A 72,089-nucleotide genomic window follows, 5' to 3' on the forward strand; every position below is an offset into this window, starting at 1 on the left:
CTTTATAAATTCGTTTATTTTGTATTTACCAAAAGAACTTAAGCCTAGCGTATCTATTGCGGCGAAGCGGGGCGAATTCACGAGAGAGCACATGTGAGCTTTTCTTGTGCTTCAGCTCCGCCCTATGCTAACTTATACTAGACTTCAATACAATTCAAAACTTCTACAAATCTTCTACATTAATTCTACACCGGCCCGTTGAAGGCCTCCATCAGGCTTCAACCACTGGCACCCTCGCCAGCTTGTGGACTGCATCGCTGCCAAAACGTTTGCTTGATTGATGAGACAAGCCGCCATCGCCGCAAGCACGTTAGACCCTGCTGGTCCGGGGTCCGCGGTGCTGGTAGGGCGATGAGCGGCCCGCCTGTCAACAGGTGCCCGGGAGTCAACGCCTCGCCGTCGCTTGGGTCCTGACTGAGGGCGCCCAGGGGCCTCGAGTTCAGGACGGCCTCGGGTCCAACGAGAACGGCGTGCAGCTCCTCTGCGGTCAACTTCGTGCTGCCCACCGCTCGTAGGAGTAGGTGCTTTGCAGACTTCACACCTGCCTCCCATAGTCCGCCCATGTGCGAAGCCCGCGGCGGTATGAATTCAAATACGCATCCTTTTCTTGATGCGTATTGCCGCAGCTCGTCCGCTTCGCTTTCGATTTGGTGCCGCAGTTCCGCGAAGTGGCGACTCGCTCCAACAAAGTTCGTCGCGTTGTCGCAGTGTACGATCTGCGGACATCTTCGGCGCCCAACGAACCTTTGGAAGGCGAATAAAAAGGAATCAGTTGACAAATCGGAAACTACTTCGAAATGTACTGCCTTGGACGCAAAACAAACAAAAAGGGCAATGTAGGACTTGTATGGTGGCCTACCACGAATTTTCAATGTCGTCTCAATAGGGCCACAGAAATCCACGCCACATATGGAAAATGGGCGGAAAGCACGAACTCGATCTAAGGGTAAATCTCCCATGATTTGAGTCATCAGATGAGGCTTGCATTTAAAACAACGTATGCATGACCGTACTATCTGACTGCAGACTTCCTGCGCTATTACTAACCAAACGCGCTGTCGCAAGAGTCTAGCCAATGCTCGTGGACCCACATGAAAATTCGACTCGTGCAAGTATCGGACGTAGCTCTGAACAAATTGAGAGCGCTTCGTCAACAATACTGGAAACTTGGCATCGTACGAAATAGGAGCATTAGCTAGTCGCCCCCCGACCCGCAACAACGAAAAGGTAAGCCCAGCCTGAGAGGTTTCATGGACAAACGGACTTAGCTTCTGTAGGCTTGGGCTAACAACAAGATTTTTTCTAACATTTTTAATTTCCTCTTGATACTCGTGCTCTTGGACTATCTGGACAATTTTATTAAACGCGTCTCGATATTCGACAGGGGAAGGTACATTATCAGAAGGAACTACTACTTTTTTACACTTCTATATAAAGCGGACCACGTAAACGAACACTCGCAGCAGTTTTAAGTGAGAGGAAAATCCTTCTATCACTTCCAACAAATATGAGGTAGAGTCCGTACAGTCCGACTGCATTCTTCTTTGCTTCCATCTGCAAAATCTCTGGTGACGGATCAAACCGAGGGCTCGTTGGCCACTTATCTTCCGGCTCCGTTAAAAACGATGGACCTGTGAACCAAATTGATTCTATCGTTTCCTTTACATCTCCACCTCTTGACACAATATCTGCCGGGTTCTGTTTAGTTGGTACATGCCGCCACGTGCTATCCTCTGACCACTCTTGAATCTCAGCAACTCTATTTGATACGAACGTTGACAACGACGATGGATGGGAACGAATCCAATGAAGACAAACTTCCGAATCTGACCAATATAAACTTCGATCGATCTGTGCTTTGATAAGAGGTTTTATTTTGCGACAGAGGTCCGCGAGAAGGTGAGAGGCACGTAACTCAAGACGGGGGAGCGGCGCTACTTTCGACTTTGCAGTCAACAATCAGACTTTACTACCTTCTGCAGATTGGCAACGGATATAGATGCTGGCTCCACAGGCTCTTATCGATGCGTCATAGAAGGCATGAATTTCAAATGGTGACATTGGCTCACTCATCACAAATCTCGGTATTGAAATAGTTTCAAACTGTGACAAGGCAAGCTGAATTTTGTTCCACGCGGTTTCCAAGTGCAGTGGAATCGACTCATCCTAATCTAGCTTATTAAGCCAAAGTTCCTGCAACAGGATCTTTCCTTTAATAATGATCGGGCTTAATAAGCCAAGGGGGTAGAAAAGCTTTGATGTCACCGAAAGAATATTCCGCTTGGTCGCCCTTTGACCCATGACTGACATATCAATTTCGAATTTAAACACGTCATCTTTAGGAACCCAAACGATTCCCAATGCCTTAGTCAGCTCTGAGTCCGAAAGTGTTATTGGCTTAACCGTGCTCTCGGATGCAGTAACTTCAGGCGAGTTTGAAAACCACTTACTCAATTCAAACCCAGCGTTTTGAAGAACCTGAGTCACTTCAGACTTATTTTTCTTTAGCTCCTCCATGCAACCAGCACCCGTTAACATGTCGTCGACCTAAAAGTCAGACCCAATAACTTTAGGGAATGTATTTTTCGCGGATTCACTCAACCTTTTCAAACACCTTATGGCCAGGAATGGGGCTGGTGCAGTGCCATAAGTAACGGTGTTGAGCTTGCACAATTTCAAGGACTCAGACGGGTCTTTTCTCCACACTATCGACTGGTATCGTCGATCTGCTTAATTTACCATCACTTGACGATACATCTTTTTTATGTCGGCTACCAGAGCGAATTTGTTTAGCCGAAATCTAAGAAGAGTTGAGTAAAGCTCTTCCTGAATTGTTGGACCCACCATCAACAACTCATTTAAACACTTCTGTGTGGATGTCTTGCAGGATGCATCGAAAATGACTCGAAGTTTGGTCGTTACACTTTGCGGCCGCAAGACACACTGGAGGGGTATGACGTAGTGTGGAGAAGCAAGAACGTCATTGCTTGCAGGGGACATATGGCCTAGGGATTCGTATTCCATAAATTCCAAATACATTTTCTTTAAGTTCGGATCTCGAGATAATCTTCTCTTGAGCGACAGAAATCGGCGTTTGGCTATCTCGAATGAATTGCCCAAAACGCTTGGATCCGACTTAAATAGAACTTCAAATCGACCTGAAGGCAGTATTCTTGTAGTCTTCCGATAATGTTCCTCACATAGCTCTTGTTCTGGCGACAACATCTTTTTAGAAGATGGAACTTCTTCCAAGGACCAGAATTTTTTCAAGTTTTTGTCTATTGACTCTAATACTTCCTCTCGGCAATTCAGACTAGAGACCGGCTGTGGAGGAGTTGAGGAATTTGCCAGATATTTTCCCGATACTATCCACCCAAGGAGAGTTTTTTTAAGTATGGGATGGTTCGGACCTTGTTTTATTTGGCCAACGGACAAAAGTTCGAAAAATGACTCAGCTCCAATTAGCATATCTGTTGTGCTATTAATAGTTTTAAAAAGCGGCCAAATGAATTAAAATTCCAGAGTTCAATTTCAATCCAACTTCAACTTTTATTTTCAAGGGTTCAACTCTAACCCAATTTTCAGTCGCTCAAATCAATAACAAAATTACAAGTGGCAAAGCTTAGCAATATGAATTTAGCAACATGAACGCACACAACTGCAAGATTTGCTAGTGTGCAGCAGCTCTACATAAAAGCTCCTCAAAGCGCATGCGCTACAAGTACCAGCAAAGCGCATGCGAACGGGGGAGAAGTAAACAAAACCAGAACTGCCGATAACCCGCCGCCGCTACTCAGATTTATAAAATATGTAATTTATTTTACGCAGTTTCGCCCTTTTCTGCTTGGCTCAACATCCTCCCCCCGTTGAAGGCTGGAGCTTCAACCGAATCCTTGACAGGCAGCAGACACAACCGTGACACCGCACGCTTAGTCATTCCAACCGCTGTTTTTAGAACGGCTACATGTTTCACTCCGTCACGCCCAGGAACCAGCTCCAGTATCCTGACCAGAGGCCACCTCATTGGGGGTAGATTCTCATCCTTCCCCAGGACTATGTCTCCAACAGCAATTACAGGGCCAGGGGTGCGCCATTTGGAACGCTGCTGCAACAGAGTGAGGTACTCCTCCTTCCAACGAGCCCAGAAAACCTGTTGCAGGAAGGAGACTCTCTGCCACCCATCCAGCCGATTAAAGTTTAGCGCAGTAAGGTCCGGCTCGATGAATGTTGAAGGCGGTCCGCCATTTAAAAAATGAGCCGGCGTCAGTACATCTAGATCCGCAGGATTCTCTGAAATCGACACAAGGGGCCGAGAATTAATAATTGAGGCTATGCGACACAACAAAGTCCTTAATTCCTCGAAGCCAAGAACTGCGGGACCAACTGCGCGATAAAGATGGTGCTTAGCCGTCTTCACTGCTGCTTCCCACAGACGACCAAAATGGGGAGAGCGCGGAGGAATAAATCGCCACTCGATAGACTCAGACAGGCAAAACTCGTTCAGAGAAGCCTGATGATCCTGGCTGAGGAATCTTCGCTTTAACTCAATAAGCCATTCTTGGCTCCCACAAAATTGGTGGCATTATCCGACCATATCTGTCTGGGTTTACGTCGCGTACAAATAAAACGTTGGAGGGCGCTCAGAAACGAAGCGGTGGAAAGGTCCTTAACCAACTCCAAGTGGATTGCCTTCGTGCTGAAGCATATGAACACGCTTACATAACACTTAATAGGGCCCTTATTCCGAGTCTCTGCCTTGTAGAAAAACGGTCCGCAAAAATCCACACCGGTGACATCAAAACATTGGAATCCTTCAACAATCTCGGTTGGAAGATCGGCCATGACATGCTCCAGTAGACGAGACTTTGCGCGAAAACAGCGTATGCATTTGTTCAAAAACTCTTGGAACGGTCTTCCCCCCCAATGGTATTGAGAACAATTTTTTGCAATTAGTGCCCGAGGGCCAGAGTGCAGGTTCTTCTCATGAGTCACTATAGCCGAAGTGACGGCCATTTAAAAAAATGAGCCGGCGTCAGGACATTCTCTGAAATCGCAGGATTCTCTGAAATCGACACAAGAGGGGCCGAGAATTAATAATTGAGGCGATGCGGCACAACAAAGTCCTTAATTTCTCGAAGCCAAGAACTGCGGGACCAACTGCACGATACAGATGGTGCTTAGCCGTCTTCACTGCTGCTTCCCAGAAACCACCAAAATGGGGAGAGCGTGGAGGAATAAATCGCCACTCGATAGACTCAGACAGGCAAAAATCGTGCAGAGAAGCCTGATGATCCTGGCTGAGGAATGTTCGCTTCAACTCCATAAGCTCATTCTTGGCACCCACAAAATTGGTGGCATTATCCGACCATATCTGCCTGGGTTTACGTCGCGTACAAATAAACCGTTGGAGGGCGCTCAGAAACGAAGCGGTGGAAAGGTCCTTAACTAACTCCAAATGGATTGCCTTCGTACTGAAGCAGATGAATACGCTCACATAAGTTTGGGCACATTAATTGGGCCCTTATTCCGAGTCTCTGCCTTGTAGAAAAACGGTCCGCAAAAATCCACACCTGTGACATCAAAACATTGGAATCCTTCAACTCTCTCGGTCGGAAGATCGCCCATGACATGCTCCAGTAGAAGAGGCTTTGCGCGAAAACAGCGTACGCATTTATTCACAACCCTTGAAACGGTCTTCCTCCCCCCAATGGGCCAGTATTGAGAACGGATTTTCGCAACTAGTGCCCGAGGGCCAGAATGCAGGTTCTTCTCGAGATAGTGAGTCACTATAGCCGAAGTGACGGGATGGCCTCTGGGAAGAATAATCGGATGACGTCCGTCAAAATCCAACGCAGAGTTCCGCAATCGCCCGTCAACACGAAGCAAACCATCATCATCCACAAAGGGAGCAAGCGAGGCCAGAGGGTTTGAGGGCGGAACCAATCTGCGTGACTTTAGTAAACTTATCTCGCGCAACAGCAGATGGGTTCCTCCTTTGAGATCCTTAACAGAAATCCCTTCGTGACGGATGCGGCGGCAAAATTTGTAAATGTAGGCGAACACTCTCTGTAGGGAGGGAAACGGGTTGGCAAACTTTGACAATGCGGCGATATCCCTGGGTGGAGCCGTAGCCAATAAAGTCACAATAGCGATGGGCTAATCATCCTTGGAACCACGAAGAAATGGAGGGCCTTGGGACCAAAGCTGGGAGTTTAATAGCTCAGTGGGAAGAGAACCTCTTGATAGTAGATCGATAGTAGATCGGCTGGATCGGCTTTGCAGTAGGAACATAAAGCCATTTCATTGCCTTGGTGACGTTCATCTTGAACCCAGGATAGGGCAACCAAGGAGTCACACCAACAATAATAATCTCCTTTATATGTCCCAAGATCAGCAACTTCAGCCATCAGTCTAGCTAGTAACTCAGCTCCACATAGCTCTAGCTTCGGTATTGTCTGAGTTTTAATGGGTGCCACTCGACTCTGTGAGCATAACAGCCGACAATCAGAACCTGGCAATACATACACGCAAGCTCCATACGCATCCAAGCTAGCATCGTAGAATCCGTGGACCTCCAGCCTTTCTTGGCAGGGAATGACTAACCGAGGAAACTTAATTCGCTGAATTTGGTCAAAACTGGAACAGAACTGTAACCACTCGGAGAGAAGGGATTGAGGAAGGCTTTCATCCCATGACAAATTTTCTCGGCACAGCTTCTGTAATAGGATCTTTGCCCTAGTGACGACAGGACCTACCAAGCCCATTGGGTCATTTGGCGGTTTGGCGGTGGGATGAAGAGCTTCAAAGGAAAACAGCAGCAGGTCAGCAGAAGGATCCCATGCTAATCCAAGAGTCTTTGTGAACGGACTGCCATCGTCAAATTTCAAGTATGACTCTCTATCATTTTCGGATACGCCTTCCAAAACCTGGGATGTTGGAGCACCATTTCCTGACCCTTGTTCAACAGGCTCGATGTCTGAGCTATTATCTCAAGCGCTTCAGTCTTCGTTGGGACACCAGATATAAGGTCGTCCACATAAAAATCCTGGAGGACAACACGAGAGCCAACGGGAAAACCGGCACCTTCATCCTTAGCCAGCTGGTGCATTGAGCGAACAGATAGAAAAGACCATACGTCACGGTGTCGAGCTTATAAACCTTCACATCATCGTGGATAGAATCTCTCCAGAGGATGAACTGCAGCAAACTATCATCCGGACAGACCCTTACCCTTAAGCGGTACATCTTGCAAATGTCCCCAGTCAAAGCTACAAGGTGAGACCGAAACCGAAGCAATGTGTGAAAAAGCTTAGGCTGAATCACGGGGCCGGACATCAGGACATCATTGAGGGAATAGCCAGAGGCCGTAGCAGCCGAATTATCGAACACAACTCTCAGCTTAGTAGTGGAACTTTCTTCCTTCAGGGCGCAGTGGTGGGGAAGGAAATACTGGCACTTACCTCGCAATTCCTGCGGCACCAGCGACATGTGACTCAGATCCAAGTATTCCTTGATGAAAGACGAATATTGGGTCCTTAAATTCGGATGACGATCCAGCTTGCGCTCAAGTGAATGGAACTCCCAAAGCCTGTCCGTAGGAATCCCCTAACAGCTCCACACTGTGCTTGATTGGAAGGCGAACTGAATAGGCACCTGATTCAAGACGGACGTGGTGCATGACGAAGTGGGCTTCGCAAACGAGCTCCTCCTTAGTAGCCTGAACAATAGGCGCAGTGCAGGCATACACTTCCCAGAATTGGCGGAGAAGATAATCGAGGCGATCGTCAAAAGAGTTTGCTGAGTCAGCAGGAATCATCCTGCATGAGGCGCTGGCTGGATTTGCCCGACTGAGAGCAGATCAAAAAACAGGCTTGCTCCAATCAGCAGATCCACACGCTGAGCTCTGTGGAAGTCCGGGTCAGCTAAAACCACATTGGCGGGAACCTTCCAATTGGACACATCTAAGTTCAGGCCAGGATGACGCTCTATGATGTGAGACGCCACAATTGCCTCAATGTAAACGGAATACGTGGATAGGCGAGACTTCAGGCAAACGTTAACTGATGCTCCATCCGTAGTAAATCAGCGTCTCCAAGGCAAGTCACTGCTACAGAACATTTGGACCGATGAAGCTGAAGTTGGCTGGCCAGCCGTGATGTGATGAGATGAACTTGGGAGCCGAAGTCAAGTAGCGCTCGACAAGGAAGAAAGGCTCCTGATCTGCCACGGACGAGAATGTGGGCGGTGGGCAAGAACACTATTTCAGCGGTGCGATCGTGTGCAACAAGAGCATTAGCAGGATGAGCCTGAGAGGTCGCAACCCCAGCTACATTGGTCGGATTCGATCCAGAAGCAGGAACGGAAGTGGCGCTAGATAAACGCTCGCAAGGATGCAATGGCGCATGATGTCGGTGATTGCAAGTTGGACAGCGGGAGGATGAGCATCCGCGGGCTAAGTGATCAGACTTGAGGCACACAAAGCAGAGGGCAAGACGTCGGACCTCATCGTATCGTTCCTCAACTGACAAGGCGAGAAACCTTGGGCAAGAAGGCACAGCGTGTGCCAGGATGCCGCACAGGGCACACGAAGCAGGCGGAGCATTCAGGACCATGCAGGATTGGTTGTTAAATGACGTCGGCCCGCTTGATTCGCTGACAAATGCGGAGCTAAGGCCAAATCCACCGTCTCTAGGGTACGGCACCTTTGTTCCAGAAACCGAGCTATAGATTCCCAAGTTGGCAGGCTATCATCAGTGCTTCCTGCCAGAGAGTCTTCCCATTTGGCCTTTATGGCAGGGTCCAGCTTTTGAAAGATGATCTGGATGAGGAGGCATCCTTGAATTTCGGCCGACTCATAAGGGCCCGCATATGTCCATTGAATCGGTCGGATAATTCTCGAAGAGTAGCAACGGATCCCGGCTCAACCACCCTTAACTGCAGGATCTCGTTGATGTGAGCTTGGAAGATTAAGCGACGGTTGCTGAAACGGTTGCGCAAAAGGTCGAGGGCAATATCATAGTTAGCGTCGGTAATCTCAAGCGCCCTCACAGTCTCCAGGGCTGAGTCCCGCAGGCAGAAAATGAGCCATCTGAGCTTCTCCATCTTGGTCAAGTGCGGGTGGCTGTCAATGGTTGTCCTAAATAGGGCGCAGAAATCCGGCCACTCGTCATAGCCGCCGCTAAATGTTGGCATTGGCAACGGGGGCAATGAGGGAGCAGTTTGAAATCCCAGCACCACTGGTAGCATCCGAAAGCGTAGAGTGAGCAGCAACCCTCATAGAACGGGGGAGAAGTAAACAAAACCAGAACTGCCGATAACCCGCCGCCGCTACTCAGATTTATAAAATATGTAATTTATTTTATGCAGTTTCGCCGCCCTTTTCTGCTTGGCTCAACAATATCTATCCGCTGAATTTTGTAAAAATATGGGTCTGCTAATGGCAAGTTCTTTGGTAGGGTGATAGCCTGAAATTGTTTTCAAAACCCAAAAGTCGAACGGAAACTCGCCATTTTTTGTTCGCACACCTACGATCGACGTTGCTAACAAAACCCTTTCTACAGACGACGCATGCAAAGCATGTGAAGTAGAAGGGTCGTTAACGCTGGAGGAGGATTTTGTGTGGGTGGTGGTAACGCTAACTTATTTTAAGTCACTGCAGATTTGACACCTGGTCGATTTGCACTTCGCTACCGTGTGACCTTTTCGCAGACAATTCAAACATAGGGAGGCTGACTTAACAAACTCAAACCTTTGCATTACAGCAAGGCGAGCGAACGGACTGCACTGGGCCAAAAAATGGTTGTTAGCGTTACAATAACTGCAAGCTGGTTTCGCGTTGGTAGAAGAACAAGCCAACGAAGTTCTATTCAGTTGCTTGCTGAACCCAGTTTTATTTTGTTTTTTTATTTGCCAGTCTCTTCAGCGGACAGACGCTGGTATCTACGATTTAGTATTTTTCGAAATCGGACCACAGCGGCAATTCCTAATAATCCAGTCCAGGTCACTGGATCCACTCTACTCAAAACTAAATGGATAATTATTGAACTTGCACTTTTAGTATCATCTATGGATAATAGTGATCCATAAATTGATGACACAGTGTCGATGAGACCCCCCAACGACGACGCAGACGGCTGGGAAATTTTCTACCGGCTGGGAAAAAATTTTATTTTTTCAATACAAAAACAAAAACAATGCAAATTTAAAATTTAATAATTTATTTAAATTTTTTGTTAAAGTAATTTTATTAATTTATCTAAATTTTTGATAATTTTAAAATATTAATATCAAAAATTTACTAAATAAATAACTTTTAGAAATTTATTTAAAAATTTATTGAATTTAATTCAACAACAAGAAAATGCGAAAACGAAAATAATTAATTAATCTTATATATCTTATATTAATAATCTTAACTTCACTTACACACATACATGCACAAAAGACTTTTTGAATCGTCGAACGCAAGCAAACGGTCCTAAAATGAGCAGAATAAACGAAAACAGAAAAAAGTGTGCTTTGACTGAGCACGAGCAAAATTTGTATACGAGCAACAAAGTCTCAGTGACAAACACTTATTTTGAGACCGCTCGAATCGGTTAACAGTTATTTGCAAGCTATGTTTATTTGGAAGACGAAAAGGTAAGCCGAGTCTGAGAGGTTTCATGGACAAACGGACTTAGCTTCTGTAGGCTTGGGCTAACAACAAGATTTTTTTTAACATTTTTAATTTCCTCTTGATACTCGTGCTCTTGGACTATCTGGACAATTTTATTAAAAGCGTCTTGATATTCGACAGGTGAAGGTACATTATCAGAAGGAACTACTAATTTTTTACACTTCTTTATAAAGCGGACCATGTAAACGAACACACGCACGAGTTTTAAGTGAGAGGAAAATCCTTCTATCACATCCAACAAATATGAGGTAGAGACCATTGCAGTCAGTCCGACCGCACTCTTCTTTGCTTCCATCTGCAAAATCTCTGGTGACGGATCAAACCGAGGGCTCGTTGGCCACTTATCTTCCGGCTCCGTTAAAAACGATGGACCTGTGAACCAAATTGATTCTATCGTTTCCTTTACGTCTCCTCCTCTTGACACAATATCTGCCGGGTTCTGTTTAGTTGTACATGCCGCCACGTGATATCCTCTGACCACTCTTGAATCTCAGCAACTCTATTTGATACGAACGTTGACAACGACGATGGATGGGAACGAATCCAATGAAGACAAACTTCTGAATCTGACCAATATACACTTCGTTCGATCGGTGCTTTGATAAGAGGTTTTATTTTGCGACAGAGGTCCGCGAGAAGGTGAGCGGCACATAACTCAAGTCTTTGTCTTGAGCGGCGCTACTTTCGACTTTGCAGTCAACAATGAGACTTTACTACCTTCTGCAGATTTGCAACGGATATAGACGCAGGCTCCATAGGCTCTCATCGATGCGTCAGAGAAGGCATGAATTTCAATTGGTGACATTGGCTCACTCATCACAAATCTCGGTATTGAGATCTCTTCTAACTGTGACAAGGCAAGCTGAATTTTGTTCCATGCGGTTTCCAAGTGCAGTGGAATGGACTCATCCCAATCTAGTTTGTTAAGCCAAAGTTCCTGTAACAGGATCTTTCCTTTAATAAGGATAGGGCTTAATAAGCCAAGGGGGTCGAAAAGCTTTGACGTCACCGAAAGAATATTCCGCTTAGTCGCCCTTTGACCCATAACTGACATATCAATTTCGAATTTAAATACATCATCTTTAGGAACCCAAACGATTTCTAATGTTTTTGTCAGCTCTGAGTCTGAAAGTGTTATTGGCTTAACCGTGCTCTCGGATGTAGTAACTTCAGGCGAGTTTGAACTTGAGTTACTTCAGACTTAATTGTCTTTAGCCGTCGACGTCGTCGACGTAAAAGTCAGACCCAATAACTTTAGCAGTTCGAGGGAATTTATTTTTTGCGGATTCACTCAACCTCTTCAAACACCTTATGGCCAGGAATGGGGCTGGTGCAGTGCCATAAGTAACGGTGTTGAGCTTGCACAATTTCAAGGACTCAGACGGGTCTTTTCTCCACATTATCAACTGGTATCGTCGATCTGCTTCATTTACCATCACTTGACGATACATCTTTTTTATGTCGGCTACCAGAGCGAATTTGTTTAGCCGAAATCTAAGAAGAGTTGAGTAAAGCTCTTCCTGAATTGTTGGACCCACCATCAACAACTCATTTAAACACTTCTGTGTTCTTCTTATGACTCGAAGTTTGGTCGTTGCACTTTGCGGCCGCAAGACACACTGGAGGGGTATTAGGTAGTGTGGAGAAGCAAGAACGTCATTGCTTGCAGGGGACATATGGCCTAGGGATTCGTATTCCATAAATTCCAAATACATTTTCTTTAAGTTCGGATCTCGAGATAATCTTCTCTTGAGCGACAGAAATCGGCGTTTGGCTATCTCGAATGAATTGCCCAAAACGCTTGGATCCGACTTAAATGGAAGTTTAACTTCAAATCGACCTGAAGGCAGTATTCTTGTAGTCTTCCGATAATGTTTCTCACATAGCTCTTGTTCTGGCGACAACATCTTTTTAGAAGATGGAACTTCTTCCAACGACCAGAATTTTTTCAAGTTTTTGTCTATTGACTCTTGGCAATTCAGACTAGAGACCGGCTGTGGAGGAGTTGAGGAATTTGCCAGATATTTTCCCGATTCTATCCACCCAAGGAGAGTTTTTTGAAGGATGGGATGGTTCGGACCTTGTTTTATTTGGCCAACGGACAACAATTCGAAAAATGACTCAGCTCCAATTAGCATATCTATCCGCTGAGGCTTGTAAAAATATGGGTCTGCTAACGGCAAATTCTTTGGTAATGTCCAATCTTTTACGTTCACTGACTGGTCAGGGTGGTTTTCAAAACCCAAAAGTCGAACGGAAGAGTCAATGGTCCGTTCGCTCGCCTTGCTGTAATGCAAAGGTTTGAGTTTGTTAAGTCAGCCTCCCTATGTTTAAATTGTCTGCGAAAAGATCACACGGTAGCGAATTGTAAATCGACCAGGTGTCAAATCTCTTCAAGATCGCACCATAAACTTCTGCACCGATTTACAGTGACCGCACATCTTGGCCCGAGCATTACTTGACTCAGGGTCACAAATGAATTTTATTACAGAAGATCTTGCTCAACGCTTACAGATCCGTAGGGAGGAATCGTGCATCAACTTGCATGGAATTGGTCAAACTAATTCACAAGTTAAGAAAAAGATACACACCGTGGTGAGGTCGAGAGTCAATGCCAGCTCTCGAGTGACTCTTCCCATTTTTGCTTGGTCACTGGATCCACTCTACTCATAACTAAATGAATAATCATTGAGTTTGCAATTTTAGTATGATCTCCTATGGATAATAGTGATCCATAAATTGATGATACAGTGTCGATGAGACCCCCCAACGACGACGCAGACGGCTGGGAAATTTTCTACCGGCTGGGAAAAAATTTTATTTTTTCAATACAAAAACAAAAACAATGCAAATTTAAAATTTAATAATTTATTTAAATTTTTTGTTAAAGTAATTTTATTAATTTATCTAAATTTTTGATTAATTTTAAAATATTAATATCAAAAATTTACTAAATAAATAACTTTTAGAAATTTATTTAAAAATTTATTGAATTTAATTCAACAACAAGAAAATGCGAAAACGAAAATAATTAATTAATCTTATATATCTTATATTAATAATCTTAACTTCACTTACACACATACATGCACAAAAGACTTTTTGAATCGTCGAACGCAAGCAAACGGTCCTAAAATGAGCAGAATAAACGAAAACAGAAAAAAGTGTGCTTTGACTGAGCACGAGCAAAATTTGTATACGAGCAACAAAGTCTCAGTGACAAACACTTATTTTGAGACCGCTCGAATCGGTTAACAGTTATTTGCAAGCTATGTTTATTTGGAAGATTTGTAAATTCGAGAAAGAGGGGTAGGGGCGACAGTGATTGCAAATAATATAAATATTCTCTTTTTTATTTTATCCACAGGCAGTACATTTAGGTTAGCACATATATTTATAATTAAAATTTTAGAATTTTTATATACGTTGTTATTTATTTTTGCTCTACTATTTTTTCTACGTACTTATGCGCCAAGAATTGAAAGGAGCGTGCAATATTCCAGCACAAGACGGATTTTAATTTTTCTTATCTCAACTTTCAATTTTTTGCACAAATACCTGGGGTTCTGCTTTCGGATCCTTTAATCCTGCGGCCACTTTCCTTTGACAATCGATGCAGGTGCAGGACATGGGGACGACAAATATTTCCAGTAGCAGCTCGATTGGAGAAGTTTGTTTCGCGTCGCGGAGAATTCTTTAATTTTTATACCCTTGCAGAGGGTATTATAATTTTGGTCAAAAGTGTGCAACGCAGTGAAGGAGACATCTCCGACCCTATAAAGTATATATATTCTGGATCAGGATCACCTCCTGAGTCGATATGAGCATGTCCGTCTGTCCGTCTGTCCGTCTGTCCGTCGGTCCGTCTGTCCGTCTGTCCGTCTGTCTGTTTCTACGCAAACTAGTCTCTCAGTTTTAAAGCTATCGAGTTGAAACTTTGCACACACCCTTCTTTCTGTTGCAGGCAGTATATAAGTTGGAACGGCCGGGATTGGTCGACTATATCCTATAGCTGCCATATAACTGATTGATCGGAAATGCATAACTTTGGTGTTTTTTAAGTTAGAGAGTTGGGACTTTCCACACATGTTATGTTTGACCAATATATCTTATGTACAAAATTTCATAAGGATCGGCCGACTATATCCTATAGCTGTCATACAACGATCGAAATTGGCATAACTTTGGTGTTTTTTAAGTTAGAAAGATGGGATTTGGTACAGATTCTATTTTGGGAAAAACAATCTGATCTGCCAATTTTCATAAGGATCGGCCGACTATATACGATCCGCTACATATCTAATAATATAAGATGCGTGGCGCCACCTAGCGGACTGCGACTGAACTGCAAGGGTATATCAACTTCGGCTCCGCCCGAAGTTAGCTTTCTTTTCTTGTTATTTGTGAATTCACCACCACAACCGTTGCGAGCAACTCTTGCGAGACACCCGGGGGCGCCAAAATGTTAATTGAAATGTTAGTTTATCTCGTCGCGAAAAAAAACGAAAGGCAAAAAGGTGGCTGTAGAATTAAATTATTGCAAAAGAAAACGAACCAAAACGAAAAATGCGTGCACTCTTTTCAACGTTATAAATTCGATTATATATTCATATCAACAAAAACTTAAGCCTAGCTTATCTAGTGCGGCGAAGAGGGGCGAATTCATGGGAGAGCGCAAGTTAGAGCTTTACTTGCGCTCCCGCTCCGCCCTAAACTATCTTTTACTAGACTTCATACATTCCACTTAATTATATCACTTAATATTAGCTACATTAATTATACACCACCTATAATAAATTCAATAAAATTATTTCGATTTTTCCCTTAAATCTAAAATTAAAACATGGTATGATCTACTGATTTCAATAGGAAAATAAAAATCTTCGGTTAGGAAAAGGGAATTTTTTATAGAAGAGATAAACACCACGGTTACCAAAAACCACTCCCGTTAAGAAAACCTATTAGTGAACTTTGCGAAGAGGCGGAAGGCGACGATGCAGTAGAATTTGGGGAAGATGAGCTTCAAAAGGAGATAGGAGCATTTTCCTTGGTATGTTGGAACTGCAGAAAGCAAGGGCATAGATACCAAGAATGCGCATCAAAAAGGAAAATCTTTTTTTATGGTTGTGGCCTTCCTAACGCTTACAAACCCTCTTGTGAAAGATGTACAAAAAACTCCCACAGGAACACTGCAACACCGCGTTCCAAGGCCAGTGTTCCCAACCGACAGTCAGGCTTGGAGGACCAGCATTAGTTAGAGAGGAGGGAGCGCTTAGTGTAAAAAATTCACCTTTCGGATATTTGGGATTGCAAGTCTGGCATACTAAGCTGGAAAAGTTCCGAACATTAAACTTGCCAATAAACTTACCAACTGGCCGTGATGCGCATGGAGCATAGCATCCGCCACCTTTGACATTGGCTGGAGGGCGCCTTGGATCCTCTTCAAATCCTGCATTTTAAAATCGCACTCCGAAATGGAGTGGGTTCTGCTGTGACGGCGCCGCTGGAGTTCATCGCCACTTTAATTGAAATACGCTCAATTTAGGTAAAAACACGCACAAATTAATTTTGGCGCCAAAATTATAGTTCTTGTTTATTTTTTTATATTTAATTATATTTGAGCGCAGCGAACACGATTTATCCCACTGTGCGCTCAGAACCGTACACTGAGGTGTGGAATGTATATATACATATATGAACGCTTGTGTGAGTCGAATGCACTTGCCAGTGAAACGTATGTATGTATGTTTGTATGTATGTATGTTGGCGGACCGGATAACAATTGTATGTATTGTATTTATATTATTAAATGATTTATGAAAATTATAATCACGACGGGTTTTAACTTTTAAAAAAAATATATATTTAAACTTTATTAGGTTTCATTCCGATCTTAAGTCTAACAAGGCGTTATATCTTAACCTAAGCTAGATTCCGACTGACCAGGCTTGAGCTGATTCTTTTCCTTCTTGGTTCGGGATCTTCCCGAAGTATATTACGAATTGAATTCCGAAGAGAATTTCCCGAATGGGATTGCTGTGATCAGCATGGAAAATTTGGGTATCAATACGGATGCTTAAAAAGGGGATCCGCAGTGGCGTGATTCTAGCGGATGTTTAGTCTAATGTTGTTTTTGCCGTGGCAGGCTCAATAGGGGGAATTTGTTTATTTCATTTCTCAAGCTTGGTCTTCCGTTAGGGTGCTAGATGCGAGTGTGGGAATGTTTATATTATAAAGACTCAAAAGAGCTTGGTGGCAAGTGCCCAAATAATTGTTTATAATATTCATATAAAATATGGCTTAAACTTCTAGTTAATTCTCCCCCTCCTAAGATGAATCGTCCCGATTCATTACAATTGTGCGGTGAGGGAGGTGATTTTATTATTAAGTTCGGCAAATGTTATTTCAATATTTCTTTCAGATTCAACTTCTGCAATGGATTCTGCAGTGGTTTCGTTTTTTGGAATTTCTATTTCTTGTTCAATATTGGTTCGTTTTAATTGAATTTGTTTTAGCATTTTGAATATTATTTTACGTGATTTATATATGGCACAAAGGATAAGTATTACAATTAATAATATGAGTTCAAGGGATATTTTTGTATTTCCTATTTTTACAAACGGGTTTATAATGCTTATGTTGTCTAAACTTAGTTCGGAATCGTTGGAAAATATGTAATCTGTTATTATATAATTATTGTATTTATACTGTGATATGTAATCCAACATTTTCTGTTTTTCGTTGATGTATTTTACATTATTGATAATTATGCTTTCATTAAATAAAATCAAAAATGCGCCATTTAGTTTTGTTTCGTTTACGATATTTTCTCCAGTGAGGAGAATAGCGCCTTCATCTAAATTTTCAAATTGTTTATTTTTTTCTCGTATTTTTGAACAGTTTGCCTTTTTTCCATTTAAGAGATTTATAAAACACGAGCTCTCGTTTGAGAGTTTACAATAGTTATTGAATATTTCTTTTTTAAAGTTTGTTATTTTATAGAATTTTCCATTACAGTATGCTGTCTTATCGTCTATTATTAATTTTCCATTATTTTGGGCAATTGCCCTTAATGTGTACAAGCTACAGATATTGTTTATGATTGGGTATTTTATATATATTATAAGTAGGTCTTGGTTTTTTATTATTTTAAAAGTGGAGATGTCTAACAGATCTGATAGTACAACTGGTTTATTTTCGTGTCTAAATATTTCTTTAATATCTTGTTCGTTTAGTATTTTCGTATTAAAAATGTCTATTTTTGCTAAAGTGATTGTATCGATTAAATTTTGGATATCAAGTGTAATTAATTGTAGTCGGTGTTGTCTTACTTTTGTTTCTTTGTTAACAACGATTGTGTTAAGAATTTTGGTCATAAGTTGGACTTCTTGAAATATACGTGAATTTATTGTGAATTGTTTGTTATTGTTTACTGTCAGTTCGTTAATTTTGTTTTCTATTCTTATTAAGTCGTCATGGTCTGGTGTACCTGCTAGCCATTTCCATGCTGTGCCCAATTCGTTAATGCCCCTTTTATTTCTTGATGGTATTAATTGGGACATAAGAATTTTAATAATGTTTAGATTTTGGGAAATGTCCCAGTCTGAATCTGAGTTGCTGTTGTTTGTATTTTTATCTTCTATTCTAATTATTTCTTTGTAAAAACTTAGGTTTGTGATATGAAAGAGGTCCTCGAATGAGTCATACGTCAATACATCGTTTTCATTCTTCAGTAGTAGGTATTCGTTGTTAGTGTAGTCGATTATTTCGGAGTGGCAAGTGATTATCAAAATGGTGATGATAAATGGTATTTCCATTTTCTGTAAAATATGGCTTATTTAATGTTGTCTTTATGAATAACTCGTTTCCTATTATTAATGATTACTTTATTGGGTAAATTTTCCTGAACGACTTGTTTTTTAAATCTGGGACCTAATTTGTTTCTTTCTCCGTGTATTTTCTCGTATACTACTTCTCCTACATGATAATTTTTATCTAGTTTATTTTTATTATGATAATCTAACATTTTAGTTTGTGCTGTTTGTAGTTTTAATGGTAAGTCACTGTGATCTATTTTGTTGAATAAAATGTCGTATGGTTTTTGATTTGTTACTGAATGAATTGTCATATTGTAGCTTTTTGCTGCTCTTATAATAACTTCGGGATATTCTAGGAGACGGTACTCATCTTTAATACAACGAGCTATCTCAGTTAGGGTTGAATGGGCTCTTTCAACTTGTCCATTCGAAAGGCTATGTCTGGGGTCTGCGTAATGGATTGAAATACCAGAACGCTGTAGGAAGGATTTAAATTGTGCTGATGTAAAGCTAGGTTCGTTATCTGTCATAATCGTTTTAACTTGGGGAAATGTTTGAAGTATTTCATAGACTTTTATATCGATATTTTTTTTGTTAGTAATTTCTTTTACAACGAGGTATTTGGAATAGGCATCAATGCAAGTTAAGAAGGTTAGATTTTGCGCGTAAAAAATGTCAATATGTAAGTGTTGGCCTTCTATTTTTGGAATGGGGGCTTCTCCAATAGGTATTTGAGTCGGGTTTCTGTTATATTTGTTCGTATTGCAAATTTCACAATTTGTTATATATTCTTTTAATTTTTTGTACAGATTCGGCCAATAGTATAATCTGGTTATTTGTTTATAATTTTCATCTAATCCTCGGTGCGCTCTACAGTGTGTTTCCTCTATAATTATTGCTTTATCGTCATTATTTGTTATGTCTACAACAAAACTTTTTGTATATACGAATTTATTAATGAAGTTATTTTTTAATTGAACTTGAATTTCATACAACACTTCAGGAGTACAATGAATCCCTGTATTAATATTGGGTTGTAGATATTCTTTAAGGACTGTAACTAAGTTTTCTGGTTTATCATATTCAATAATATGACGTTTATTTTCAAATACATTGTGTTCATGAATTGTGAATTTTCCCTTTGCTATTAAAAGTTGTTGTTTAAATTGATTAAGTGGTTTTTTTGTTTCGCCTATAATGTTACTAAAGCTACTTTCGGCTGAGTGTTGGGTTCCGTAATCCGTGGATTCTACGTCTTCATCTTCTGTAATATTATTTATTTCAATTCGGGACAATGCGTCTGCTACTACATTGGTAGTACCCGGTTTATACAAAATTTTTGGCCTGAAGCTTTCTATGTAATTGAACCATCGTTTTAATTCCACATTTGGGTTTTTATCCGAAATTGCGTATGAGAGTGATTGATGGTCTGTATGTATTTCAATTCCTGATACTCCGTACAAATAGTTTCTTAAGTTTTTTAATGCCCATACTTTTGCTAAAAGTTCTTTTTTGTTAGTCGCGTAATTTCTTTCAGTTTTGTTAAGGGTTTTTGATATAAAAGTGATTGGGTATCCGTCCTGAGAAAGTACTGCTCCTATGGCTAAGTCAGATGCGTCAGTTGTTAATGTAAATTTTTTTGAATAGTCTGGTTGGACCAGTTCTATTTGGCAAATTAGGTGTTCTTTGAGTTCATTAAATGCCTGTATTGCAGTCTCGTCAAGAGTAATTAAAACATTTTTTGACATCCTCTTGGATATTTTTCCATTGGAACCTTCTAATAATCTAGTCAGGGGTTTGGCAATGGTTGCATAGTTTTTTACAAATTTTCTATAATACCCAGTGAGACCCAGGAAGCTACGCAGCTCTCTGATATTTTTGGGAATTGGGTAATTCGATATGGTGTCTATTTTTTGAGGATCGGTTTTAATAACGTTTTGCGCTACTACATATCCTAAAAATGAAGTTTCTAATTTAAAAAATTGAGATTTTTCTAATGATATTTTCATATTGGCTTTATGTAAAATATTAATGACTGAATTTAGGTCTTTGAAATGTTGTTCGAGGGAGTGAGAGAAAATAATTATGTCATCCATGTAGACATGGCAGAATTTACCAACATGTTCTCGAAGTATATCATCCATTGCCCTCTGGAAGATTCGAGGTGCGTTTGTTAACCCGAATGGCATTCTAATGAATTCGTACTTTCCGTTGTTAATTGAAAATGAAGTTTTTTCTACGTCTGATTCTTTCATCAAAATTTGGTGGAAACCTGATTCTAAGTCTATAGTACTAAAGTATTTAGCTTTTCCTAGATTTGATAAAATGACTGTCGGATCTTGCATGGGGTATCTATCTGGAATCGTGCTAAGGTTTAGTTTCCTGAAATCGATGCATAATCTATGTTTAGGGGTGCCATCTTCATTAGTACCTTTTTTTGATACTACAATTACGGGTGAGTTATAAGGACTTTTGCAGGGTCTAATGATTTCATCATTAATCATTCGTTGTATTTCTTGATTAACAAATTCGATTACTGCTTGTGAGTATGGGTATTGCCTTGAGTAAATCGGTTTATCGTTTATTGTGTCTATTTCACAGCGAACGTCCGTCCGGAATGGTAAATTTGTATTTATTTCTGAATGTACTTTTTTTATTGTGCTTATTATTAGTTCAATGTAGTTTTCTGTATCGGTTTCGTCTATATTGTTTTTTACATTGTTTATGCCAAAAATATTTTCGGCCGTGTTATCCATATTCTTTATATCGTTTGAATCTGATTTTACATCGGCATCGTGTTCAGTGTCTGAGTACCCTGAACCACTTGAGGGGTAGTTGTCGGAAATCTGACTTTTGGTGCATTTGGAACCTGAGTATTCCAAATTTCTTGTGTCGGAATGAACATCGACGGCGTGTTTGGGTTTTATATAACCCAAACTGTTAGATTTGAAATTGTCAGAAGTATCGCTGATGGTGCTCTTAGAACTTAAGTGTTTCGAATTGTGTGTGTCGGATTGAACATCGACGGCGTGTTTGGGGCTTATATATCCCAAACTTTTTATGCTAAGTGAATTCTTGCTTGACAAATTTTCGTAGTTAAAATATTTGTCTAATATATATTTTTTTAGTGGAAGTATGGTTGTTTCTTTGTTTAGTTCTAATAAATTTATTTTTTCATCATAGTGCAATTTTTCGATTTTTCCCTTACATTTTAGTGTGTCATTGTTCGTGTCAATGACTGCTCCTATCTTTTTTAGTAAATTGTATCCTATTAATAAGTCTGCCTTTAGGCCCTCTATTTCGTAAAAAATTTGTTTTGTTTGAAAAATTGTTATGTAGTGGCATTTTTTTATTGTTGAGTATCCATTAACCGTGGATACTCTTTTGTAAATGGGCAATTCTATCCCGTTTTGGTAGGTACCTTTTTTTATGTAACAGGCTGTGGCTCCTGTATCTATCAGAACATTAAGTTTTTTATTAATTTTTTTGTCAAATCGTAATATGTGTGGCAGACCTATTCTTCTCCTAAAAAATGTTCCTCTTTGATATTATTTATGCGCATTTGTTTGTTTCTAGGTTGAGCAGATGACTCAATTTGTGCGCGTTTAACTGCCTGTTCTGGTTGTTGGAATGAATTATATTGGAGGCTATTTGTAGTTTGGTATTGTTCACCATTTGGGAATACTTGGTTACTATTTTTATTTTGGATTTGGATGCTGGAGTCCACTTCCATAGGTTCGCTTCTATTTTGGTATGTATTATTCCTTTGAGTCCAAGTATTATAACTTGGATAAGGATTATACCGAGTGTTATTGTGTTGATAGCTATTATGGTTTTGGTAGCTATTACTATTTTGGGGGTTATTTTTATTTTGGGAATTATTATTATTCTGAGGAGAACTTCTATTATTGTGCTGATAATTGGGATTTTGTCCGTTATAATTTTTGTAATTGTCGTTGGTTCTGTTCAGGCGCAATTGATTGCCCTGATTCTGACCATCAGATCTATAATATGGTTCGTTTTGGTTTCGTTGGTTATCGTTATAACGGCGCTGAGGTGCGCTAAAACGATAAGCGAACTGTGCCCTCATATGATTGCTCTCCATTTCTTGAACTCTAGCTAGAGCGTTTGGTAAGTCTGGAGGATTTAGGGAAAATAACATGCCAGAAATTGGGCCGTTTAGGCCAGTTATGAATACCCTCAAGGCATTTTGTCTATGTCTGAGGTTTGCTTCTGTAGTTATTGGATTTTCTTTCCCGTACGTCATTATGGTTTTATTTATTAAGAGGGTTAACTTTTTGTTAACCAAATTATAAAAGTCCATAACAGAAAATCTGTTTTGTGTCAGCACGCTTAATTCTTGTTCGATTATGTGGATTGGCCTCTTGTCGCTAAAGACAAAATCGAGTCTGGCCAAAATAGCGTCAAAGTTCAATACGGTTCCATGGTTTGTTAAAGCGTCATTGGCTTTGCCTACAATCTTGTTTCTTAAAATGGTTAGGGCTACAAAGTACCGACGACTTTTGCGGACATAGAGTCCCATTGCTGTTTCAGCGGCTTCTCGCCAAGCTACGTAATTGTCTAAATTTCCAGAAAATTGGGGAACGGATTTGACTATTTCTAGTGTTTCGTCGCATGGAATGGTATCGTCAATCTGTTCGATTTGGAATTCGGTCACTAAATTGGATTTGGAATCCAAGAGAGAACGTAACGTTTTTATTTCCTCATGTAGTGGTGTTAGGTTGTTAGCTATCAATCGGACAATTAGGTCTGATGTTAGTGTTTGTTCAGGTGTTTGTCGGCTTAAATTAGCGCTATGGCTAGTAGATGGACCGTTTGAGTCTGTCATTTTAAAGTTTCTTAAAGCGTTTATTAATTCTTCCAGTATTAATCACTATTTAGCAAAACAGCAGGCAATTTTTTCCTTGAATTTAATTTAGTATATAATTGGTATATTATATGAAATATATATAGACATATTTTGAGACGGGGTTTTATAAAAACACAATAAAGGAGGGGAAAAAAAAAGATTACATATAAATTCAATATAGTGTCGGTGTGTAAAATAGGATTTACATTGATGTGTTTTTTTATTTTTATTTATTTATTTTTTTATAAAACTAAACAATAATCTATCTCACGTTTGTGATTTTTTTGGTGTTCCTCTGATGAAATTGCTTTTTTTTCTTCCTTCCCAGTCCTTTTTCCGTTGAGTGGGGGGTCTTCTACCGTTTTTTTTTTTTTTTTTTTTTTTTTTTTTTTTTTTTTTAAAAAAAAATATAGGTTTTTGGTTTTTGTATTTGGTTTTGTTTTTGGTTTTTAATTTATTTTATTTAATTTTTTTCACTTTTTTCGAGTTTGTTTAAGTTTTTACTTTTTATTTTTAATCTTTTTCTTTTTTATCTTCTTGTTTGTCGGGGTTGTTTGTTGTGTTTGTGTGTTTTTTTTTTTTTTTTTTTTTTGTAATTTTATTTTAGTTAATTTTTTCACTTTGTTCGTTTGATTTTTTACTTTTTTGGTGGTTCAAAATTTATTCATTTGTATATTTTGTTTTTGTTCTCTTTTGTGTCACTTTTTTCTTGAAAAATTCCACTTAGGGCGTTGACAAATTTTCGTAGTTAAAATATTTGTCTAATATATATTTTTTTAGTGGAAGTATGGTTGTTTCTTTGTTTAGTTCTAATAAATTTATTTTTTCATCATAGTGCAATTTTTCGATTTTTCCCTTACATTTTAGTGTGTCATTGTTCGTGTCAATGACTGCTCCTATCTTTTTTAGTAAATTGTATCCTATTAATAAGTCTGCCTTTAGGCCCTCTATTTCGTAAAAAATTTGTTTTGTTTGAAAAATTGTTATGTAGTGGCATTTTTTTATTGTTGAGTATCCATTAACCGTGGATACTCTTTTGTAAATGGGCAATTCTATCCCGTTTTGGTAGGTACCTTTTTTTATGTAACAGGCTGTGGCTCCTGTATCTATCAGAACATTAAGTTTTTTATTAATTTTTTTGTCAAATCGTAATATGTGTGGCAGACCTATTCTTCTCCTAAAAAATGTTCCTCTTTGATATTATTTATGCGCATTTGTTTGTTTCTAGGTTGAGCAGATGACTCAATTTGTGCGCGTTTAACTGCCTGTTCTGGTTGTTGGAATGAATTATATTGGAGGCTATTTGTAGTTTGGTATTGTTCACCATTTGGGAATACTTGGTTACTATTTTTATTTTGGATTTGGATGCTGGAGTCCACTTCCATAGGTTCGCTTCTATTTTGGTATGTATTATTCCTTTGAGTCCAAGTATTATAACTTGGATAAGGATTATACCGAGTGTTATTGTGTTGATAGCTATTATGGTTTTGGTAGCTATTACTATTTTGGGGGTTATTTTTATTTTGGGAATTATTATTATTCTGAGGAGAACTTCTATTATTGTGCTGATAATTGGGATTTTGTCCGTTATAATTTTTGTAATTGTCGTTGGTTCTGTTCAGGCGCAATTGATTGCCCTGATTCTGACCATCAGATCTATAATATGGTTCGTTTTGGTTTCGTTGGTTATCGTTATAACGGCGCTGAGGTGCGCTAAAACGATAAGCGAACTGTGCCCTCATATGATTGCTCTCCATTTCTTGAACTCTAGCTAGAGCGTTTGGTAAGTCTGGAGGATTTAGGGAAAATAACATGCCAGAAATTGGGCCGTTTAGGCCAGTTATGAATACCCTCAAGGCATTTTGTCTATGTCTGAGGTTTGCTTCTGTAGTTATTGGATTTTCTTTCCCGTACGTCATTATGGTTTTATTTATTAAGAGGGTTAACTTTTTGTTAACCAAATTATAAAAGTCCATAACAGAAAATCTGTTTTGTGTCAGCACGCTTAATTCTTGTTCGATTATGTGGATTGGCCTCTTGTCGCTAAAGACAAAATCGAGTCTGGCCAAAATAGCGTCAAAGTTCAATACGGTTCCATGGTTTGTTAAAGCGTCATTGGCTTTGCCTACAATCTTGTTTCTTAAAATGGTTAGGGCTACAAAGTACCGACGACTTTTGCGGACATAGAGTCCCATTGCTGTTTCAGCGGCTTCTCGCCAAGCTACGTAATTGTCTAAATTTCCAGAAAATTGGGGAACGGATTTGACTATTTCTAGTGTTTCGTCGCATGGAATGGTATCGTCAATCTGTTCGATTTGGAATTCGGTCACTAAATTGGATTTGGAATCCAAGAGAGAACGTAACGTTTTTATTTCCTCATGTAGTGGTGTTAGGTTGTTAGCTATCAATCGGACAATTAGGTCTGATGTTAGTGTTTGTTCAGGTGTTTGTCGGCTTAAATTAGCGCTATGGCTAGTAGATGGACCGTTTGAGTCTGTCATTTTAAAGTTTCTTAAAGCGTTTATTAATTCTTCCAGTATTAATCACTATTTAGCAAAACAGCAGGCAATTTTTTCCTTGAATTTAATTTAGTATATAATTGGTATATTATATGAAATATATATAGACATATTTTGAGACGGGGTTTTATAAAAACACAATAAAGGAGGGGAAAAAAAAAGATTACATATAAATTCAATATAGTGTCGGTGTGTAAAATAGGATTTACATTGATGTGTTTTTTTATTTTTATTTATTTATTTTTTTATAAAACTAAACAATAATCTATCTCACGTTTGTGATTTTTTTGGTGTTCCTCTGATGAAATTGCTTTTTTTTCTTCCTTCCCAGTCCTTTTTCCGTTGAGTGGGGGGTCTTCTACCGTTTTTTTTTTTTTTTTTTTTTTTTTTTTTTTTTTTTTAAAAAAAAATATAGGTTTTTGGTTTTTGTATTTGGTTTTGTTTTTGGTTTTTAATTTATTTTATTTAATTTTTTTCACTTTTTTCGAGTTTGTTTAAGTTTTTACTTTTTATTTTTAATCTTTTTCTTTTTTATCTTCTTGTTTGTCGGGGTTGTTTGTTGTGTTTGTGTGTTTTTTTTTTTTTTTTTTTTTTTGTAATTTTATTTTAGTTAATTTTTTCACTTTGTTCGTTTGATTTTTTACTTTTTTGGTGGTTCAAAATTTATTCATTTGTATATTTTGTTTTTGTTCTCTTTTGTGTCACTTTTTTCTTGAAAAATTCCACTTAGGGCGTTGAGGGTTAATTTTTTTCACTTTTTTGAGTTTGTTTGATTTTTCACTTTTTGGTGGTTCAAAATTTATTTAGTTTGTATTTTTTGTTATTTTGTTGTTGAATTCCTTTTGTGTCACTTTTTTCTTGAAAAATTCCACTTTGGGCGTTGAGGTTATTCTAGTTATTACCGGTACGTGATATAAGTTTTTTTTACATAGAAACCTTTATTTTTCAGGTCTATGATTTTTATTTGAGGCACTCGTATCTTTTTTTAATATCTTTTTTTAATATATATATATATACATATCTTTTTTTAATCGATATTTTTAATTAACGCGTGCCCCACGTTGGGCGCCAATTATAATCACGACGGGTTTTAACTTTTAAAAAAAATATATATTTAAACTTTATTAGGTTTCATTCCGATCTTAAGTCTAACAAGGCGTTATATCTTAACCTAAGCTAGATTCCGACTGACCAGGCTTGAGCTGATTCTTTTCCTTCTTGGTTCGGGATCTTCCCGAAGTATATTACGAATTGAATTCCGAAGAGAATTTCCCGAATGGGATTGCTGTGATCAGCATGGAAAATTTGGGTATCAATACGGATGCTTAAAAAGGGGAGCCGCAGTGGCGTGATTCTAGCGGATGTTTAGTCTAATGTTGTTTTTGCCGTGGCCGGCTCAATAGGGGGAATTTGTTTATTTCATTTCTCAAGCTTGGTCTTCCGCTAGGGTGCTAGATGCGAGTGTGGGAATGTTTATATTATAAAGACTCAAAAGAGCTTGGTGGCAAGTGCCCAAATAATTGTTTATAATATTCATATAAAATATGGCTTAAACTTCTAGTTAATTTGAATAAATACAAAATAATTGTTTCACTTATGCACTGTGTGCCATTTATGTTCAAAAATGCACATACATATGTTAATACACTGCGCAAAAACTGAAATGTGTATGTTCGCACTGTTTTATGCTCGTGGAATTGTTAATTTTAATAATTATCTCACGTCGGGGTCACCAATGTTTAGTCATCATAAGACCGTAGGAGTGGTGCGATGGCAGGAGCTTTGTGCAGCCTTAAGGAAGCAATTCCGGGATTCAAGAACCGATGTAGATATTCGTCAAATGATAAGGGACAGAAAGCAGAGGGATAAGGAATCATTTGAAAGCTTTTATGATTCCATTTTAAAGCTTTTATGATTCCATTTTAAAGCTTACTGACAGACTTAGCAAGCCCATATCCGACGAAACTCTAGTGGAAATAGTGCGGCGTAATTTACGTCCAGAAATCCAGCATGAGATTCTGAATTTAAACTTCGAGTCCATGGAGAATTTGAGGGATACGGTTAGGAAAAGGGAATTCTTTAAAGAAGAGATGCGTAAACACCACGGTTAGCAAAAACCACTCCCGTTAAGAAAACCTATTAGTGAACTTTGCGAAGAGGAAGGCGACGATGCAGTAGAATTTGGGGAAGATGAGCTTCAAGAGGAGATAGGAGCATTTTCCTTGGTATGTTGGAACTGCAGAAAGGAAGGGCATAGATACAAAGATTGCGCATCAAAAAGGAAAATCTTTTGCTATGGTAGTGGTCTTCCTAACGCTTACAAACCCTCTTGTGAAAGATGTACAAAAAACTCCCACAGGAACACTGCCACACCGCGTTCCAAGGCCAGTGTTCCCAACCGACAGTCAAGCTTGGAGGACCAGCATTAGTTAGAGGGGAGGGAGCGCTTAGTGTAGAAAATCCACCTTCTGGAGATTTGGGATTGCAAGTCCTGGCATACGAAGCTGGAAAAGTTCCGAACATTAAACTTGCCAATACTAAAGAACGAGGCTAGGTCTGTCTCGCGGAACAGTCGGCGAAAAAAAAAATTACTGGGAGACAATAAAAGAAATTGCTAGTATTAGAAAAAATATTGGCGACAATAAACCTTACGCAGAAGTTATTTTACTAGAAAAGAAGAGAAGTGGGTTGCTAGATACAGGCGGTGCTATATCGTGTATAGGTGGGCAGCTGGCTAATGAGTATATATGCATTAGAAAGCCTTTTAAAGAGGTATTAGCTGGTGCGTATACGGCCGATGGAAACAAGCAACAAATAAAAGGTAAATTTTAGACAGAGATAGAATATAAAGGAATGAAAAGGGAATTAGAATTTCATATAATCCCCTCTACAAGGCGAGGTATTTACTTAGGAATAGATTTTTGGACAGCTGTTGCTGCCGACCCTAGGTATCTCAGAGATCTCAGGCAGCAACTTAAATTAGAAAGAGGTCATAAAAGCTTGGGGTTATTGAGGAGTCCGACAGTCCGTGGTCTTCGCCAGTAGCACTGGTCCGAAAGCCAGGCAAAGTAAGAGTATGTCTCGATAGCAGAAAGGTTAACGCAGTAACGGAAAAGGATGCATACCCGCTTCCCCAGATCGATGGCATACTTAGCCGGTTACCTAAGGCAAATTTTATAAGTAGCCGTTACTTAAAAGACGCGTTTTGGCAAATCCCTTTGGATCCTCTATTGAAAGCGAAAACTGCGTTTACTATACCAGGGCGGCCTTTGTATCATAATAAAGTTATGCCTTATGACGAGGTTAATGGACAAGGTAATACCTGCATCACTCAGAAACGAAGTTGTTGTATAGCTGGACGATTTATGGTTATCTCCGATACGTTTGAGAAGCATTTGGAAGTTTTGGAGACTGTAGCTAAACGGATCCCAGAAGCTAACTTAACCTCGAATGTGGAGAAGAGCAAGTTCTGTAGGAGAACCGTAAAATATTTGGGCCACATAATAGGTGAGGGTGGTATTCGAACCTACCCTGACAAAGTCTCGGCCATTACAAATTTTCCATTACCAACATCACTCAAGGCGTTAAGAAGCTTTTTGGGATTAGCCGCTTGGTACAGGAAATTTATAAACAATTTTGCGTCAGTATCGGCTCCTTTGACCGATCTTTTACAAAACAAACGTAAATTTGTGATGACCCAAGAAGGTAAAGAGGCATTTGAGAAGTTGAAGGCTATGTTAGGAAGTGCGCCGGTATTACAGACCCCAGACTTTGAGAGACCCTTTTTCATACATTGTGATGCTAGTAAGACTGGAGTAGGAGGGGTCCTAGTCCAGAAGTCTATTACTGGGGATGAATTACCTATAGCCTTTGTATCAAAGAAATTAAATAAGACGCAGGCTCCATAGGCTCTCATCGATGCGTCAGAAAAGGCATGAATTTCAATTGGTGACATTGGCTCACTCATCACAAATCTCGGTATTGAGATCTCTTCTAACTGTGACAAGGCAAGCTGAATCTTGTTCCATGCGGTTTCCAAGTGCAGTGGAATGGACTCATCCCAATCTAGCTTATTGAGCCAAAGTTCCTGTAACAGGATCTTTCCTTTAATAAGGATCGGGCTTAATAAGCCAAGAGGGTCGAAAAGCTTTGACGTCACCGAAAGAATATTCCGCTTAGTCGCCCTTTGACCCATGACTGACATATCAATTTCGAATTTAAATACATCATCTTTAGGAACCCAAACGATTCCTAATGTTTTTGTCAGCTCTGAGTCCGAAAGTGTTATTGGCTTAACCGTGCTCTCGGATGCAGTAACTTCAGGCGAGTTTGAAAACCACTTGCTCAATTCAAACACAGCGTTTTGAAGAACCTGAGTTACTTCAGACTTAATTGTCTTTAGCTCCTCCACGCAACCAGCACCCGTTAACATGTCGTCGACGTAAAAGTCAGACCCAATAACTTTAGCAGCTCGAGGGAATGTATTTTTCGCGGATTCACTCAACCTCTTCAAACACCTTATGGCCAGGAATGGGGCTGGTGCAGTGCCATACGTAACGGTGTTGAGCTTGCACAATTTCAAGGACTCAGACGGGTCTTTTCTGCACACTATCAACTGGTATCGTCGATCTGCTTCATTTACCATCACTTGACGATACATCTTTTTTATATCGGCTACCAGAGCGAATTTGTTTAGCCGAAATCTAAGAAGAGTTGAGTAAAGCTCTTCCTGAATTGTTGGACCCACCATCAACAACTCATTTAAACACTTTTGTGTGGATGTCTTGCAGGACGCATCGAAAACGACTCGAAGTTTGGTCGTTGTACTTTGCGGCCGCAAGACACACTGGTGGGGTATGACGTAGTGTGGAGAAGCAAGAACGTCATTGCTTGCAGGGGACATATGGCCTAGGGATTCGTATTCTTCCATAAATTCCAAATACATTTTCTTTAAGTTCGGATCTCGAGATAATCTTCTCTCGAGCGACAGGAATCGGCGTTTGGCTATCTCGAATGAATTGCCCAAAACGCTTGGATCCGACTTAAATGGAAGTTTAACTTCAAATCGACCTGAAGGCAGAATTCTTGTAGTCTTCCGATAATGTTCCTCACATAGCTCTTGTTCTGGCGACAACATCTTTTTAGAAGATGGAACTTCTTCCAACGACCAGAATTTTTTCAAGTTTTTTTCTATTGACTCTAATACTTCCTCTTGGAAATTCAGACTAGAGACTGGCTGTGGAGGAGTTGAGGAATTTGACAGATATTTTCCCGATACTATCCACCCAAGGAGAGTTTTTTGAAGGATGGGATGGTTCGGACCTTGTTTTATTTGGCCAACGGACAACAGTTCGAAAAATGACTCAGCTCCAATTAGCATATCTATCCGATGAGGTTTGTAAAAATATGGGTCTGCTAACGGCAAGTTCTTTGGTAGGGTCCAATCTTTCACGTTCACTGACTGGTCAGGCTGATAGCCTGAAATGGTTTTCAAAACCCAAAAGTCGAACGGAAACTCGCTACCATTGACTCTCGACTTCACCACGGTGTGTATCTTTTTCTTGACTTGTGAATTAGTTTGACCAATTCCAAGCAAGTTGATGCGCGATTCCTCCCTTCGGATCTGTAAGCGTTGAGCAAGATCTTCTGTAATAAAATTCATTTGTGACCCTGAGTCAAGTAATGCTCGGGCCAAGATGTGCTCACCATTTTTTGTGCGAACGCTTACGATCGACGTTGCTAACAAAACCCTTTCTACAGACGACGCATGCAAAGCATGTGAAGTAGAAGGGCCATCATTCGTTAACTCTGGAGGAGGATTTTGTGTGGGTGGTAATGCTAAGCTATTTTCGGTCACTGTAAATCGGTGCAGAAGTTTATGGTGCGATCTTGAACAGATTTGGCACCTGGTCGATTTACAATTCGCTACCGTGTGACCTTTTCGCAGACAATTCAAACATAGGGAGGCTGACTTAACAAACTCAAACCTTTGCATTACAGCAAGGCGAGCGAACGGACTACACTGGGCCAAAAAATGGTTGTTCGCGTTACAATAACTGCAAGCTGGTTTGGCGTTGGTAGAAGAACAAGCCAACGAAGTTCTATTTAGTTGCTTGCCGAACCCAGTTCTTTCTTGTTTTGGTTTGCCAGTCTCTTCAGCCGACAGATGCCGGTATCTACGATTTAGTATTTTTTCGAAATCGGACCACAGCGGCAATTCCTCATAATCCAGTGACTCTTCCCATTTTTGCTTGGTCACTGGATCCACTCTACTCAAAACTAAATGAATAATCATTGAGTTTGCAATTTTAGTATCATCTCCTATGGATAATAGTGATCCATAAATGGATGATACAGTGTCGATGAGACCCCTCAACGACGACGCAGACGGCTGGGAAATTTTCGGAAGGCTGAACAGTTGACGTATTTGGTTCGCAAAGATGAGACATTCGTTATCATAAACTCTTTTTAAACTAGCGATAGCTTTGTCGTAATAATTCTCGGTGACTTGGAATGCCTTGATAGTTCCTAAGGCTTCACCAGAGAGGCAAGAAATTAAGTGATTAAATTTCTCAATAACAGGAATGTTTACATCTTTGTCAACTAATGTCTCGAAAAGAAGAAGCTCGAGTTGGGGCTGCAGAAATTGCAGTAGCTGGACGGCTGAATTACAGGCATTACATTAAGACATAATCCTTGCCTTGGTAGTTATTCCTAATTCTTCCAACTCGGCTCCGAAATCATCCAATTCATCTATTTGCTCGATCTGGTCTTGCAACTCATTTGCTTTAGAAATTGACTCATCTAAAACCTGAAGCCTGCACTCTAGCTCGGTTTTTTTTAGAGAAAGTGATCCATCTTCCAAACGTTCCTCCAACCGGCGAATGCTTTTAACTTTGACATTTAATCTTCTTTTTAAGTCAATAAGAGTTGTGGAATTAAGTTATTGTTTAGTACTTTCCATTATAAAAAATGTATTTTTTCAATACAAAAACGAAAACAATGCAAATTTAAGATTTAATATTTTATTTAAATTTTTGTTAAATAAATATGATTAAAAGATTTCTCTTGTTGTTGAATTAAATTAAATTAATTTTAATTTTGATATCAAGAAAATGCGAAAACGAAAATAATTAATTAATCTTATTTAAATATAATAAATAATTTACTAAATTTATCCAAAAAAAAAAATTTAAATTGATTAATTAATTAATAAACGAATTATTATCGAGGCACAGAGTATCAAACAAAATAGTTGGTCGCCAATGATACCGAAACCAATATGCACAACCAAATTGTAGGGGAACGCGTCGTTTGGCGTTCCGATAAGCTATACGGATAACGGTGGGAAACGAAAACGAGAAAATTATCGCTGCATCAATTTGTATGTATACCAAATATATATGCACCTTTATTTTATCTGTAATAAATAAAATAATTTTTGGCTGCACTTTGGTAATTATTTGGAAGATTTGTATAATCGAGAACAAGGGGTAGGGGGCGACAGTGATTGCTAATATAATACTGTATATATAATGTACACAGCTGGCCAAAATAATAAGTACACAGATATAGTGTTTATTTGTTTCGATATAACTCGATTTTTATGCAATGCACACCCGCCATTTTTATACCCTTGCAGAGGGTATTATAATTTTGGTCAAAGGTGTGCAACGCAGTGAAGGAGACATCTCCTTTGCAGCTAGTATATAAGTCGGAATGGCCGGGATCGGTCGACTATATCCTATAGCTGCCATATAACTGATTGATCGGAAATGATCGGAACTTTGGTGTTTTTTAAGTTAGAGGGTTGGGGCTTTCCACACATGTTATATTTGACCAAAATATCTTGTGTACAAAATTTTATAAGGATCGGCCGACTATATCCTATAGCTGTCATAGAACGATCGAAATTGGCATAACTTTGGTGTTTTTTAAGTTAGAAAGTATTGGTAATGTACAAATGGTATTTGGTACAGATTCTATTTTGGGAAAAATAATTCAATATGCCAAATTTCATAAGAATCGGCCGACTATATACGATCCGCTACATATCTAATAATATAAGATGCGTGGCGCCACCTAGCGGACTGCGACTGAACTGCAAGGGTATATCATCTTCGGCTCCGCCCGAAGTTAGCTTTCCTTTCTTGTTTTTATATTGATAAGTTACAATGTTACACAATTTCTAAAACAAGAATGAAATATGGGAACCTCGTGTATTCAATACTAAGCTTAATTTTCTGCTGGGTGGGCGATTTTGGTCTGGACAAAATAAAAAGTACACCTGTGTATTTGATAAATTTTAAAGGATTAAAGCTAGATTCGAGTTAAGATATGTTGGTATTTATTATTTCCTAGCCAACATATATCCTCCTAGGAAAAAAAATTCTACAGTTGGGCAAAAAAAAAGAATTTTACTATAGAAAAAAAAGAAAAACTGTTTTAATTCTGCAAAAAGAAAGATAAAGTCTTCGGGAAATCGCTAAAAGACTTGGGCAGTCATTATGTTTGGTCCAGAATGCCCTAAAATTCAAGGTTCAATTCGAAACTCGAGGTCGGAAGAAGAAATCCTGTCAAACGACCGACACCCGAATCCTAAGTTTTTACTGCTCATCCATTGCTGCTCATATTGACCATGAAATATCGTCTAGATCAGTTCGTCGAAGACTTACTAATGCTGGCTTACAAGGACGCATAGCCAGAAAAGTTACTCTCCTTCGAGGGAATAATTTAAAGATGAGGAAACAGTTAGCCCAAAATCATTTGGCATGATCTGGAACAGAGGGTTCCAAAAATTGGAATAATGTCCTATGGAGCGACAAAACAAAAATAAATCTATTTGGTAACGACTCCAGAAAGAATGTACGACTTGTTTCGTCGACCCAAAGGCAAAGAATTCGACGCCCGGTACTCGAAATAGACCGTTAAACATGGAAGCGGAAACATTATGATTTGGGACTGTTTTTCTTTGCATGGAGTCGTCCCGATTCATCGGATTACCGATACTATGATCCGATTTGGGTATAAAAATTTATTGTCTGACATAATGCTGAGGAAGACATGCCCTTGAGTTGGGTCTTTCTACAGGACAACGACCCAAAACACACATCAAAGCTGGTCAAGGCTTAGTTCACCGAAAACAAGGTGGACATTATGAAGTGGCCAAGTCAAACTGCAGACTTAAACCCAATAGAAAACCTATGGGGAGAGCTTAATCGTCGGATTGGCACACACACATTTCAAAATATAGAAGAATTGCAGCAAAGACAAGGTACGAGAGTTGTTTGGAGACGTGCCGTAAATTAAATGCCCAGCATGCCGAAACGAATAACAAAAGTTATACAAAATATGGGGGATATACTGGGTATTAGCATAAGATTACTATAAAAAGAAAAAAATTGAGAAAATGTTTTTTATTTTTAAGTTAGAGGCTTTGAAGAATTGCTGTATTTATTTTTTTGACCAACCCTTTTTTATGTTTTTTAGGTTTAATCGACAATAAATTCTACAGATTTCGCGAAATATTCTTATGTTAAGTATTTTTATAATCAACATTATGCCAGAAAACTAAAAGAAATTAGAATTGGTTCGTTACGGTTAACAAAAAAGATTTACGTGACATAGAAGAAATCTTATGAGCGTGTACTTATTATTTTGGCCAGCTGTGTATATATATTTTCTGTTTTATTTTGTCCACAGGCAGTACATTTAGGTGCGCATATATATTTATAATTAAATTTTTAGAACTTTTATATATGTTGTTATTTATTTTTGCTCTTCTATTTTATCTACGTACGTATGCGCCAAGAATTGAAAGGAGGGTGCAATATTCCAGCACAAGCCGGATTTTAATTAGTCTTATCTCAACTTTCAATTTTTTATTATTAGTTTAGTTTAGATATTAGTTTATCTTGTCGCGAAAAACCGAAAGATAAAAAAGATGGCTGTAAAAATTAATTAATGCAACTACGGAAAATACGTGCACTCGGTTCAACTTTATAAATTCGGCGACGAAGCGGGGCGAATTCACGAGAGAGCGCAAGTGAGCTTTTCTTGCGCTCCCGCTCCGCAATATACTAACTTATACTAGACTTCAATAAAATTCAAACTTAATCTTCTACATTAATTCTACAGGTTGTTTAACTTCAGCCGCAAGTGAAATTAATTTAGTGATAGTTCTGTAAATTGCCGCCAAAACATGTGTTAGGAGAGGTTAGGGATCCGAGTTCGGATTTAACCCTATTTGTGTATCTCTCAGCTCAAAGCTGTCATTTTCTTGAGCTGAAGAGAGTTATATTATAAAACGAAATGTAAACCTAAAGTAAAAAAACCTTAAGTTTAGAAGATTGTAAAAGGATTTTGAGAGAAAAGTGTCCCCTGACGAGCCATGGGACACCGTCACAGCTGCGCGAGGATCGATCTTTCGGCGCTGGATTGGAATAACCGTAAGTCCTCCATCCTTTATTCCTCTTTCCTTTATTCTAAAATATTACTGGAAAGTCAGAAATTTCAATTGCATAAGCCCTGATAGTAAGGATTAAGCCTATTTCAGGTAATTTCCTTTAATTTAATTAGAACTAAGCTAGCTTTAATCATTTCCAATTGTACCAAAACCATCAATGAATGAAAATTAAGAAAACAAAGAATTTATTATTAGTTTAAGCTGATCTATGAAACCACATATATAGAATATATTCATTTCGCATTGCATTTAATCAAATAGTTAATACTGCTAAACTCATCGACTAGTTACTAATGAAGTGGATTGTTTAACCATACTAAAATTCTAATATGATAAATAGTATTAACTGAAAATACATATCATGGATAGATATCCATTAATGAGATCATTACATATGTAGGCCGTGTAATGGCGATGACCGTCATTGTTTCTAGTACATATCATTTTTGAAATATATGTGTACCAACTTAAATTAAAAAATGGCACCTAGCAGTTACCATATCTTTGAAATACTCATCCAAAGTTGAAATCTCCGATTTTCTACATAAATTTTTGGTCTTCTATGATTTTTTCCCAAACATTTTCCCATGGAAAGTTTTTTTTCTTTTTGAAATCAGTAGATCATACCATGTTTTAATTTTGGATTTAAGGAAAAGTTAGAAATAATTTTATTGAATTTATTATAGGTGGTTAAACAATATTTTCTTCAACTAATTTGGAGTTTTTAATCTCATATTTTTTTTAATTTTATGGCTACCTAAAACCCCATTCCCAACTTTGACATAAAATATTAATATAGCTTAGTAGCCTTTATTAAAACGTTAGTACTACATTAAATGGCACGAGTTTTTAATTGTGTAAACAGCCCAAGCTGTTTTTGCTATATTTGCGGACTATTTATACTGAAGAAGGAGATTATTTAAACGGATAAAATAATTTTATTGTAACCTATTATTATTTAAATATAAGCTACACCTTGATCTGATATAAAATTTAAAAAAAATTATTGAATATTATTATTCTTATAAAATATTCTGATAACGACGGTATATAAACTGATTACAAATTTAAGTAAGGTCCATCGTGGATTGTCGATTACAAAACAGGTTCCTCTGGATGGACTAAAATACCGCCAAATTTTTTAAGTTTCAAGAACATAACTGTCGACGGTCAAACATTGTGATCGATAGGTAGAGTTAGTATTTGGTAGGATCAGATAGCTTGGCCCTTTGAAGTACGGGCCTACTGATTTTGGATAAGTGCCCCCGAAAAAGTTCCTTCTCATTGTTTTGTTTATTGTAGGAGGGCACACTGCGGTAAGAATAAGATTTAGATTAAGATTCTGTATTGTGAAACTAATTAAGAAATTTCAGAACAAAACGCCTTTCTGCCACAGCCATAGGCCCTTGAAGCATCTTCTTTCATTGGACCTACGTTTGTGGAAAGCCGTTTAAAGGCAACTCCACATTAGACAAAACAACATCTTTTATTTGCAGTCCTACGGAGACTGTAAGGGCATCTTGCGCTGGAGGACGGCTTGACGACCAGCTAAAGAGTTGCCAGGAGCGCACGGAGGGCAATTCCCGAACGAGTTGAGAAGTCGCAGCCAGTTCGAGTTGAGGAGTCGAACACTGTACGGACGGAGTCGCAGCCAGCGACAGGGAGACGCGGCCAGCGGCCAGGAGGCGCAAGGAGCGCCAAGCATCAGCGGCCGCAGCCAGGGGCCAGAAGACACAGGTCCGCCATTTTGGAGCGCTGGGGCAGCGCCATATTTGGACCATTTGGAGATGCAGCGTCGGTGCGGCCTGCACGCTGCCACCATCCTGGAGTGTACCGCCATTGCTAATGAGTAGCAATCATCCTGTGGATCCACTGTGCGCTTCAAGTGCTGCGCAAACAGCGCATGGATTCGTGCTACCGGGCGGGAGCATCCACAACGCGGCAACTGCATCGCCATATGTTGCATCCTACGCATCGATGACGCCGAATGGATCCCAAGGAGCGAATGGGCCAAGGAGGTTCCCGGACTTGCCTGTATTTGGAGGGCAGCCCGAGGAGTGGCCCATCTTTAATTGTGCATTTGTGGCGACGACCCAAGCGTACAACTGCACGGACCTGGAGAACAACCAGAGGTTGTTGAAGGCGCTGAAGGATGAAGCACGCGAGACAGTTAAGTCGGTGCTGATTCACCCTGCGAACGTCAGCGCCGTGATGGAGCAGCTGCGCTTTAGGTTTGGCCGACCGGAGCAGCTTATACGCTGCCAGCTGAACAAAGTGCGAGAGGTGCCGACGATTTCGAAGCAGCACCTGGCGAGGATCCTTCCCTTCGCAACCCGAGTGACTAACCTCACGGACTTCATGCAGTCGGCGAAGGCGGAGCATCATTTGGGGAACCCCACACTCATGGAGGAGCTTGTGGCACAGCTTCCAACGAGCAAGTGAGTGGATTGGGCCAGGCACGCTGCATCGATCGTGCCCTACAGGAGTACGCAAACATCGTGTGTACGATCTTGGATTGCGAGGGAAAGGAGCCGAGGCGTCGAGTTCTACACGCGAGCGTCGACCAGAACGGAGGCGAGCAGCGGGATGAGGGTTTGCCAATTTGTGGAGGGCAACATGCTACGACGAGCTGCAGGGAGTTCATCGGAGCTTCGCCACCGGGCAGGTGGAGCATGGTGAAGAGGCATCGGCTCTGCTTCACATGCTTACGGAGTGGTCATTCGTCCAGATCCTGCGATGTGCATTGCGAGTGCCAGACCAACAGATGCCGCAGATAGCATCACCGTCTGCTACATGGAGCAGAAGAAGAGCGCAGATGGCCGGAGCAGCGATGATGAGACGAGGACAAGATGTCCAGGGCGTCCCCAAGCCCTCCCAAGATGCCGAAGTTCCTCATCGGACTGGACCATGGACATTTGTGATTGCCACTTAGGACGAGGCGGTTTGGCAGAGAGGGACCGTATGCGGCCGCAACCGAGCTTGAATGGGTAGTGTTTGGGCCGGTAAGTGGACAATCAACTACGCCGTCACCGAGGTCCTGCCTTCTAGCCGTGTCAATGGATGATACGATGGAAAAGATGGTGGAGGACTACTTCGAGATGGAAAGCTTTGGTGTGAAGCTTGCGCCACCGGTTGCAGCCAGCGACCACGCACGGGCCCAAAGGATCCTCGATGACACCACGGTGAAAGTGGGCCGTCGCTACCAGACGGGATTGCTCTGGAAGGACGACCTGTGCTGCCACGGAGCTTCGAGATGGCGCACCGACGGCTGATCAACGTCGAGAAGAAGTTGATGCGCAACGGGCAGTTGGCACTGGAATACGATCGGATCATCAAGGATTACGTGTCCAAAGGATATGCAAGGAAGCTGCAGCCGGATGAGGTCGCGAAGAGCGACTAGCTATGGTACTTGCCACATTTTGGTGTCGAGAACCCGAACAAGCCCGGTAAGGTCCGCCTTGTATTTGATGCTGCAGCCAAGGTTGGAGGAACCTCTTTAAATTCGGCGCTGGACAAGGGGCCTCAGCACTACAAGCCCTTGCCAGCCGTGCTCTTCCACTTCAGGGAAGGAGCAGTCGGAGTCTGCCGTGACCTGATCCGACCCGAGGATCGATGTTCCCAACGAACGCAGAGAAGCGCATCATCAAGAAGGTTCGTCCGCGGTAAAACTGCGTGCGTTCGACTTCGTTATACGGGAGTAGATAAAGCAATAATTTTTTTTAAATCAAATTCAAAATTAGCACCAAGACCAGAAATAAATATTGTTAATCTAGCTAATAGTAATAATAACTGCCCTAATCATGAAGAACCTAATAAAATTTTAAACCGAATTAATAAATAAACTCCAGCTGTTACTAAAGTTTAGGAATAAACTAAAGCTGAAACTGGAGTAGGAGCTGCTATAGCAGCAGGTAATCATGAAGAAAAAGGAATTTTAGCACTTTTAGTTATAGCAGCTAATATTACTAATCTACCAACCAAAAATATTTCAAATTCATTTTGTATAACTTCTAAATAAAAAATATTATAATTTATAAATTTTTTGTTATTTTTTACGCGCGGTTCCCACTGCATACGTACAGCTCACCTCCCGCCCTGGCGCGTTAGGCGCCTGGCGCATAACGTACGGCTCGAATCGCGGGAATAAATTCGAGTTAGTAAATATAAGTTTAAATAGAAGGATTATAAAGAAAACGATAAAGGATTAGTATGCTCTTGTAGGTAATTTAAAATGGAGGTTTTCATATTTGACAGGGAAAAAAGAGAAATAGTATGATATAGACCATTATAGTTCGAACATAAAATCCTAAGGGGATCATGCTGTGCATATGTCGATCTACAATGGCTTAAGAATAAAGGACTAAAGTTTCTGGTCCTTCTATTCGGAACGTTAAACTGTAAGCGTGTTAGTAAGTGCTGGCTATCTACATCACCATTAATAAGGTTGTGTAGGAAAACGACACCCAGCATTGTTCTACGATTTTTTTAGGAGGGTAAGTATATTAGTAGGAGTCTACTATTATACGAAGATAGGTGAAGATTTGCGTCCCAGTTAAGTCCTCTAAGAGCAAATAATAAGAAGTTCTTTTGTACGGATTTGTAGCGAGCACCCTATATATGAAAATACAAAAAAATTGACTTCCTAGGCAGGCCAATATTTCTTACCCTTACTGTATGGAGAGAGAGAAGGGAGAAACCAATTTGAAAGAGACACACGCAAAGCACTGTTACCCACGCATCCACTGACCAAAAGTAGGTAGAAAATCATTCGATCTTACCGTTAGGTTGGGAAGCTTTAGTGCAGCAGGGAATGGCTGTACATACCCACGCTCGCAGAAATCATTTTATTCTGGTCTTTTGCCGAGTGAAGAGCCTCGAGTACATATTGTGAAATAATAAGAAAATCCCGCGGACACGTGTAGAGTGAAAAAAAAACTATACAGTGAAGGCAGTGCAGGCATTCAGCCAGCAAATTTAAGACAGTTTAATAATAAAAACTGCCTGCTATAATAACAATAATAACAATTTCCACGGCGAATCCCAACCATAATAACAATTTCCACGGCGAACCTTAATAGCTGCGCCACAAAAGCATCGACTCTAAGCAAACCCACCCAGCCTCGAAAGAGAGATCAGCTAGGTCTTTTCCCCATTGTACAATTTTCTAATAGCATTAAGTCAACAGCAAAGATCACCTACGTCATCTTGGGCCCAACGATGGATGCAGAATCTGTAAAGGTGAGTGAGTAAAGAAAACGAAGAGTAATAGTTGCATACATATAGATAAGTACAATGGGAAATCCCTGTTATGTTCTGCCTTCTATCCCAAACTATGAAGATTAGTTGTAATTTTAGTTAAGTACCGCTACTTTTGAGAATATTCAATTATACGAAATGAACATGAACTAATATCTTTCACTTGGAGCACTTAGGATCCGAACATTGCAGTTGAACATGGGTAGACACTAGGGCGGTTCGATTTGTAGGGGGTAAAAAAAATCGCTTAGGCACATATGATTTTTGGATTCTAGGGATCAAAATAAGAAACTTTGCTCAAGAGACCATACCTCTAAAATGAATTCTGATGTCCCTCGTTTTAACGTGAAGGAAAAATCTTGTTTTGACCCATTTAGAGTGCCCCAATCGAGTCCAAATGTATGAACGACCCCCACTAACTTTGGAGGGTCGACCCACCCATGCCCCCCTTTGGTACCCCCCTGGGGCCACCAAGGGACGAAAAGGAGGAGAGGCGGTGGGCGGAGCAACAGGTTTTAAGTAACATTTTCATAGCATACTTTTAGGTGCTGTGATTTTGTGATATTTTTGTAAGGGAGAATCCCTCCTGTGGGATCCTAGGGGGGTACCACAAGCATGGGTGGGTCGACCCTCCAAAGTTAGTGGGGGTCGTTCATACATTTGGACTCGATTGGGGCACTCTAAATGGATCAAAACAAGATTTTTCCTTCACGTTAAAACGAGGGACATCAGAATTCATTTTAGAGGTATGGTCTCTTGAGCAAAGTTTCTTATTTTGATCCCTAGAATCCAAAAATCATATGTGCCTAAGCGATTTTTCAATCGACCCACCCTAGTAGACACCCACTGTTTGGTGAAACGTCTACATGGTAGGGAGGGTATAGAAGAAAGAACACAACATCCAGTCTTTCAGGTATCAGGGTCAGTAGAATTAATCACCCAGGGTCAGCCTACTCCCTTCGTTCCTTTCCGACTTTCCCATCTCTGAAAATCCGTAACGTACTTGGTCTAGATTGCCGTGCCCTCACCCACGCCCCTTTCGACTGAGCCCAGCCGTCCCCAAGTAGACAGAGGAGGAGCGGAAGAGACCATTCGTGCAGTGTTAGGGACACTTTACTGTACTTAATAATTCGACAAAACCGTACGTCCGTTATAGATTTTTGGCGCCCAACGTGAGGGCCGAGATTCGTGTATATTTAACCGAACAACGTGGGTTATACGAATCAGCCCCAAAAAGTCCCACTCTTCCCTTTCATCCCTTTTTGAATCAAAGTTGTCGCCGAGGACAACCAGCCGCCCCAGCAATGGATCACCGCCAGGGTCGTCGAGACTCACGCCGGCGCGGACGGAAGGGTCAGGGTCGCCGACGTCAGGACGAGTAGAGAAGCAGTATTTCGGAGAGCAGTCCACAAGCTGGCAAGGTTACCAATAGTTGAAGCCTAAGGAAGGCCTTCAACGGGGCCGGTGTATAATTAGATGTAGATAATTAAGTGGAATTGTATGAAGTCTAGTATAAGTTAGTTTAGGGCGGACCGGGAGCGCAAGTGAAGCTCTCACTTGCACTCTCCCATGAATTCTAGATAAGCTAGGCTTAAGTTTTTGTTAATATGAATATAATCGAATTTATAACGTCGAAGAGTGCACGCATTTTCGTTTTCGTTCCTTTTTTTCACAATTTAATTTAATTTCTACAGCCACCTATTTTTCCTTTCGTTTTCGCGACGGGATAAAATAATCTCAATAAACAGCCTGTGTAATCAGAGAAGAAGAGCGGGTAGTTCGAACCCCAGCCGTGAACTCGTTCAGGATAGGATCTCTAGGGAACAAAACTTAATGCAAGAGGAACGTATTCAGAGAATTATTTCTAGTTCATTGGAGAATTATAGAGCAAGTATGACAGCCTCAATTAGTGACCAAATAACTACAGCTATTAGGAATTTAAACATATTTTCTCGAGACCAAAAAGAGGAAGCCCAACTTGAATGGGATAACGTTATAGCACCTTCGTTACCACGAGTCAGCAATGCCAGAAATGCACGCAACAACAGTCAGAGATATAGATCACCAGATAGGATTTCTAATAACATTTCCAATTGGCGCATCAAGTTCAGTGGTACGACCAATGACCTTCCTGTCGAAGATTTCATTTACAGAGTCAATTGTCTTACTTCCCAGTGCCTGGCGTATCCATAGAACGTCCGAACACATGAATTGGTACGAGCTGTGCAGTCACTTGCAGAAAAGGTACCAGGACCAGAGATCAGATCGTGATATTAAAAACGCTATTAGACGCAGGAAGCAAGGAACAAATGAGAGTTTTGATGAATTTCTTGACTCAATCTTGTCTATATCCGATTCATTGCGCGAACCAATGTCAGATGGCGACATAGCTATTGAGGTTAGAAACAACATAAGACCAGACCTTAAACTAGAACTACTACATGTAGATACCCCAGATTTAGCAAGTTTACGAAAAGAATGTCATAGGCACGAAGAGTTTTACCGTAGTTTTCGTACTCGGCCAACAACACGACCAACTATGCGTAGGAATTTCGTAGACGAACTATGTGCTCAAGAAGAATTTGAGAATATTCCCAGCGAAATCGAAGAGGAATGTCCGGGCGAAGTCTTGGCCATTAGATCACCTGAGAAAGTTAAAATGCTGGAATTGCGAGGAGATAGGTCATCGATATCATGATTGCCTTAAGCCACGGCGAGTTTTCTGCTATGGTTGCGGCCTGGTCGATACGTACAAGCCAAGCTGCTCTAAATGCAACGCGAACCCGGAAAACTCCGCCAGGGATATCCGCCGCAATCCGAGAGGGGATGTCCGCCAGTAGCCTCGGACCCAGTAGCAACAAATTCCAGTATCACCAGCACACTGAACAGTTCTACAGTCTCTAGACCACTTAAGCCCTACCATATTCGTCTCAAAGAGTACCAGAAGCGCAAAGAAGAATTATTTGGTACTCCCTGTTCTTCCACAGTAAGTGCAAGATCGTCTCAACGTATGCGCGAATTTTGAACTTGCGAAGTTTCACCATCTCGTCAATTGTACGAAACGGCGAAGATATACGACCATTCACTTCACTTACAGTCTTCGGTGAGGAAGTTTTGGCACTGCTAGATACCGGTGCTAACAAGAGTGTTATAGGAGGAAGCTTAGCACAACAAGTTATATCGCAAAACCCTTTCCCTAAGAATTTAAAAGGAGAAGTCCGAACCGCGGATGGACAGACACAGTCCGTATTCGGTCTTATTAAAATTCCGCTAACCTACAACTCAATATCAGCCGAGTTTTCATTTTTAGTAGTACCGGCAATTAAGCAAGACTTAATTTGCGGATTAGATTTCTGGAAACGTTTCGGAATTTCCATCTTACATTCCAGTTTCTTAAACGAAATCAGTGTACCAGATTCCTTACAACCGCCTCTGAGCCTCAAACAACAGGCACAACTAAAGACAGTTATCCTCTCTTTTCCGTCGTTCGAAAAAGAGGGACTAGGATACACGTCGTTAATCGAACACAATATTGAAGTAGCCGACGCGAAGCCAATCAAACAACGCTTTTACCCCATTTCGCCCGCAAGAGAGAAATAGCTTTGTGACGAAATAGATCGCATGCTTGAAATGGACGCAATTGAGGAAGCACCTAGTTCACCATGGTCTTCACCGGTTATGCTTCATGTCAAGCCAGGCAAGGTTCGTTTGTGTTTGGATGCTCGGAAACTCAACTCAGTAGCCGTGAGGGATGCCTATACTATTCATACTGCATATCGCTGCATATCCAAGATTGACCTTAAAGACGCCTTTTGGCAAATATGCCTCGACAAAATTTCTCGAGCAAAAACTGCCTTTACCATACCGAACAGACCATTGTACCATTTGACGAATGCACCCCAAACAATGTGCAGGTTAATGGACCTGGTAATTCCGTCAATCTCAAGCGAACGTTTTAGTTTATCTAGACGGCCTGTTGATTCTATCGAATAGTTTCGAATCCCACCTGTCACACCTATCTGAAGTAGCCACCCAACTACGGAAGGCAGGACTAACTATAAACATTAACAAAAGCCAGTTTTGTCTCAGACTACCTTGGTTATATAGTTGGGGAAGGAACCTTACGAGTCAACCCATACAAAATTGCTGCTGTCAAAGAATTTCTAATCCCTCAGAACCAACGACAACTCAGATGATTCCTTGGAATGACTGGTTGGTACCAACGTTTTATTCCTAACTATTCAACGATTACATTTTCCTTCACCGAACTCCTAAAAGGAAAATCCTTACAGTGGAATCGTATGGCACAAGCATTTTTGTGTCATCCAGATTATGATAAGCCATTCATTGTGCAATGTGATGCCTCTTTATATGGTGTAGGAGCGGTCCCAGCCCAAAAAGATGATTCAGGATCGGAGCCTCTCATAGCATACATGTCTAAAAAACCAAATAGGGCACAGCGTAACTACACTGTGACAGAACTGGAATGCCTAGCCGTAGTTTTAGCTATCCACAAATTCCGAATGTATATTGAAGGACATGTATTTGAAGTAGTCACAGATCATGCAAGCCTTCGTTGGCTCATGAACCAATCCGACCTGAATTGGCAACTATTTACTGTACTTAATAGTTTGACAAAACCGTACGTCCGTAATAGATTCTATGCGGCCTTGATGAACACCGTATTGAGGACACCAGACACATGAACCGTACTCCAGTATCGGACGGACCAAGGATATAAATAAGCTTTTAGTAATATAAGGGTCGTTAAATTCTTTAGCCCATCTTTTAATAAAACCGACTACACCTTTAGCCTTATTAACCATTAAAGAAATATGGTTGGAAAATTTAAGTTTAATGTCTAAAAGGACACCAAGATCATTAACCTGAGTTAATTTTTCAAAGGCAATCCCAGAGAGATGGTACGAAGTCTGGTGAGGACTAGTACGATAAAAAGACATAAGTTTGCATTTTGATCCATTAAGTATTAAGTCATTAGCTAAACACAATTTTTGAAAATTATCGAGATCCGACTGGAGTCTGTTTTGGGCAGACGGGAACTTATATTGCAGACAAAGCTTAACATCGTCTGCGTACATTAGTATTAGCCCGTTCGTTATGGATTATGGAATGGGGGCAAGTCATTTATAAAAAGAGTGAATAGTAATGGGCCAAGATGGCTTCCTTGAGGGACACCAGATGTGGCACGGACTAAGCGGGAGTATTGATTTTTAAATAAGACTCTCTGTGTTCTTCCATTTAAATAACTGGAGATCCACGTATTGAGGTCGGTTGAGAATCCCAAAAGATTTAGATTTAGTTAACTTAACAAGAGTGAGTGATTAACTGAATCGAATGCTTTACTAAAGTCTGTGTAAATGACATCATTTTAAAGCCCTTTTGGAAGCCATCTAAAACAAAGGATGTCAACTCCAATAAATTAGTGGTGGTAGAGCGACGCTTAATGAAACCATGCTGACATGGAGAATTTATTGATAAGCATAGGTGTTGCAAATGAGGAGTTATTAATTTTTCGAATAACTTTGGAATCGCTGACAATTTTGAGATGCCTCTGTAGTTGGCAGCATCGGATTTATTCCCCTTTTTGTGCAGCGGAATTATGAAAGATTCCTTCCATTTAAAGGGGAAAATCGAAGATTCCAAAGATAAGATAAAAAGTTTTTGAAGAGGTTTGCACAGAGCCCTAGCACAGTATTTTAGCACACAGCCTGGTACTCCGTCGGGGCCTGGCAAATAAACTGGTTTTACCTTTTGAAGATCCAATAATATATTGTTTTCAGAACGAAATGGAACAAATATACGATTAGTTGGTTGAATGTTGTAAGCGTATGGCTGATCTGAAGTTTTAGGAGGTGAATACGTTGTTTGGAAAAATTTTGCGAATAAATCCGCAATGGCCTGATCCGAAGTCGCTGATAAATTTTGATACGTAAGGAGGGAAGGAAAAGATACATGTTTACGCTTCAGAAATATGTTTACGATACATGTTTATGCTTTGGATCCTGAGTGAACTGAATCCGACAGCGGCGAATATAATTTTTATAACATTCGGCGTTATGCACGGTGAAATTTAGCCGAGCTATTAAGTATCTTGAGAAATCTATGCTGCTACAGGTTCTTTTATATTTATTTAAAAGCCTGTCTTTATATGTTTTTAAATTTGTTAGGCACCTTGTAAACCAAGGAGGATTATTTGTAGCGGACGGATATTTCCACGGCCCACTTAAGTCAAAAAATGAATTTAATGTCAAATAAAATTTATCTAGGATGATATTTATATCAGTGCATGCCAGAATATCGGGACAGTCAAAAGTATCAATTAACAAATTAAGTTTTCGAAAATCAGCCTCACGAAAACAACGAATCTTCTTTGATACGTAGGAAGGCTTCTGATTGACACCAGAATTGGTTTCAATTGAAACTTCAAGCGTAGGGTGGTATGGATCTTCAGGGGTTTAGAGGGGCAAAGCTCTGGAAAGTGTGGTACCTTTTGGATCAGATACAAAACATAAGTCAAGAAGCCGACCTAACGAATTTCTAACATGGTTGATCTGGCCTAGGGACAAGTCAAAGATGCCCGCCGTGAAATCATGATGGGTGGAAAGTGACAAGAAAGTTACATTTTCAGTAATTGACCAATTGAGTTCTGGTAAATTAAAGTCGCCAAGAACTACCAAAAGGTCAATATCTGACATAAGATTGGAAACAGACCGTATAGCCGACAAGTAATTCCAGTATGTAGGCGGCTCGGAAGATGGTGGAATGTAAGAACATGTAATAAAAAACGATTGAGCAGACAATATGACTTTAACGCAAATGAATTCAAAATCACCAAACTCTGGTAACTTTACTTCTTCAGAAACGAAATTGGAGTCAATAGAAATTAAGACTCCTCCTCCTCTTCGCAGAGGTCGGTCACGTCTAGAAGTGGTGTACCCACTTGGAAAAACTTCGGAGCAAAGGATCTCAGGCTTTAACCAGGTTTCAGTGAAGACTATAATATGGGACGCAAAGGAAAGACTATCAGAATAGAGATAGGGAGCTTGCTACGTAGACCCCGATAATTCTGATAGGTAAGATTGATAGAAGATGTTAGTTTTTTGAAGAGTCGGATTGGACAGATGTTGGGAGCTTGACTCCAGCAGGCTTCGAATTTAAATAACATTTAAGTCTGTGTAAATAACATCAGTTTTAAGTCCCTTTTGAAAGCCATCTAAAACAAAGGATGTCAACTCCAATAAATTAGTGGTGGTTGAGCGACGCTTAATGAAACCATGCTGACATGGAGAAATTATTGATGAGCATAGGTGTTGCAAATGAGGAGTTATTAATTTTTCGAATAACTTTAGAATCGCTGACAATTTTGAGATGCCTCTGTAGTTGGCAGCATCGGATTTTTTCCCCTTTTTGTGCAGAGGAATTATGAAAGATTCCTTCCATTTAAAGGGGAAAATCGAAGATTCCAAAGATAAGTTGAAAAGTTTTTGAAGAGGTTTGCACAGAGCCCTAGCACAGTATTTGAGCACACAGCCTGGTACTCCGTCGGGGCCTGGTGAATAAACTGGTTTTACCTTTTGAAGATCCAATAATAAATTGTTTTTAGAAAGAAATGGAACAAATATACGATTAGTTGGTTGAATGTTGTAAGCGTATGGCTGATCTGAAGTTTTAGGAGGTGAATACGTTGTTTGGAAAAATTTTGCGAATAAATCGGCAATGGCCTGATCTGAAGTCGCTGATAAATTTTTATACGTAAGTAGGGAAGGAAAAGATACATGTTTACGCTTCATGTTTACAAAGTTATAAAACTGCTTTGGATCCTGAGTAAACTGAATCCGACAGCGGCGAATATAATTTTTATAACATTCGGCGTTATGCACGGTGAAATTTAGCCGAGCTATTAATCTTGAGAAATCTATGCTGCTACAGGTTCTTTTATATTTATTTAAAAGCCTGTTTTTATCTGAATTTAATTTCGTTAGGCACCTTGTAAACCAAGGGGGATTATTTGTAGCGGACGGACATTTCCACGGCTCTCTTAAGTCAAAGAATGTATTTAATGTCAAATAAAATTTATCTAAGATGATATTTATATCTGTGCATGCCAGAATATCGGACCAGTCAAAAGTATCGATTAACAAATTAAGTTTACGAAAATCAGCCTTACGAAAGCAAAGAATCTTCTTTGATACGCAGGAAGGCTTCTGATTGACACCAGAATTGGTTTCAATTGAAACTTCAAGCGTAGAGTGGTATGGATCTTCAGGGGTTTAGAGGGGCAAAGCTCTGGAAAGTGTGGTACCATCTGGATCAGATACAAAACATAAGTCAAGAAGCCGACCTAACGAATTTCTAACATGGTTGATCTGGCCTAGGGACAAGTCAAAGATGCCCGCCGTGAAATCATGATGGGTGGAAAGTGATAAGAAAGTTACATTTTCAGTAATTGACCAATTGAGTTCTGGTAAATTAAATTCGAAAATAACTACCAGAAGGTCAATATCGGACATAGGATTGGAAACAGACTGTATAGCCGACAAATGATGCCAGTATGTAGGCGGCTCGGAAGATGGTGGAATGTAAGAACATGTAATAAACAATGATTGAGCAGACAATATGACTTTAACGCAAATAAATTCGAAATCACCAAACTCTGGTAACTTTACCTCTTCAGAAACGAAATTGGAGTCAATAGAAATTAAGACTCCTCCTCCTCTTCGCAGAGGTCGGTCTAAAAGGTCGGTGTACCTACTTGGAAAAAATTCGGAGCAAAAGATCTCCGACTTTAACCAAGTTTCAGTAAAGACTATAATATGGGACGCAAAGGAAAGACTATAAGAATAAAGTCTAGGGAGCTTGCTACGTAGGCCCCGACAGTTCTGATAGGTAAGATTGATAGAAGATGTTAGTTTTTTGAAGAGTCGGATTGAACAGATGTTGGGAGCTTGACTCCAGTAGGCTTCGAATTTTTTTCTTTACCTTACTCGGCTGATGGTTTTGGCTTTGATATAAGCCGATAGGCTATTGAATTGAATTGAACATCCAGCGCACTGAGTTGATCGTTGATTTTTCGGAAACCAACGATCAAATCTTTAAACTCACTCTTGGTCTGCCGCATGAATGATCTCATTTCATCTTGGACAGCTCGACACCCACTGCAGCAATAATGGAGGCCAACACGGCGAGATGTGGCATCCGAACAGATGCAGTAAGGCCAGCACATATACATTAAGTACAGTATACATTAAGTAAGTAAGTATACATTAAGCCCCCTACCCCTCATTTTCGATATTGTAAATATTTGCCAATACAATAGATAAAGTGCAGCCAAAAAATTATTTTATATACTTGTGCATAAATAATTGGTACATACAAATAGATGCAGCGGTGAACTTATAATTTTTGCCTCCCTCCGTTATCCGCTGCTGTATGTATGCATGCAATTTTGGCGCCTTTTGTTCAACGGAACGCCAAGTGACGCGATACCCTACAATTCGGTATATTGATTCGGTATCACTGGCGAACAAATATTTAAATACTCAGTGCCTCGACTATAGATTTTTTCGACTATCAATTAATAATTAATTATTATTTTCCTTGGTTGAAAATTAATAATTTATTTTTATTATAAAAAATAAAAAATTATAATTCTATATTATATACCCGGACACGCGTTGCTGTGACTTCTTCACACATATGGTATTTGTAAAAAAATATAGTGCTCTTCTTATTTGACTTTCTACTACTATAACCCTTTAGTACAATGAAATTATTTACGAACTAAGACGAAAATTTTGATGTTGGTACACAAATTCACTGGACTGAGATTCGAAGGGGACGTACGTTGAACACAATTAATAAAAATGTTCTTACACTTGATATTAAGCAGAAATCAACAGGTTCAAAATAAAAATTTATCAGATTTAATATTTCCATTTAAATTTATAACAAATAAAGTATATTATAGTATAATATAGTAAATAATATGTGACTCATGAATGAGGTAGGCTTTTTTAAAATGAGGTAAACTTTTAAACATTAATATCTATTTTTTTGAATTATGAATACTTTCAATTTAACTTAACATCAATTGGTGCACAATGTTTTTGGTTAACATGTCATTATCTAACACAAATAGATTAGACGGTTTCCCAACACGTGAATACGCAACATATAGTTGCCCATGAGAAAAACATGGATTTCCTCGACTATATTTTATTCGACTATCAATTAATTAATTAATTATTGTTTTCGTTGGTTGGAAATTAATCATTTATTTTTTATTATACAAAATAAAAAATTACAATCCAAAGAATTACTTTAAAATTAACATTTTAAATAAAAGTAATTTCGTAAATTAATTAATTATTATTGTTTTCGTTGTTTGTACCGAAATTAAAATTAAAATTTATTTAATTTTATATACATATTAAAATTTTATTTATTTATTAAAGTTTTAATAATTTTTAAATATTTAAATTGCATCGAATTTGCTTCTGTTTAGAAAATAAATAATTTTAGAATGGAGAGTAATAAACCCAAAATTAATTCCACGACCATTCATGATTTAAAAAGAAGATTAAATGTTCAAGTAAAAAGCATTCGCCGGTTAGAGGAATGTTTGGAAGCTGGATAACTTCCTCTCGAAAAGACCGAGCTAGAATGTAGGCTTCAGGTTTTTAGATGAGACAATTTCCAAAGCAAATGAGATGCAAGACCAGATCGAGCAGTTAGACGAAATGGATGAATTTGGAGCCGAGTTGGAAGAATTAACAATCACAACCAAGGCAAGGATTATGTCCTTATGTAATGTCTTCAGTACAGCCGAGGACTCCCGCCCAGCTACTGCAATTTCTGCAGCCCCAACTCGGGCTAGACTTCCCAGTTTAGCATTACCAAAATTCAGTGGAAATTATTCGGATTTCAAAAATTTCATAAGTCTTTTCGAGACCTTGGTACACAAAGATTTGAACATTCCTGTTATTGAGAAATTTAATCATTTAATTTCTTGCCTCCCTGGTGAAACCTTAGGAACTATCAAGGCATTCCAAGTCACCGAGAGTAATTACGACAAAGGTATCGTTAGTCTAAAAAGAATTTATGATGTCTCATCTTTGCGAACCAAATAAGTCAATTGTTCAGCCTTCCAAAAATTTCCCAGCCGTCTGCGTCGTCGTTGAGGGGTCTCATCGACACTGTGTCATCGATTTATGGATCATTATTATCCATAGGAGATGACACTAAAGTTGCAAACTCTATGATTATATATTTCGAAAATTTATTAAATCGTAGGTACCAGCATCTATCCGCCGAAGAGACTGGCCAAACAAAGCAGGAGAAAACTGGGTTAAGCAAGCAACTTAATAGAAGTTCGTTGGCTTGCTCCTCTGCTAGCGCCAAACCAGCTTGCAGTTATTGCAACCCTCAATACCATTTTTTGGCCCAGTGCAGTCCGTTCGCTCGCCTTGCTGTAATGCAAAGGTTTGAGTTTGTTAAGGCAGCCTCCCTATGTTTTAATTGTCTGCAAAAAGGTCACACGGTAGCGAAGTGCAAATCGACCAGGTGTCAAATCTGTGCAAGATCGCACCATAAACTTCTGCACCGATTTACAGTAACTGAAAATAACTTAGCGTTACCACCACTGTATAATTAGATGTAGATAATAAGTGGAATTTTATGAAGTCTAGTATAAGTTAGTTTAGGGCGGAGCGGGAGCGCAAGTGAAGCTCTCACTTGCGCTCTCCCATGAATTCGCCCCGCTTCGCCGCACTAGATAAGCTAGGCTTAAGGTTTTGTTAATATGAATATAATCGAATTTATAACGTCGAAGAGTGCACGCATTTTTGTTTTCGTTCGTTTTTTTTCGCAATATAATTTAATTCTACAGCCACCGATTTTTCCATTCGTTTTTCGCGACGAGATAAAATAATCTCGATAAACATTTTGGCGCCCCCGGGTGGACTGTAGTAAATAATTAAATATAAAAGCAACAAAAAATAGTGACAGTGACACATAAAATCACCGAGAGTAATTACGCCAAAGCTATCGCTAGTTTAAAAAGAGTTTATGATAACGAATGTCTCATCTTTGCGAACCAAATACGTCAACTGTTTAGCCTCCCGAAAATTTCCCAGCCGTCTGCGGCGTCGTTGAGGGGTCTCAATGACACTGTGTCATCAATTTATGGATCACTATTATCTATAGATGATACTAAAAGTGCAAGTTCAATAATTATCCATTTAGTTTTGAGTAGAGTGGATCCAGTGACCAAGCAAAAATGGGAAGAGTCACTGGATTATTAGGAATTGCCGCTGTGGTCCGATTTCGAAAAATACTAAATCGTAGATACCAGCGTCTGTCCGCTGAAGAGACTGGCAAATCAAAACAAAATAAAACTGGGTTCAGCAAGCAACTGAATAGAACTTCGTTGGCTTGTTCTTCTACCAACGCGAAACCAGCTTGCAGTTATTGTAACGCGAACAACCATTTTTTGGCCCAGTGTAGTCCGTTCGCTCGCCTTGCTGTAATGCAAAGGTTTGAGTTTGTTAAGTCAGCCTCCCTATGTTTGAATTGTCTGCGAAAAGGTCACACGGTAGCGAATTGTAAATCGACCAGGTGCCAAATCTGTTCAAGATCGCACCATAAACTTCTGCACCGATTTACAGTGACCGAAAATAGCTTAGCATTACCACCACCCACACAAAATCCTCCTCCAGAGTTAACGAATGATGGCCCTTCTACTTCACATGCTTTGCATGCGTCGTCTGTAGAAAGGGTTTTGTTAGCAACGTCGATCGTAAGCGTTCGCACAAAAAATGGTGAGCACATCTTGGCCCGAGCATTACTTGACTCAGGGTCACAAATGAATTTTATTACAGAAGATCTTGCTCAACGCTTACAGATCCGTAGGGAGGAATCGTGCATCAACTTGCTTGGAATTGGTCAAACTAATTCACAAGTCAAGAAAAAGATACACACCGTGGTGAAGTCGAGAGTCAATGGTAGCGAGTTTCCGTTCGACTTTTGGGTTTTGAAAACCATTTCAGGCTATCACCCTGACCAGTCAGTGAACGTGAAAGATTGGACCCTACCAAAGAACTTGCCATTAGCAGACCCATATTTTTACAAAATTCAGCGGATAGATATTGTTGAGCCAAGCAGAAAAGGGCGGCGAAACTGCATAAAATAAATTACATATTTTATAAATCTGAGTAGCGGCGGCGGGTTATCGGCAGTTCTGGTTTTGTTTACTTCTCCCCCGTTCTATGAGGGTTGCTGCTCACTCTACGCTTTTGGATGCTACCAGTGGTGCTGGGATTTCAAACTGCTCCCTCATTGCCCCCGTTGCCAATGCCAACATTTAGCGGCGGCTATGACGAGTGGCCGGATTTCTGCGCCCTATTTAGGACAACCATTGACAGCCACCCGCACTTGACCAAGATGGAGAAGCTCAGATGGCTCATTTTCTGCCTGCGGGACTCAGCCCTGAAGACTGTGAGGGCGCTTGAGATTACCGACGCTAACTATGATGTTGCCCTCGACCTTTTGTGCAACCGTTTCAGCAACCGTCGCTTAATCTTCCAAGCTCACATCAACGAGATCCTGCAGTTAAGGGTGGTTGAGCCGGGATCCGTTGCTACTCTTCGAGAATTATCCGACCGATTCAATGGACATATGCGGGCCCTTATGAGTCGGCCGAAATTCAAGGATGCCTCCTCATCCAGATCATCTTTCAAAAGCTGGACCCTGCCATAAAGGCCAAATGGGAAGACTCTCTGGCAGGAAGCACTGATGATAGCCTGCCAACTTGGGAATCTATAGCTCGGTTTCTGGAACAAAGGTGCCGTACCCTAGAGACGGTGGATTTGGCCTTAGCTCCGCATTTGTCAGCGAATCAAGCGGGCCGACGTCATTTAACAACCAATCCTGCATGGTCCTGAATGCTCCGCCTGCTTCGTGTGCCCTGTGCGGCATCCTGGCACACGCTGTGCCTTCTTGCCCAAGGTTTCTCGCCTTGTCAGTTGAGGAACGATACGATGAGGTCCGACGTCTTGCCCTCTGCTTTGTGTGCCTCAAGTCTGATCACTTAGCCCGAGGATGCTCATCCTCCCGCTGTCCAACTTGCAATCGCCGACATCATGCGCCATTGCATCCTTGCGAGCGTTTATCTAGCGCCACTTCCGTTCCTGCTTCTGGATCGAATCCGACCAATGTAGCTGGGGTTGCGACCTCTCCGGCTCATCCTGCTAATGCTCTTGTTGCACACGATCGCACCGCTGAAATAGTGTTCTTGCCCACCGCCCACATTCTCGTCCGTGGCAGATCAGGAGCCTTTCTTCCTTGTCGAGCGCTACTTGACTTCGGCTCCCAAGTTCATCTCATCACATCACGGCTGGCCAGCCAACTTCAGCTTCATCGGTCCAAATGTTCTGTAGCAGTGACTGGCCTTGGAGACGCTGATTTACTACGGATGGAGCATCAGTTAACGTTTGCCTGAAGTCTCGCCTATCCACGTATTCCGTTTACATTGAGGCAATTGTGGCGTCTAACATCATAGAGCGTCATCCTGGCCTGAACTTAGATGTGTCCAATTGGAAGGTTCCCGCCAATGTGGTTTTAGCTGACCCGGACTTCCACAGAGCTCAGCGTGTGGATCTGCTGATTGGAGCAAGCCTGTTTTTTGATCTGCTCTCAGTCGGGCAAATCCAGCCAGCGCCTCATGCAGGATGATTCCTGCTGACTCAGCAAACTCTTTTGACGATCGCCTCGATTATCTTCTCCGCCAATTCTGGGAAGTGTATGCCTGCACTGCGCCTATTGTTCAGGCTACTAAGGAGGAGCTCGTTTGCGAGGCCCACTTCGTCATGCACCACGTCCGTCTTGAATCAGGTGCCTATTCAGTTCGCCTTCCAATCAAGCACAGTGTGGAGCTGTTAGGGGATTCCTACGGACAGGCTTTGGGAGTTCCATTCACTTGAGCGCAAGCTGGATCGTCATCCGAATTTAAGGACCCAATATTCGTCTTTCATGAAGGAATACTTGGATCTGAGTCACATGTCGCTGGTGCCGCAGGAATTGCGAGGTAAGTGCCAGTATTTCCTTCCCCACCACTGCGCCCTGAAGGAAGAAAGTTCCACTACTAAGCTGAGAGTTGTGTTCGATAATTCGGCTGCTACGGCCTCTGGCTATTCCCTCAATGATGTCCTGATGTCCGGCCCCGTGATTCAGCCTAAGCTTTTTCACACATTGCTTCGGTTTCGGTCTCACCTTGTAGCTTTGACTGGGGACATTTGCAAGATCTACCGCTGCGTAAGGGTCTGTCCGGTTGATAGTTTGCTGCAGTTCATCCTCTGGAGAGATTCTATCCACGATGATGTGAAGGTTTATAAGCTCGACACCGTGACGTATGGTCTTTTCTATCTGTTCGCTCAATGCACCAGCTGGCTAAGGATGAAGGTGCCGGTTTTCCCGTTGGCTCTCGTGTTGTCCTCCAGGATTTTTATGTGGACGACCTTATATCTGGTGCCCCAACGAAGACTGAAGGGCTTGAGATAATAGCTCAGACATCGAGCCTGTTGAACAAGGGTCAGTTTTAATTAAGGAAATGGTGCTCCAACACCCCAGGTTTTGGAAGGCGTACCCGAAAATGATAGAGAGTCATACTTGAAATTTGACGATGGCAGTCCGTTCACAAAGACTCTTGGATTAGCATGGGATCCTTCTGCTGACCTGCTGCTGTTTTCCTTTGAAGCTCTTCGTCCCACCGCCAAACCAACCAGGAGATCTATACTATCTTCCGTCGCTCGGTTTTATGACCCAATGGACTTGGTAGGTCCTGTCGTCACTAGGGCAAAGATCCTATTACAGAAGCTGTGCCGAGAAAATTTGTCATGGGATGAAAGCCTTCCTCAATCCCTTCTCTCCGAGTGGTTACAGTTCTGTTCCAGTTTTGACCAAATTCAGCGAATTAAGTTTCCTCGGTTAGTCATTCCCTGCCAAGAAAGGCTGGAGGTCCACGGATTCTACGATGCTAGCTTGGATGCGTATGGAGCTTGCGTGTATGTATTGTCAGGTTCTGATTGTCGGCTGTTATGCTCACAGAGTCGAGTGGCACCCATTAAAACTCAGACAATACCGAAGCTAGAGCTATGTGGAGCTGAGTTACTAGCTAGACTAGCTAGTCCTACAGCTACAGCTTTTTGATATACCTTAAGCTTACGTCCACAAATTTAAAAAACTTTGTTAATTAAAAAATTCATAACTTTATAATTAAGAAAGATATTAAAAAGAGCTTTACACCGTTGAAAAGGTTGTTTAAATATCTATTTCACACTTTTTTAAGACCAAACGTCTATATAGTACAAAAAAAAAAAAACACAAAAAATAATTTTTTTTTTAACGATTTTTTTTTTAAGAAAAAAAAATATTTTTTTAAAATTTGCTCACATGCTAAATATATTGCAAGTGGAGATAGCTTTTGAGATGACGCAACTTTTGATTTATCGCTTATATCTGGCAAAATTCGTTAACTCAAGATATAGTCCTGTAAGTGCAGCCACCAATTTTGTGCAGCCTCCTGTGAAGCTTGCATGTACTTATACATGTGTGTGTATTTGATTGGCAACTTTGCTTTTTGGAGTCTGAATATATTTGGTCAATACCTTAAAAAGTATGGAGTATATTTTTTCAGCTTTTAGTTTATTTATTTAAAAATAAAATCCAAATAAAAAAGGGATTATAAAAAGTAAAACGTAAACATTGACTCAACTTGAACTCGAACCCAGGCCCTCCGTGTTAAGAACCACGACGCTCTCCACTCGGCTAACCTCGAACTTTGTTGCTTGATGGCAACTTTTGATGTAATTCTGCTTTGTGTTTCAGTGTCTCATGTCTTAATGAGAAGAATGCAAAATTAGAAAGCTTTATATGCATATGCCCCCACTGTTTTACTTAAATTACAGCCACCACCGTTTTGGGCCAAATCATGAGTTAAAAGCTAAAAAAAACCAGGCAAACCAACACCGCCAATACTTTTCTAATATTTATTATTTTATATCGCACACCCAAAATAAATTGTTACATTCAACAATTGGTTTAACTAGAAAAACTGGAAAAACGTAATTTCCAGTTTTTTTTAATTTTTTATCTTTGCGCATTTAATTTAGATATAATACATGTTTATTTTATGATTGATCGGATATGCCACACTTTATTTTTTTTTTTTATAAGTTAAAAGGATGGGACAGATTGCATTTTGGGCAATCTTATCCGATTTGCAAAATTTTATTAGGATAATTGGCTTAACTTTGTTTTTTTTTTATGCTAGAATGATGGGACTGTCTACGGTTTCCGTTTTGGGCAATCTAATCCTATGTTCATAAGAATCGGCCAACTATATCCTATACCTGCCATATAACTGAACGATCGGAAATGGGAAAACCTTTCTATTTTTAAAGATGCTTGGGGCTGTTTCCAATATTTTTATTAGAAATTTTGTTGATGGTGAAATTCTCATAAGGATCGGACAACTATATAGGATCCGATATATATAATAATAATATAAGCTTCTGCTTAACTGCAAGGGTATATCAACTTCGGCTCCGCCCGAAGTTAGCTTTCCTTTCTTGTTTTTTTATAATTTATTATATAGTGGAACTCTCATAAGGATAGGCCTCTCATCTGTAAATTTGTAAAAATAATTTGGTTTCCCACAACTACGAAAAAATGTTGGATTTTAAATACATTTTTGGGCAAATTTTTAATTAAAATTTTTAAACTAACCAAGTTCCAAAACCTTTGTAAATTAAAAATACGTATAACTTCAGACCACTGAAGCTATTAAAAAATTCTTTACGTCTTTGGAAAGGTTTTTAATTATTCCACCTTTTTGAATGTCAAAATCTATAGAGTTAAAAAGAAAAGAGTTTTGATGTTTATCCTTACAATTAAAGTATTGCTAACTGTGTGAATCGCCTGTCCAGAGGTTACTTCCATATATATATATTCTATATATTATGCGTTCTGTTTTAAATAATTGAAGATCAATATATACAAAAAACAACTGATATCATATAAAAAAACCTCTTGACGAGGTAAAGTACCGGTGACGAACCTGCATGCGAAACCCAAAATATATGATATCAATTTTAGTGACGATAATATGCTATATACATAGGTGTACAAAATTGCATATAAAAAAAATATTCTTGTTCGGCACAAGAAAAGAAAAAACAAAAAAAAAATTAGACACCGTGGAACTCATTTTGCGAGCTACGGTAAAATACAATAGATCGTTACACTTAGTCACAGAGTCTAGCCCAGCGGAAGTTATCCATGCCAGTAGCGACAAAGTCAACGTGGCTATTAAAGCCAAGTTCTCCAGCACAATTGACATTACGGTCAGAATGCTCGAGCTGTTCCTACATTCGCACATAAGAAAGCTATTGACAGTTGACGTCGACCATCCGCAGAACATGCTGGATGAACTAACCGTGCACCATAGGATGGCCAGGAGCTTAGATTTCCTGGGCTCAGCACTCAAGGTCGTAGCAGCCACGCCCGACGCGGAGGACCTCTATAAAATTGAAACAAACAATAGACAGGTTGTAATCAACACAGAAACACAAAAACACACTTCGAAACACCTTTAGCCAGAAACAGAATCCTTCTGGTGGCCAGCGATCGTATGACGTTTGCAATTTGTGCATGGTCAGCGGCCTGTTAATTCTAAAGTTCAGTTTGATTTCATATTGAATAAACCGACGATCGCTGAAACGAACTCTGGCTTTGCCGTTAAGAATTATTATTTTGAAATTGGTTATTTTGCTTCAAGGGCTATATCAACGTAGATAGTATCTCGATTAGTATCTAGATTGGCACCCAACTGCTGAATAATACTAGAAATTCGAATGTGGAATGTGTTCGAATGTCACCCTGAGGAATATAAAATGTAAGTGACTGTGCACCACAGATAGCATACATGTTGTGCTATTAATAGTTTTTTATAGCAGCCGAATATATACACGCGTTTCAAATCAGGGTTTCAAAATATTTATTTTGGGTTCAATTTAACCCTAATCTATGCGGCTCCAATCAACTCCAAATCACAACAAACGCAACCCCAAGAGCTTGCGCAGAAGCTCAACCAAAGCTTCCCAAAGCGCATAAGCTACAAATACCAATAAAGCGCATGCGAAACTGGGAGACAAAACAGAGAAGAAAACATGCTGACAACAACAGCTGCAGCTAAGCATTTTATGATTGTATAATTAGATGTAGATAATAAGTAGAATTTTATGAAGTCTAGTATAAGTTAGTTTAGGGCGGAGCGGGAGCGCAAGTGAGAGCTTCACTTGCGCTCTCCCATGAATTCGCCCCGCTTCGCCGCACTAGATAAGCTAGGCTTAAGGTTTTGTTAATATGAATATAATCGAATTTATAACGTCGAAGAGTGCACGCATTTTTGTTTTCGTTCGTTTTTTTCGCAATATAATTTAATTCTACAGCCACCGATTTATCCTTTCGTTTTTCGCGACGAGATAAAATAATCTCGATAAACATTTTGGCGCCCCCGGGTGGACTGTAGTAAATAATTAAATATAAAAGCAACAAAAAAAATAGTGACAGTGACACATAAAATATATATAACAATATATATAACATATATATATCCAAAAAGAGTTGCTCGCGACGGTTGTGGTGGTGAATTCACAAATAAAAATTTAAGAATTCTCCGCGTCGCGAAATAAAACTTCTCCATAGCTGCTTCTGGAAGGATTCGTCGTCCCCATGCACTGCACCTGCATCAATTGTGAAAGGAAAGTGGCCGCAGGATTAAAGGATCCGAAAGCAGAACCCCAGATATTTGTGCAAAAAATTGAAAGTTGAGATAAGACAAATTAAAATCCGTCTTGTGCTGGAATATTGCACCCTCCTTTCAATTCTTGGCGCATACGTACGTAGAAAAAATAGTAGAGCAAAAATAAATAACAACATATATAAAAGTTCTAAAAATTTAATTATAAATATATGTGCTAACCTAAATGTACTGCCTGTGGATAAAATAAAAAAGAGAATATTTATATTATTTGCTATCACTGTCGCCCCCTACCCCTCGTTCTCGAATTTACAAATCTTCCAAATAAATACTAAAGTGCAGACAAAAATTATTTTATTTATTACAGATAAAATAAAGGTGCATACATATACAAATAGATGCAGCGATAATATTCTCGTTTTCGTTTCCCACCGTTATCCGCTGCTGTATGTATGTATGTATATGCACTTTTTGGCGCGTATAGTTTACCGGTCCGCCAAGTGACGCGCTCCCCTACAATTTGGTCGAGCATATTGGTTTCAGTGTCATTGGCGACCAACTATTTTTTTTGGATACTCTGTGCCTCGACTATCAATAATTCGTTATCAATTAATTAATCAATTTAGATTTTTTTTTTTTGGTTAAATTTAATAAATTATTTATTATATTTAAATAAGATTAATTAATTATTTTCATTTTCGCATTTTCTTGTTGTTGAATTAAATTCAATAAAATTTTAAATAAATTTATAAAAATTTATTTATTAATAAATTTTTAATATTAATATTTTAAAACTAAAAAAAAATGTAAATAAATTATAAATCTTAAATTTGCATCGTTTTCGTTTTTGTATTGAAAAAACAAATTTTTTATAATGGAAAGTACTAAACAAAAACTTAATTCCACGACTCTTATTGACTTAAAAAAAAGATTAAATGTCAAAGTTAAAAGCATTCGCCGGTTGGAGGAACGTTTGGAAGATGGATCACTTCCTCTAAACAAAACCGAGCTAGAATGCAGACTTCAGGTTTTAGATGAGGCAATTTCTAAAGCAAATGAGTTGCAAGACCAGATCGAGCAAATAGATGAAATGGATGATTTCGGAGCCGAGTTGGAAGAATTAGGAATAACTATGAAGGCAAGTATTATGTCCTTATGTAATGCCTTGAATTCAGCTGAAGACTCCCGTTCAGCTACTGCAATTTCTGCAGCCCCAACTCGAGCTCGACTTCCTAGTTTGGCATTGCCAAAATTCAGTGGAAATTATTCGGATTTCAAAAATTTCATAAGTCTTTTCGAGACATTAGTTGACAAAGATGTGAACATTCCAGTTATCGAGAAATTTAATCATTTAATTTCTTGCCTCTCTGGTGAAGCCTTAGGAACTGTCAAGGCATTCCAGGTCACCGAGAGTAATTACGCCAAAGCTATCGCTAGTTTAAAAAGAGTTTATGATAACGAATGTCTCATCTTTGCGAACCAAATACGTCAACTGTTCAGCCTTCCGAAAATTTCCCAGCCGTCTGCGTCGTCGTTGAGGGGTCTCATCGACACTGAATCATCCATTTATGGATCACTATTATCCATGGGAGATGATACTAAAATTGCAAACTCAATGATTATTCATTTAGTTTTGAGTAGAGTGGATCCAGTGACCAAGCAAAAATGGGAAGAGTCACTGAATTATGAGGAATTGCCGCTGTGGTCCGATTTCGAAAAAATACTAAATCGTAGATACCGGCATCTGTCGGCTGAAGAGACTGGCAAACCAAAACAAGAAAGAACTGGGTTCGGCAAGCAACTAAATAGAACTTCGTTGGCTTGTTCTTCTACCAACGCCAAACCAGCTTGCAGTTATTGTAACGCGAACAACCATTTTTTGGCCCAGTGTAGTCCGTTCGCTCGCCTTGCTGTAATGCAAAGGTTTGAGTTTGTTAAGTCAGCCTCCCTATGTATAAATTGTCTGCGAAAAGGTCACACGGTAGCGAATTGTAAATCGACCAGGTGCCAAATCTGTTCAAGATCGCACCATAAACTTCTGCACCGATTTACAGTGACCGAAAATAGCTTAGCATTACCACCACCCACACAAAATCCTCCTCCAGAGTTAACGAATGATGGCCCTTCTACTTCACATGCTTTGCATGCGTCGTCTGTAGAAAGGGTTTTGTTAGCAACGTCGATTGTAAGCGTTCGCACAAAAAATGGTGAGCACATCTTGGCCCGAGCATTACTTGACTCAGGGTCACAAATGAATTTTATTACAGAAGATCTTGCTCAACGCTTACAGATCCGTAGGGAGGAATCGTGCATCAACTTGCATGGAATTGGTCAAACTAATTCACAAGTCAAGAAAAAGATACACACCGTGGTGAAGTCGAGAGTCAATGGTAGCGAGTTTCCGTTTGACTTTTGGGTTTTGAAAACCAGTTCAGGCTATCACCCTGACCAGTCAGTGAACGTGAAAGATTGGACCCTACCAAAGAACTTGCCGTTAGCAGACCCATATTTTTACAAACCTCATCGGATAGATATGCTAATTGGAGCTGAGTCATTTTTCGAACTGTTGTCCGTTGGCCAAATAAAACAAGGTCCGAACCATCCCATCCTTCAAAAAACTCTCCTTGGGTGGATAGTATCGGGAAAATATCTGTCAAATTCCTCAACTCCTCCACAGCCAGTCTCTAGTCTGAATTGCCAAGAGGAAGTATTAGAGTCAATAGACAAAAACTTGAAAAAATTCTGGTCGTTGGAAGAAGTTCCATCTTCTAAAAAGATGTTGTCGCCAGAACAAGAGCTATGTGAGGAACATTATCGGAACACTACAAGAATTCTGCCTTCAGGTCGATTTGAAGTTAAACTTCCATTTAAGTCGGATCCAAGCGTTTTGGGCAATTCATTCGAGATAGCCAAACGCCGATTCCTGTCGCTCGAGAGAAGATTATCTCGAGATCCGAACTTAAAGAAAATGTATTTGGAATTTATGGAAGAATACGAATCCCTAGGCCATATGTCCCCTGCAAGCAATGACGTTCTTGCTTCTCCACACTACGTCATACCCCACCAGTGTGTCTTGCGGCCGCAAAGTACAACGACCAAACTTCGAGTCGTTTTCGATGCGTCCTGCAAGACATCCACACAAAAGTGTTGAAATGAGTTGTTGATGGTGGGTCCAACAATTCAGGAAGAGCTTTACTCAACTCTTCTTAGATTTCGGCTAAACAAATTCGCTCTGGTAGCCGATATAAAAAAGATGTATCGTCAAGTGATGGTAAATGAAGCAGATCGACGATACCAGTTGATAGTGTGGAGAAAAGACCCGTCTGAGTCCTTGAAATTGTGCAAGCTCAACACCGTTACGTACGGCACTGCACCAGCCCCATTCCTGGCCATAAGGTGTTTGAAGAGGTTGAGTGAATCCGCGAAAAATACATTCCCTCGAGCTGCTAAAGTTATTGGGTCTGACTTTTACGTCGACGACATGTTAACGGGTGCTGGTTGCGTGGAGGAGCTAAAGACAATTAAGTCTGAAGTAACTCAGGTTCTTCAAAACGCTGGGTTTGAATTGAGCAAGTGGTTTTCAAACTCGCCTGAAGTTACTGCATCCGAGAGCACGGTTAAGCCAATAACACTTTCGGACTCAGAGCTGACAAAAACATTAGGAATCGTTTGGGTTCCTAAAGATGATGTATTTAAATTCGAAATTGATATGTCAGTCATGGGTCAAAGGGCGACTAAGCGGAATATTCTTTCGGTGACGTCAAAGCTTTTCGACCCCCTTGGCTTATTAAGCCCGATCCTTATTAAAGGAAAGATCCTGTTACAGGAACTTTGGCTCAATAAGCTAGATTGGGATGAGTCCATTCCACTGCACTTGGAAACCGCATGGAACAAGATTCAGCTTGCCTTGTCACAGTTAGAAGAGATCTCAATACCGAGATTTGTGATGAGTGAGCCAATGTCACCAATTGAAATTCATGCCTTTTCTGACGCATCGATGAGAGCCTATGGAGCCTGCGTCTATATCCGTTGCAAATCTGCAGAAGGTAGTAAAGTCTCATTGTTGACAGCAAAGTCGAAAGTAGCGCCGCTCAAGACAAAGACGCTCCCCCGTCTTGAGTTATGTGCCGCTCACCTTCTCGCGGACCTCTGTCGCAAAATAAAACCTCTTATCAAAGCACCGATCGAACGAAGTGTATATTGGTCAGATTCGGAAGTTTGTCTTCATTGGATTCGTTCCCATCCATCGTCGTTGTCAACGTTCGTATCAAATAGAGTTGCTGAGATTCAAGAGTGGTCAGAGGATAGCACGTGGCGGCATGTACCAACTAAACAGAACCCGGCAGATATTGTGTCAAGAGGTGGAGATGTAAAGGAAACGATAGAATCAATTTGGTTCACAGGTCCATCGTTTTTAACGGAGCCGGAAGATAAGTGGCCAACGAGCCCTCGGTTTGATCCGTCACCAGAGATTTTGCAGATGGGAGCAAAGAAGAATGCAGTCGGACTGTACGGACTCTACCTCATATTTGTTGGAAGTGATAGAAGGATTTTCCTCTCACTTAAAACTGCTGCGAGTGTTCGTTTACGTGGTCCGCTTTATATAGAAGTGTAAAAAAGTAGTAGTTCCTTCTGATAATGTACCTTCCCCTGTCGAATATCGAGACGCGTTTAATAAAATTGTCCAGATAGTCCAAGAGCACGAGTATCAAGAGGAAATTAAAAATGTTAGAAAAAATCTTGTTGTTAGCCCAAGCCTACAGAAGCTAAGTCCGTTTGTTCATGAAACCTCTCAGGCTGGGCTTACCTTTTCGTTGTTGCGGGTCGGGGGCGACTAGCTAATGCTCCTATTTCGTACGATGCCAAGTTTCCAGTATTGTTGACGAAGCGCTCTCAATTTGTTCAGAGCTACGTCCGATACTTGCACGAGTCGAATTTTCATGTGGGTCCACGAGCACTAGTGAGTCTCTTGCGACAGCGCGTTTGGATAGTAAACGCGCAGGAAGTCTGCAGTCAGATAGTGCGGTCATGCATACGCTGTTTTAAATGCAAGCCTCATCTGATGACTCAAATCATGGGAGATTTACCCTTAGATCGAGTTCGTGCTCTCCGCCCATTTTCCATATGTGGCGTGGATTTCTGTGGCCCTATTGAGACGACCTTGAAAATTCGTGGTAGGCCACCATACAAGTCCTACATTGCCCTGTTTGTTTGTTTTTCGTCTAAAGCAGTACATTTAGAAGTAGTTTCCGATCTGTCAACTGATTCCTTTCTATTGGCTTTTCAAAGGTTCGTTGGCCGCCGAGGATGTCCGCAGACCGTGCACTGCGACAACGCGACGAACTTCGTCGGAGCGAGTCGCCACTTCGCGGCACTGCGGCACCAGATCGAGAGCGAAGCGGACGAGCTGCGGCAATATGCATCAAAAAAAGGATGCGTATTTGCGTTCATACCGCCGCGGGCTCCGCACATGGGCGGACTATGGGAGGCAGGTGTGAAGTCTGCAAAGAACCTACTCCTACGAGCGGTGGGCAGCGCGAAGTTGACCGCAGAGGAGCTGCAGACCGTCCTCGTTGGAGTCGAGGCCGTCCTGAACTCGAGGCCCCTGGGCGCCCTCAGTCAGGACCCAAGCGACGGCGAGGCGCTGACTCCCGGGCACCTGTTGACAGGCGGGCCGCTCATCGCCCCACCAGCACCGCGGACCCCGGACCAGCAGGGTCTAACGTGCTTGCGGCGATGGCGGCTTGTCTCGTCAATCAAGCAAATGTTTTGGCAGCGTTGGTCCCGGGAGTACGTCTTGGGCCTACAGGCGCGGTCGCAGTGGCAGCGGGAGCAGGAGGACGCCAGGAAGGGCGATCTGGTCCTGGCAGAGGCGCCCCAGCAGTGGATCACCGCCAGGGTCGTCGAGACTCACGCCGGCGCGGACGGAAGGGTCAGGGTCGCCGACGTCAGGACGAGTAGAGGAGCATTGTTTCGGAGAGCAGTCCACAAGCTGGCAAGGCTGCCAATAGTTGAAGCCTAAGGAAGGCCTTCAACGGGGCCGGTGTATAATTAGATGTAGATAATAAGTGGAATTTTATGAAGTCTAGTATAAGTTAGTTTAGGGCGGAGCGGGAGCGCAAGTGAAGCTCTCACTTGCGCTCTCCCATGAATTCGCCCCGCTTCGCCGCACTAGATAAGCTAGGCTTAAGGTTTTGCTAACATGAATATAATCGAATTTATAACGTCGAAGAGTGCACGCATTTTTGTTTTCGTTCGTTTTTTTTCGCAATATAATTTAATTCTACAGCCACCGATTTTTCCTTTCGTTTTTCGCGACGAGATAAAATAATCTCGATAAACATTTTAGACAGAATAGAAAATCCTCCTCCAGCATTAACGAATGAAGGCCCTTCTACATCACATGATTTGCTTGCGTCGATTTTAGAAAGGGTAGTGTTACAGTGTAAGCGTTCGAAAAAGTGGCGAGCACATATTGGGCGAGCATTACTTGACTCAGGGTCACAAATGAACTTCATTAATGAAGATTCGAACCCATATTTTTATAAACCTCAGCGGATAGATATGTTAATCGGAGCCGAGTCATTTTTCGAACTTTTGTCCGTTGGCCAAATAAAGCAAGGTCCGAACCATCCCATACTGCAAAAAACGCTTCTTGGATGAATAGTATCCGGAAAATACATGGCAAATTCCTCAACTCCTCAACAACCGGTCTATAGCCTGAATTGCCAGGAAGAAATATTAGAATCGATAGATCACAATTTGAAACAATTCTGGTCATTGGAAGAAGTTCCATCCTCTAAAAAGATTTTGTGGCCAGAACAGGAGTTGTGTGAGGAACATTATCGAGCGTTTTGGGCAACTCATTCGAGATAGCCAAACGCCGTGTTTTGTCGCTCGAGAGAAGATTATCTCGAGATCCGAACTTAAAGAAAATGTATGTGGAATTCATGGAAGAATACGAATCCCTAGGTCATATGTCCCCTGTAAGCAATGAGGTTCTTACTACTCCACACTTCGTAATACCCCACCAGTGTGTCTTACGGCCTCAAAGTGCAACGACTAAATTACGAGTCGTTTTTGATTCGCCCTGTAAGACATCCACAAAAAAGTGTTTAAATGAGTTGTTGATGGTGGGTCCAACAATTCAGGAAGAGCTTTACTCAACTCTTCTTAGATTTCGGCTAAACAAATTCGCTCTGGTAGCCGACATAAAAAAGATGTATCGTCAAGTGATGGTAAATGAAGCAGATCGACGATACCAGTCGATAGTGTGGAGAAAAGACCCGTCTGAGTCCTTGAAATTGTGCAAGCTCAACACCGTTACTTATGGCACTGCACCAGCCCCATTCCTGGCCATAAGGTGTTTGAAGAGGTTGAGTGAATCCGCAAAAAATAAATTCCCTCGAACTGCTAAAGTTATTGGGTCTGACTTTTACGTCGACGACGTCGACGGCTAAAGACAATTAAGTCTGAAGTAACTCAAGTTCAAACTCGCCTGAAGTTACTACATCCGAGAGCACGGTTAAGCCAATAACACTTTCAGACTCAGAGCTGACAAAAACATTAGAAATCGTTTGGGTTCCTAAAGATGATGTATTTAAATTCGAAATTGATATGTCAGTTATGGGTCAAAGGGCGACTAAGCGGAATATTCTTTCGGTGACGTCAAAGCTTTTCGACCCCCTTGGCTTATTAAGCCCGATCCTTATTAAAGGAAAGATCCTGTTACAGGAACTTTGGCTTAACAAACTAGATTGGGATGAGTCCATTCCACTGCACTTGGAAACCGCATGGAACAAAATTCAGCTTGCCTTGTCACAGTTAGAAGAGATCTCAATACCGAGATTTGTGATGAGTGAGCCAATGTCACCAATTGAAATTCATGCCTTCTCTGACGCATCGATGAGAGCCTATGGAGCCTGCGTCTATATCCGTTGCAAATCTGCAGAAGGTAGTAAAGTCTCATTGTTGACTGCAAAGTCGAAAGTAGCGCCGCTCAAGACAAAGACTTGAGTTATGTGCCGCTCACCTTCTCGCGGACCTCTGTCGCAAAATAAAACCTCTTATCAAAGCACCGATCGAACGAAGTGTATATTGGTCAGATTCAGAAGTTTGTCTTCATTGGATTCGTTCCCATCCATCGTCGTTGTCAACGTTCGTATCAAATAGAGTTGCTGAGATTCAAGAGTGGTCAGAGGATATCACGTGGCGGCATGTACAACTAAACAGAACCCGGCAGATATTGTGTCAAGAGGTGGAGACGTAAAGGAAACGATAGAATCAATTTGGTTCACAGGTCCATCGTTTTTAACGGAGCCGGAAGATAAGTGGCCAACGAGCCCTCGGTTTGATCCGTCACCAGAGATTTTGCAGATGGAAGCAAAGAAGAGTGCGGTCGGACTGACTGCAATGGTCTCTACCTCATATTTGTTGGATGTGATAGAAGGATTTTCCTCTCACTTAAAACTCGTGCGTGTGTTCGTTTACATGGTCCGCTTTATAAAGAAGTGTAAAAAATTAGTAGTTCCTTCTGATAATGTACCTTCACCTGTCGAATATCAAGACGCTTTTAATAAAATTGTCCAGATAGTCCAAGAGCACGAGTATCAAGAGGAAATTAAAAATGTTAGAAAAAATCTTGTTGTTAGCCCAAGCCTACAGAAGCTAAGTCCGTTTGTCCATGAAACCTCTCAGGCTGGGCTTACCTTTTCGTTGTTGCGGGTCGGGGGGCGACTAGCTAATGCTCCTATTTCGTACGATGCCAAGTTTCCAGTATTGTTGACGAAGCGCTCTCAATTTGTTCAGAGCTACGTCCGATACTTGCACGAGTCGAATTTTCATGTGGGTCCACGAGCACTAGTGAGTCTCTTGCGACAGCGCGTTTGGATAGTAAACGCGCAGGAAGTCTGCAGTCAGATAGTGCGGTCATGCATACGCTGTTTTAAATGCAAGCCTCATCTGATGACTCAAATCATGGGAGATTTACCCTTAGATCGAGTTCGTGCTCTCCGCCCATTTTCCATATGTGGCGTGGATTTCTGTGGCCCTATTAAGACGACCTTGAAAATTCGTGGTAGGCCACCATACAAGTCCTACATTGCCCTGTTTGTTTGTTTTTCGTCTAAAGCAGTACATTTAGAAGTAGTTTCCGATCTGTCAACTGATTCCTTTCTATTGGCTTTTCAAAGGTTCGTTGGGCGCCGAGGATGTCCGCAGACCGTGCACTGCGACAACGCGACGAACTTCGTCGGAGCGAGTCGCCACTTCGCGGCACTGCGGCACCAGATCGAGAGCGAAGCGGACGAGCTGCGGCAATATGCATCAAAAAAAGGATGCGTATTTGCGTTCATACCGCCGCGGGCTCCGCACATGGGCGGACTATGGGAGGCAGGTGTGAAGTCTGCAAAGAACCTACTCCTACGAGCGGTGGGCAGCGCGAAGTTGACCGCAGAGGAGCTGCAGACCGTCCTCGTTGGAGTCGAGGCCGTCCTGAACTCGAGGCCCCTGGGCGCCCTCAGTCAGGACCCAAGCGACGGCGAGGCGCTGACTCCCGGGCACCTGTTGACAGGCGGGCCGCTCATCGCCCCACCAGCACCGCGGACCCCGGACCAGCAGGGTCTAACGTGCTTGCGGCGATGGCGGCTTGTCTCGTCAATCAAGCAAATGTTTTGGCAGCGTTGGTCCCGGGAGTACGTCTTGGGCCTACAGGCGCGGTCGCAGTGGCAGCGGGAGCAGGAGGACGCCAGGAAGGGCGATCTGGTCCTGGCAGAGGCGCCCCAGCAGTGGATCACCGCCAGGGTCGTCGAGACTCACGCCGGCGCGGACGGAAGGGTCAGGGTCGCCGACGTCAGGACGAGTAGAGGAGCATTGTTTCGGAGAGCAGTCCACAAGCTGGCAAGGCTGCCAATAGTTGAAGCCTAAGGAAGGCCTTCAACGGGGCCGGTGTATAATTAGATGTAGATAATAAGTGGAATTTTATGAAGTCTAGTATAAGTTAGTTTAGGGCGGAGCGGGAGCGCAAGTGAAGCTCTCACTTGCGCTCTCCCATGAATTCGCCCCGCTTCGCCGCACTAGATAAGCTAGGCTTAAGGTTTTGCTAACATGAATATAATCGAATTTATAACGTCGAAGAGTGCACGCATTTTTGTTTTCGTTCGTTTTTTTTCGCAATATAATTTAATTCTACAGCCACCGATTTTTCCTTTCGTTTTTCGCGACGAGATAAAATAATCTCGATAAACATTTTAGACAGAATAGAAAATCCTCCTCCAGCATTAACGAATGAAGGCCCTTCTACATCACATGATTTGCTTGCGTCGATTTTAGAAAGGGTAGTGTTACAGTGTAAGCGTTCGAAAAAGTGGCGAGCACATATTGGGCGAGCATTACTTGACTCAGGGTCACAAATGAACTTCATTAATGAAGATTCGAACCCATATTTTTATAAACCTCAGCGGATAGATATGTTAATCGGAGCCGAGTCATTTTTCGAACTTTTGTCCGTTGGCCAAATAAAGCAAGGTCCGAACCATCCCATACTGCAAAAAACGCTTCTTGGATGAATAGTATCCGGAAAATACATGGCAAATTCCTCAACTCCTCAACAACCGGTCTATAGCCTGAATTGCCAGGAAGAAATATTAG

This window comes from Drosophila ananassae (genome assembly GCF_017639315.1).
Source record: "Drosophila ananassae strain 14024-0371.13 chromosome Y unlocalized genomic scaffold, ASM1763931v2 tig00000101, whole genome shotgun sequence".
Classification (NCBI taxonomy): domain Eukaryota; kingdom Metazoa; phylum Arthropoda; class Insecta; order Diptera; family Drosophilidae; genus Drosophila; species Drosophila ananassae.